This window comes from Excalfactoria chinensis, chromosome 5 (assembly GCF_039878825.1).
Source record: "Excalfactoria chinensis isolate bCotChi1 chromosome 5, bCotChi1.hap2, whole genome shotgun sequence".
NCBI classification, from domain to species: Eukaryota; Metazoa; Chordata; class Aves; order Galliformes; family Phasianidae; genus Excalfactoria; species Excalfactoria chinensis.
Genome location: NC_092829.1, coordinates 16,279,655 through 16,351,743, shown reverse-complemented (window position 1 = coordinate 16,351,743; position 72,089 = coordinate 16,279,655). Strand labels below are relative to the sequence as shown.

Below are 72,089 nucleotides of genomic sequence, written 5' to 3'. Positions count from 1 at the left end.
TTGACTGAGACCATTGTCACAGAGATAAATACTTTTCAGAAAATGGACAGTGTTTTCCAACCTTCCTTCTGAATAAATTCACTGTTCTAAGGAGTTTGACCCTTTGGTTTGGTTCACATATCCTAAGCTGCTCTACTTATTTTCCAAAAATTTTCTCAGTGATCCTGAACTTATTCCTTACACCAAGTTCTTCAGAGGCTACATGAGAATTTGGTCCCTCTCTTTTAAAAAGGTGTTTATTTGACACTTTTATTTCACCTTATTTTTACATCTTGTTACATTTTTAAATTGAAAACTTCATATTGAAAACATAAGGAATGTTGTGGGGGGAAAATATCACAACAAAATAAGTTTGCCTTTAAGACTGATGGACATTTAATGTTTCAATGCTTTGAGAAATTGTCTTTTTTATTTTTTCCCCTCCCAACTATTAACCAGATATAACTGAAATTCACAAATAATTTTTAAATGAAACAGAAATTTACTATTTGCCTCTGAAATTTTGTCCAAATCTAGTCATGCAATAATTCAGAAAATACATAACTATATAGATGCAGAAAAAAATAATGTATTAAGGTGATATTTCTTACTGAATAATAGCCAGGATACTTGCACTATTTTGCACACATATCACTTTTCTATTTAGCAGTTTTAGCACCTGCACACATCTGCTGCAGGAACAATTCAAGATTGGAAAGAAGTCCTGATGCCAATTGTGAAAGCTTTTTCACTCTCATGCGTATGAAACAATGAACCTGGGACTCTGCTACAAGAAGAACTATGTTATAATCTGGGATGGTGGGGGAGCTAGAGTTAGGTAGATTTATGTTGGAACTGACTCATAATTAACTACTGAAACAATGTGTCTTGGATGAAGGCCAGCTGTCTTCTGAAAACCAACTGGAGTTGAAATTGTGGCTGAGTACTTGAAGGAGAATGTATTTGCATACGTCACTTAGCCTGAGTTGTTAGTACTCTGAGTGCAAACTTTGTCAGGTTTTCTGGTCTTTTATTAGCTCTTTTTCTATGCTTCCACCCCCTTCATGGCTCTCCTGCTGTGTGGATTATTATCTCGACTTTCCTACATGACTTATGTCACCCATATCTTTTATATGAAATTCTATCCCATCAAAAAACAGGCATTATTAATGAATACTGATCTACTAAAGATGAAGTTTTAAATTAAGATGATTTTCAGTATAAAATAAGAGAATATTTGCTAAAAAACAAAGCCTACTGTAAGTTAGAACAATGTGTAACGGGTTGAAATTTTAAGCGCTTTAAAGGCATCAGCATGTACGTCAGTGAAACAAAGCATACACATTCCAGTCTCTCACATTTCTATGACTTTGGTACAGCACTAAAAACCACAAACAGTTGTTTTTCAACTGAATTAATTAGAACTATTTTTCCTGAAACTCTTTTATTGTTCTTGAATATATGTGGAAAAAGAACTTCCCAACCCAATCACACTAACTTAAAACTGTCAAATATGAAGTTTCTTTTTGTACAGTTACTTGAACTGGTCAGTTTAAAGAAGCTTTACACATGTAGAAAGTTTAAAAAGTTGTTTGTTAAATACTTCAGTTATAATTCATTTTAAAATCCTTTTAAGTTTGGTTACACAAGACTGCATTTAATATACTTAAAGATGCAGTACTCCTTAGCTGTGACATATTTATGGGCTGAACATTAAAAAGTTTATAAAATAAGGCAGTATATTCTCAGTGTCAAACAGCTCTCAATGAAGACAATTATTCAGACTGTCTGTTTGTAATTAGGTATGAAATAATTTATGATTATAAAGATAAGTGAGCTACCTTTTTTTAGAACACTGTATTTTCTTACAGAAAGGTTTCAAAAAATATAACAAGGCCTCATAAATTACTCACCTTAGACTTTAGGCAGATTTCTTGTGGAATTAAAAAAACATGTGGATTCAATCTCAGCAGCATGTGTCAAAAATAATGACTAGGATAAATGCTATCAAACTTGAAAATAAATCTAGGACTGGGAATTGGTGCAATGGAAATCACTTGAACCCCTTAGAAATGTAATGAGAAAGGAACCTCAAAAAATTCATCTTAGATAAGAATTCAAAGGTTGAATATTTATCTGTTGCTTAGCCAGTTTTATCTGCTAGTTTGGAAACTGAGCTGGAAACCTTGCATGATCAGACTCTCTAATCAGATTTCTAATGAAATTTCATGTGCATTTCATTCGTGACAACAAGAATATGCTTAGAAAAAGGTTTTATTTTAACTGTAATAAAAATCAAAATTAAAGAAGCTGAAAGTAACAGTTTGATTTATTCAGCACTTGCTCTAGTTTGTCTTTCTCCATATCCACAGAAAAACTCAATCAAGGATGTCCTTAGCTGTATTTCACATCCATTCACAGGCAAAGGAGACTGAAACACCATTTCAGCTTCTGTGCTCTACCAGTCTTTCCAGATGATCCCAGCCAGATGTACTTTGCAACACAAATAAGGAGGAAAAAAGAACGCAGATACTAAAAAGCTCTGCAGAACACTGTCATGTTGTTAAAATATACAACAAATAACTTACATTTTCTAGAGGTCTTCATTTCATAAAGTGATCAAATTCCAATAATGTGATTATTAAGAAGCCATTTGTTTTTTGCGTACAAATAAATAATCTGGAATAATTACCTTTAATGTGGCTTTTCTTTCTTCTCAAAAAATGCCTAGAAGTAAAGCTACTATAATCACCATACTGGAAAAAATTCACTTCTGACATTGAAGTAAGCTTCAGAAATTTTACATAAAATGCAAGTTTTTTTTTTTTTTACTGACATTACCACTTTCAGAAAAGAGGGACATACTGAAAATGAATGTGCTTCTTCAACCATGACAATAGTATTGCTACTTCATTCTCATAATGTTATGGGACCCCAGGCAGCTCAAAACTTCATCCTGAAATGATGGCATATGTCATGATTATGTCCAGCTCTGGCAGATAAGAGCATTTATATGCTAATAACAGCAATATGGGTAAGTCTAGAATTTTACCATAAGTGATGAAGCTTTTAATCACAATAAGCCTTATGGGCTCAATATATCTACTTCCCCACAGAAAATCATAATACCTACATAGGTGTTCCAAAATGTATTTCCTTTAAATCAACTTTGAGGGCTCTGTAAAGTATGAAATGAATGTGAAATGAGAATATTTGGTACCTCAGATAATTGAGTTATTAATATGATGTGGGTTATGCATAACATCTTCAAATCACTAGAGAAAATGTGACTGGGTGCTGTTTGGGATAAAGGAAAATCGAAAGTACTCTAAGAAGCCCCTAAATCATCTTTTCAAGGGAATCACTAGTTTACAGTTCACAATTGGAATTTATGCTGACTTTAAAGGAACTGAACTCTGCTGAACACTAACCATGCTACCTGTAAAAGTGCCCTGGCCTGTGTACATCAGCAACCATTAGGAGTATGCCTTTTTATAGTTGACAGCATTGTGTATCCAGGTGGTCTCACTGTTTCAATTATATGTTCAGTTAGTTCCCATCTGGAACAGAAACTTGCTTGTAATTCTGCCATCACATTGTTAAAGTCTAACTTAACAGCACAATAGCAAGTCAAGCTTCCTATCACCAGGGTTGAGGACAATGGTTTGCACTGGGGAAGAAAAAAAAAAAGAGAGAGAGAGAGAGAATACTGGATCTGTGTTTACATCCTCTATTACAAATAACAAACCTAATATCAGCACTGATGAGGGATGATGTCTCCAGCACCCCCATGTAAAGATGCAAATTGCTCCCTGTTTTCTGTAACTATTCTGACATGAGAAAATGCTACTCTACTTTAGTAGCATGGTGCTACTAGATGTGATTTGAGGCAGTTTCTCTAGCTGAGAAGACTTTTCACATGGAAGTATGGAAGAAAGAAACTATTTTGGTATTAAAAAAAGTTGTAGACTCCAGAATGACTCTGAAATTATTTTCAAACTTTTAACAGACTAGATCTCAATTTTGCTTTATTTTTTAACCCTAGTTTAACAATAATACATCAAGTTTGCCACTGAAATAATTATCAGCATCATATATATTCTTTCTAACAAATTCTGCTTCCATACTTGCCATTTTAAAGCAGTGGTTTTCTTTCGGATGTCAGCATTTTGCTAATATTAGGTGTTAAATTATTTCACATACATCAGTGATTAATAACTAAAGCATATACTTAATTCCAAGGAGGCTCTTTACTATCTCCATACCTCATCTCAATAATTGAATATATGCAATAAGTGAAAATGCATATTAAGATTTCCTTTCCAAGTCAGGCTACAGATTCCTGGGAAACTTTGGTGGACATTCCTCCCTTAGAAGTAAATCCAACATTTTTAAGAAGTTTTTGAAGTATATAAGCATATCCAAGTTGTTTCCATGTTGGTATTTAAGCAGGGTGTCTAACCTGATCTAACCACACAACAATTCTGCTTTGAGGAACAGGTTGGGCTACACATCTCCTGAAATCCCTTCAAACCTGAACTGTCCTGTGATGTGATATGACAGTGCTCATCATCTGCCTTCTGGACAGTCACCACTTACAGTAACCACCCGATAAAATAATTTTTGCAACCTGCTCTCTGGTTGCTCTTGAACTTGATATAGATGGGAAGAGGAGTTGATGGGAAATGTGTGAGTTCACAGACTCTGGTGGTTGATATGAGGGAGCTGTGGGAGGGTGGCTTACTCAGGGAGTAAAGCAAGCTCCTGTATGGCTTGCTGAAATCGTTTTAGAAAGCTCAGAGTACAATGCAAAACTGTTTTGCAGACGTCATTCTCTCTCATGGCCTCCCAGTCAGTTATTGAAACCGACCTATTTCAACTCTAGTGTTCGCAGTTGCAACAGTAGTCACTGTAGCACCTTAAATTTCTTTGCAACACTCTCACCTCTGTAGTAGCTCCCTTTCCTGGCCAAAGTAGCTCACATAAATTATCTCTGATAAGGCTGTTGATAGCTGAGGGCGTGGTTTGTTTGTTGTTTGTTTTGTTGTTGCTGCTGCTTAGTTTAAACAAAACTAGTTTAGGGATGTGATTTAGTGTGCATGTGAGAATGATTTCATGGTGAGACTAGATGATTTTAGAGGTCTTTTTCCCATTCTTAATGATTCTATGATTCTAATCTTATTAATCTCACTAAAAGTTTGGTAAAAGTTGAAAGTCAAACACTGTAATAGAGAAAAAGGTGACTTTTTCTCTGAAATGTTCATTTAAAAACATGATTTAAAAACAGCACCTGAGCAGTATTCAATTTTTTTCTTTTCAGGCCTCTTTACCTGCCTTTCTTCACAGAATAATTTGGATATGCATTAAAAGTACCTCATGAGAGAAATTTCAGTAAGAACAGTTCAGTATTGCTCACACTATGTTTGAACCATGTGAAGAATAACAAGAAAAACAAATTAAAACAATTTGTTTCTTCTTAATTACTGAAGCCAATGATGTCTACCCTGTAACTAAACTCCCAAGGAGCATCACAAACAGCAAACATTAGTTCATCACTTTTGTTATACAGGTACTAATTCTAGCCACCTCTAGGAAAGATGATATGCAGTAGAGAACACTAACATCTTGATTGAGATCTTCTGAGGCAAAACAGGGCTTGCTCAGACTCATCAGTTTTACTTCCTCCATTAAAAGCTTTTGAAGATTCAACGCTTGTATTCCAAACTGCAATCAAAAGAACAGGGTATTAGTAATTTTCATTTTCCTTTTACTACAAAGGAGATAAGAAGGAACATTAAAAAACAGGCTCAAACTACTTGACCCAACCACCTCCTGAATACAGCCACTCTGCTCATGGCCAGTGTGAAGACTGGGTCTGGAACATCAAGGTGCAGCTGTGCAGTTCTTCACAATAAAAGCAGAATGCAGTGCCTGGTGTCTGACCAAATTTTCAACCAGAACACAGCTGCCTGGTTAGAAGGGCTTTCACTCCATGAAACCCACTAAAGATACTCTGAAATTAGCCTCTTCCAAAACATCAATCCACCACCAACAACAACTCCAGACTCTAAGGTGTTCAGCTACCATAGTAATTGCCACATTACAAGAACCTGGAGAGAACAAAAAAGTAAGGTTTACTATTTACTTTCCAGCTGAACAGCAGCAGTAATTGCAGAGAGAACTACACACAGCAGATGTTCAGCAAGTCATTAATAAAATTCTGGAAGATACTCAGGTATTACAGTAATGTAAGGTCTACAGTCTTCAGTGTCATACAAGGTAAGAAAAAAACTCTTGCTATATGCCCTGGACAATTTTTTATCCTTGTAATGTCCTTAAATAATCCTATAGCATGAGTGAAAATCTGAACTTTTTGATTGCTGTTACTTGGAGGGTCACTCCACTTTAAATCTAGCTACAACTGTATATTATGCACAGACAAACTCTGGTTATTCTTATTAAGTAATTTGCTAGCAGTCAATGAGAATTTAAATTAAAATCTTCTGCCATTTAAATGCATAATTAGAAAACATAATTTGAGCCATTATTTTCCTTGATCAAAACCACAAAAATAAAATGATGCCTTATTATTTTGAGGAGAGAAAAATATGAAAAAGAGATAAAAGCTTAGAATAAACCAGAGTCAATTTATTTTTATCCTTTTTTCTCTGACAGAAGGCATTTCATTGGCAGTACTAGAAATGAACTGAGCTTGCCATAGTCTACAGCTGGCTTTGTTTTATTTGTCCCTTTTGATGTATTTTAGGCAGTATGAATGTTTGTTCTAAATTCCTTTTTGATATAATGGTCTTGTAACTAAATTCACAGAATCACAGAATCACAGGGGCTGGAAAATCATTGAGTCCAACCCCTCTGCCAAAGCAGGTTCCCTACACCAGGTTCCTGTGTAACTAAATGACTGCTAAGTTACATCAGACCAAAACACTGACAAAGGTGAAGAGATCAAATTTTTCAGACCTCAGTGCATTTTTCACACATATAGCCTGCAACTTAACTGTATTTAAACCAACTATCATGCAGAAGTAATACACCATATCCCTTTTTCTATTATTTCCATTTCCAAATATGGAACTCTTTCTTCCTCAGGAACCCCCTCCACAGCCTGTGCTTTTCTATAGCCAAAGTCCTCTGGCCAAGGAAGCTTTCCTGTACTGCAGTTGTATTGCAGTCCTACACATCACTTCATCTCTTCTATGTCCATTCCTTTGATTTAATGTAATTTATCCTAAGTGCAGGCTGCGTGAGGATACTTCAGGCAGAAGTACAACTTCAAAATGAATGTGAGTCAGTTGTAAGATGTATCATATGCAAAAAATATTATAATAGTCCTGCAGGTTCATACCCTTCAGTGGGAAAATTCTGTACTGAAAGTTTTTCCAGCCCATGGATCTATCTAGCAGAAGATTCACTCAGAATCACAGAACTGTAGGATCGCTAAGGTTAAAAAATCACTAAGATCATCTAGTCCAACCATTAATCCATCACCACCATACACTAAACCACGTCACTCAATGTCTTCTTTCTGCCTGAAAACCTCCAGGGTGAAGGCATGCTCTGATCTAGCTGAACACCGTGGCCTGGAAGATCTTCAGAGGGTTTTTAAAGGCCCCAGATTACTAATAACAGCGACTGAGCAGGCAAAGGGAAACTGGAAGAGAACATCAGCAAAAGGTAGAGAAATAGAATGATGCAGATGAATGATGATTTTTGACACAAATTATTGAGTGTACAACTTCAGGGTACATATTTTATTCAGAGGGTTGCATAAAGAAATATGTACTACTTATATTTTTTTCAAAAGCACTGGTATTTATTTTCTTCAATTCCAAGAACAAATAACTATGCTTCCAGCATGAACATTCTGACATAAAATTTCCCACTTTCACGTGAGCAAATTTGAAATGTTAGAATAGAAACAGTTCTTCAGATTTATCTGGAGTGACCACTTCTGTTCCAGTACTGAGGATGCTGACAATAACACAGTAAATTTCAGATAACTTCTGCTTGAATAGATTTGGAGTAGTAAAAAAGAGCCAAGAAGAGAGCACAGTCATGCCTCAAGTGTGTGAACATCACAGATTATCTTGTTCTAGTGATAGATACGTTAGACGTGACATCGCCTTTCCTCAAAGCAAGGCTTAGGGAAAGGTTTGAATCCTTACTACTCTTCATTTCTCTTTTTCCCTTTTGTAGATGATTCAACACTTTCAGGGTCTTACTGTGATATTCCCAGCCAGAGAGTGTGATTTATTATTTTTTTTTTTCCTAGATAAAACTTTATTGGGTGATAACATTTCAAACCCAAGAATTAAGGAGATGGCAGGAAAAAAAAAAATTGTTTATCCCAGAGTCAGCTATTTATTTTATATTTTAAGAGATTGCAGCCCTTAGGAACTACAGCTCTGTGTTTATCCTCTCAGAAGCACACATCTGAATGAAAACAGGATAGAATCAACCAAACTGTAGGAAAGAAAAGCCAGATTTTCCTCTGATTTAAAACAGCTTTTAGTGATCTATATTGATATATAGCAGATTATGGTTTGACTTTTGCATTTTTAAAAAAGAAAATCAATGTTCTCAGTCTCCGGTCACACTCTGTGGTGATATAGTGGTATCTGAGGACCTTTATTATAAGTATCTTGTAATTGCCTTTCATAACAATTGGTACATAAAATAAAAATGAGAAATAAATCTACTGGCTTCTTTATTGAAGCAAAACTTCACCTCCCAGGTAGCTCACAGAGATCTAGAACATGCTTCTGGGCCTTTATGTCTCTGAGGTTACAGCTGGGAAGTCTGCTGCTTTAAAACACAACTTCCATTGTGGTTTATGGTAAATCAACACCTCCACCATATAAAATGTGTAAAAGCAGAAAGTGACTGTGTTTTTCAGCACCATTTTTCATTCTAGATGATAATCTAAGTCATCAAGCTCAGTCATTTTGTAAGTAACATTTCTATTGTGCAGCTTTTCCTTTCAACACAGCTGAAGTATCTGCCCAAACTCTCATCAACAAACATCATAATTTCTTGCCTTGTTAAATACAGGCTTTCTTCCTTTAAATGCACTCAGAACTCATCCACAAAGAGAGTTTCTTCAGCTACACCCTTTCTCTCTGGTCTTTTTCTGCTAATCTACTTAGTCTACGCTTACATGCCATCTCACAGTCAATTTCTTCTCTGGCTTCTCTTCCTTGATGCATACCAGCATGTGCCTTGCCTGTCATACTTCTAAATGTTTATCTGTGTGAACAGTTTGTCTCTCTTCCACACTGCCTCTGATCAATGACGAAAGCATTAAAAGGAAAACAAAACAAAACAAAAAACAAAACACGAAAAAAATGTATTTATTATCTGAATTGGCTTTTTGGATTTCTTTCATATGTGATACTGCTCAACTTCATGGTGGTGGTGGTGGTGGTTTTAATATGTAATTTCCTTTTCTGATCCTCCTGCAGTATTAAGTTGTCCTTTAATGGAAGATGAGTCACTGAAAAACTTTAAAATGCTACTAATAAATGACATTTTTAAGGTAAAGACTTTTATTCTTTTTTTATAATGTAAGTAGTAACTTTGAAAACTGTATTTCTTTATATCTGTTTGTGTCTATGAAACACAGAGAAAAAAGAAAAGAAAAAAGAGAGAACTTAACTCCTAAACCAGCAACTGATGCTAATATTGTAGCATACTTTGTGCTTCCACTCTTCAAGGCAGATTAACACAAATTAAATTTTGCACTAGCTTTGCAAAGCTGTGACTGCTCCATTTGATTTTAGGGGATTTGATTAATTTGAATTATTTATTTGCTGCATGAGTAATACCAAACTAGCTGATTGCACTTTTGATTGAGTTACAGTAAATTTGTATGAGTATATGAAGCCAGTGTTATTATTCTTACATTAAGGCTAAATAAATGTGCCCTTTCATTAGGAAATGTTTTCTATGCTCTTTCATTTGTATCGTGTTATTAAAAATTTTTCTTAGGATACAAAGAAATTTAGCTAAAGGGGGAAAAAAATAGTTTGCTGAGCACCAGTGCTTCAATTAATTAAATCCTGTTTCTGTAAATAGCCTTAAGTGAAAGAATCAAGCTATTATGTTTTGTAGACGAATGATCAGCAAATGCTCAAACTCATCTGTCATCGTCTAGTTTTGTAACCTGACAAGAAAAACGAAGCCAGCATTTTCTGAATTCATAAAAAGTTTGAATTGCAGTCTACATAGAATCCACACATTTGATCTAATGCAGAGACTGAATCTCTCTTCTGTTTGGAAGCTGGGTTAAGGGTTTATCACCTGTCCTTCAGAGACATAAAAGGTTAATGCAAAGTGTATACATGTTTTCATGTCATCTAACCCCTAGATAGATCATGTTCTCAATTTAATGTAGTGGATCAACATTTCTGCAGTCAGAATATTTCATGAGGGATACATCATTATTCCAAGGGTTTAAATGTTCACTCTGGCCACTCAGTTATTCTGCCAGGATATCCTTTGCCAAATGAGATTGTCAAAATAAAACAGGCAGTATGCTAGTGGAATGAGAATTCATTCTTCCTCTTGGTCTTACTTTTCTCCAAGAGGAAGAAAAATATTCTATTAAGTTAGATAACCATAAGTCATTGGAGAGGAGGGATTTTTGTAACAGGTAGGACTTTTTTTTCTTGTCTACACTGCTCACAGCACTGTAACATCATCATAACTACACTTCTGTGAAGCAGCTGTGCTTATCAGCAGATATATGAGTTCCATACTCAGATATGATACCCATGAGCAATGTTTTTTACAGACCCAGAACATTCACAAAAGGGGGATAAATATGTGAAATTTCAGAATGAGGTCTTTTATGTCAACAAATCAAACAATCATATGCATACAGGAATAACCACTTGTACAGCTTTTGAGGATAGAACTCTGTTCCTCTGTTCTAATTGTACCTCTACCAACTCTCATTCTTAAATAAACATATAAATGTATATAGTTATAATTTATTTAACATCTATATGATTACTTACATATACAATTCAATATAACTAATGGAATATATTACAGTATAATATGTATAAGTAACACATGCAGTATTTATATGTAATATATTGCATATATTAAAAATAAAGACACTATTACTCAAGCTGAAGAGTCTCTAAGTAAAACTTTCAAGTTAACAAGTTTTCAAACCATTCAAAACTTTGGAAAAACATTTCCTAAACAGTCAAATATGTCATTGAAATTGTGTAGATGTTTTGGACATTGAATGGTACTGGAAAACAAAAACAAAAACAAAACAAAACCAAAAACAAACAAACAAACAAAAAACATCCTTCAAGTACTGAAAGATGTGTGTATGCCTTACACTGACTTGGAGATTTTTTATACCTCTTAGGTTACTTCAAGGGCTACAAAGCAGTATATTTAGTAACTCGGACAGGAAAGTGGGGCCCAGTTAGGTGTGGGACTAAAACTTTTTAACCACATGATAATAGTTACACATGTTACAATGCAGGGAGTCAAAGAGAAACTCAACATCAATGTTGGAGAAAGCACTGAATCCTGATATGAACACAAACACACCAGTTTGAATCTCTTTTTTTCTTTAATCCTTTCAAACCTGATATGGGCATTGAACACCAACTGGTCTAAAGCACGAGAAAAATAAAGATCAGCTTATACTCACGGTGTATTCAGTCAACAAATTGTTCACTTTTCTGTGTATAGCCTATATCAACAGGTTTAGTACCATATACCTGGTTAGGCATTCCCCCAAAATAGAAGCTCTTCTTTCCTGAACTTCATGGACTAAGCGAATTTGAAATACACTTCTCAATCATAATGATTTTTGTCCTTGAAAAATCCTTTGAGCTCAGTTACAAGCAGCGATATTGCCTGATGTTCAGCTACATCAAAAGCAGCATTCCTACTCATTTAGAAGATGTAAACATTTTGAGGAAGAATGTCACTGAGAAATTATTACAGAAGAAACGTGTGAGAGAGTAAACATTTGCTAACTCCTCAAACTGCACCCACTTTTAAATCTATAAAGAGCTGACTTCACAGGATGTTAAAGTATTCTCATCTAATGGAAAGCCTGTGCTTTAGATAAGATGTAAAACTGAAGCAGTATTCAAAGGTTAGGTGCCAGATCATAAAAATTCTGAAAGCAATATTTCTATAAAGAAGAAAATAATCATGGATAGAAGAGGTTGGTTTCAATCTGATCTCTTGATCTTTTATACTTAGTTGCCCATATAGCAACAAGGAAAAAAACCAAACAAACCAAACTGCTTTAAATGAAAGTAGCTACTGGCTTTGGTAGTTTCAAAAAAGCCCCTGAGGGTGTCTCCTTTATTCCAGTAATATTGTACTTTAACATTTTCCTTATACGGGTAGGCTGGAAGTTTATGTATTCTGCATGGTGGCTGAAAGGCTCAGACCAGAACCTACTGTTTCAACAGCCAATACAGCAGTGTTGTTCCAAGTATCATGAAATAAAATAAGAATAAAATGAAGGGAGCCAGAAACCTTGTTGAGACCTTCACTACTTTGCTTAATCAAATTTCCCATAATCCCCTTCTGCAACTAAGGTGAATTATTCTAGTATTTACTCCATGTTTGTCTTGAAAGTGCAATCTGGTAAAGGAGATCAATAAATGACAATTCCTGCAAAATAGCAGTACCATAATTTAGTTTGTACTTTTGATACACTAAACATGGACATATTTAGAGATCTTAGAATAATTATTCAGGAGGAATTCAGTACAGAGAAAGGTTCAGTGAGACTGAAGGAAAGAAACTCAGCTGTTATCCTTTCCCTGCTTTCCTCCTCTGCCAAGTGTTCTTCTCCTGACACCAATCCCTTCTTCACAAATTGTCCACATTAGCACAGAGTCATCAGAACCTTCCATTACCATTATAAGAGGATCACTTATAATGTCTTCTAATTTGTGCTATTAATCAAAATGGGGGGTCCAACAGAAACCTAGCAAAGTGGGAGACAAATGGAAACAAGTACTGGAATAATCCACAAAATTAAATTTGAAATCTGTCTGTCTCAAAGGTTTTAGAGACATCCTCAGTCAGCCTCAGTCAGCCTAGAAGAAGGAAAGTTATCTTGGGACAGATTGCTACTGAATCCTGCAGGCAGAGATGTCAGTTTTGTGATAGCAGCAAGCTGGGGTACTTAGTAGAAAAATGGGAGAAAACTCTCTTTCAATAAAAATGAGAACATCTTTGTCAAAGCTGATAATGATCATTAAAAATGAGACAGTTGGATCACAATGTACTTATGAAACCACTACAATTTGTCCTTAGAGAGAGATGTTTTCAGTAGCTATTTTTTGTCCCATCTGAAGCAGTCAAATGCAATCTGATGAAAGTTTTATTTGTTCAAAGTTATAGACAAACATATGTGAATTAAGTTGTGGCTTGAATTATGGCTTGATTATATGATTCTAGTATTGCCATTCCTCTTTAAGAAGCAGTAATTCCACCATCAGAAGATGTAAGGATATCAGTAAAGTTCTATCACACTCAGATTAAGCTCTGAAAGTTACGCCTCCTGTGCCTCCAGTGTCAGAGGTGGATGTTGGTGATAATGGCAGTAACCAATATTCCATTATTATTATTATTATTATTTTAATCAGTTCTGCCAGTACCAATTCAGCTAGATTTAGGCTCACAAGAATAATCATGCAGGCCAAGTGCTTGATGTTCACACTTTTACTAGATACTCCCACTGAGCTGAATTTTCTACCACTGAAAATCAAGAAGACACTACAAACAAGCTACCTATGATCACTGTATCTTAGGATATAAAAAGGTTCTTCTTGTGTTTGCTTCCATACAGTATGAAGTTAATTACAGTGCATGTATTCAGACATTAATCCTGAGAAACTTCTGCTTAGATAACAGATAGACAAGGACCAGTGATCTCTGCACTCACATAAAATGATTACACTTCATAAATAGTATAATAGCTACAAATCAGAACATTCAGTCAGAAATCACACAGATTGCTATAAGTGTTTTCTTCATCTGATTACTGAAAGATGAGTATAATAAAGCAAAATTAAAGAGAAATAGAAGGCCTCGTTACTGAGTAAAACATAGGAAGTAATCTCTCTCAGCGTAAATCAATATTCCCACCTCCTTTTTTTCTGAAGGAAAAAATGATTGCCATCCAAAATATTCTTGCATGTTCTGAAAAGCCAATCAATAACATTAAAACTACAAACAGTCCTGAAACTAAAATCTCCCTGAGAAAAACTTAATATCTTAACTCAGGAATATATGAAGAAAATAATAAAGGCGTTATCAAGAATTGCCATTTTTTGTTGAAAGATGTAACAATTTGTTGCAAAAAGAACTAGATAACTTATCATATACCTATATATGCCCATAAGCAAGCAGACTTCAACAAAGAGCATTTGGGGATAAATTTCATTTATTTTTCATATCCTTTCAAGATTGCTCAAAGCAGGAAAGCACTAGGAAAAGTTTGGTTTATTATGATAAAGAAGTATTTACACCCCAAGCTGAAAAAAATCAATATTGACCTAAATTTATTTCTTCAGAAATATGTTTCAATTTACACCATGGCTTTGAATATTTTGACCTATACCAGGCTTATACAAAAATAACCAGAGTAAAAGAACTGAGCTATATCAACCAGGAATAAAAGTATGTATGTGCATACAAGACAGAAGATAGAATACAATGGAATAGAATATCAGCCAAACACTGGAGTTGTTCCTAAATTCAGGTCTTCTGTTTCACAAGTGGCAGACACAATTGGGCAAGGGGGTCATAAAAGTTCTTCAACAGATAGCATAGAATATATCTGTTGGAATTCAAACATATTCAACAAAATACCAGCTTCAGGAAGCATTGTTATACAGCTGATGGTTTCCTATTTCCTTCAGTTTGAACCTGTCCTAAGGCCTGTAGGTCTTGAATTTGCAAACCTGAGTCATGCTTCTGCCTTTAGTGAGGTAAATAGATTGTCTGTCAGCCTCAGCTATACAGTTCTACAAAAATAAATAAATAAATAAAATAAAAATAAAATAGTACTTAGTGCAGAAGCTAATAGAGGAAACAAGAATAAACTAAAAAACCCTGCAAACAATAGCATCTTGACTCTCCTAAGTAGCTGTTTGAAAAGCAGCTGAAGCATGGACAGTTTTCAAGTGAGCTTCCTTAGCCGCAGACAGAAGAACAAAAGCATTAGTATGTGGCAGTCAGAATAGAAGCAGAGGCAGCTACTCCAAATATGCTTTGGACAGCAAGTCAGAAGTGGAAGTGTGGAAAAAACAAACAAACCTACAACCAAACAACTGGAATATATATTCTACTTCAGCTCTATTCTCCATAATTACACCCTCTCTTGTATTCCATTTTCTTGGAGGAAAGTTCCCTGGCTCTCACTGGGAAAGGATTAGACTACAAGGCATAGCTATACCCCACATGAATTAGCATGGGTAGATGTCTGTGACATGAAAAGAGGGCTGAGTGTCCAAAAACTTTTATTTTCAGCTATGTCAGTTGACCTAATATATCACTCTCCCTACAAATTTATGTGAATAAGATCATACCCACATGCACTGCATGCAGTTAGGAGGTCAAGATAACCGACATAAAGGTCTTTACAATGGCTTGCCATTAGAGAAAGAAATAGCAGGGTATTTATATTACCTCTGACATTGCTGCCTGTACTTTGAGTCACCTGTAGTAATTTAAGCAATTTTACATAAAGTTTCTCAGTTTCATCATCATTTTCATTATATTTTTAAATGGAAGGTAACAACAGCACCTGCCTCTCATACGTTATTGCTAAGGCAGCAGGGCTGTCTGAAAGCAATTTGCCAATGAAATTTTGCAGGGACAACTTCAACTTCTTGTGTGTTGCTATGACATATGAAAGGGACAGGAAATGTGTTTTTTCTTTCCCAAGCCCCACCTCATTAAAAACACAGAAAACAAAATACAAAAAAGAATAGATGAAGATGTTCTTAGACACTATGAATTTATCTTTCCAGAATTAAATCAGTATGTTTTAAAGAAAAGTTTAGCCTATGCTCTTTCATTGAGCATCCACATTCTGATTCACTTATAAAGAAACAAGATAGAGTCAGCAATCTCTGCTGCCATCTTCTGCTGTTACTTTTTAAGCAATCATTGATCAAGAGGCAGAAATATTAAAAATCCACTCTTTCTGAAAGTGAGTGTAACAAATGAAAGGCTATAAATCAAGAATCAGAGGCCCATCACAGAATCACAGAATTTTAGATAGAAATATCTACTTGAATCATGCTCCATCACTTTCACAGCACAGATTTATCAGCTGTGGTATTGTCTCCCATCCAACTGTTATCTCCCATTACAATCTTTAAAGTCTCCACAAAAGCTTCTTTCTCTCTTTATTCCTTTCAGTGCCAGTCTGTTGTCCTCTGTCTTGGGGTAGAGATACATTCTGTAAGTACAACTTATTTTAATGGGATACTAATCCACTTGATCCAAGTCCTTGAAACAATGTGGGTCCTAAGGCACAATCACCCTCACCTTGTTTTAACAAAAGATTATTTCTCTTCTTCACTAGAAATTTCGTCTAAGATCATTATTACCCCTTCACTTTCTATGTGTTTGGCCAAAGGTCAAGAACTCAGAAAAACAGTCTTTAATGAAATATGTAGTTTGTTCTTCTTCCACAGTCCTAGTCTACCTTCTTAATAATTCTTTCTCTTCAGTAACTTCCTGTAAGTTCTGTATCTCTTTCAAACATCAGTCTCATATTTTGGCTCAGAACTGTCTAAATACTCTGTTATTGACAGTATTAGTTTGCTTTTGCTAATATTCACATAAAGCAGTGAGATTAATAATGGATTCCAATATCTGAAACTCTATGCTAAATGCTTATCTTGAGATTTTTTTGAGTGCAGAAGATACATCAACCCATGCTTTTTTAAATCAGAAAGAATAAAAAGGGCCAAAGAATTAATGTTTAAAACATCCTTCTCTATTCAGTGGAAGAAATATTTAAAATAAAAACATAACAAGAATAAAATAACAATGAGAAATATAAAACAGACTTCATTATTTGATTTGATTTTTTATTTTTTTTTTACTTAGTGTCACCATAATTATCTCAGTGTAGATGTATATGAGTCTTGCTTCAAAATTAATGCCTCCTATTTCATAATGTTGGCCCACAGTTTCAGAGGTGTATGTTGGTAGTATGATGGTAGCAGAGGAGAAAAATGTCATCTGGCATTGAAGTACGTAAAGATGTGTTATTGCATTCCCCTGCTCAGGAAAAAAACAAAACAAAACAACAACAACAACAACAAAAACCAACAAAAAACACCTATTGACATTCATTCATCAATGTTGCTGAACCTTTGTGGGCACCAATCAGTGGGTGTTAGCACAGTGAGGCAGTGAGTGGTGTGTTTCAGCAATGACATTGGCACAGCAGCTGGATCATCTGTTCTGGTGCAGATGTTTACAATCATGGAATGCATGATCTTGCTCATTGCTGGTAAAATGCATAGCTAATGGTTGTGACTATGTTGAAAAATAGTATTTTGTAGCTGAAAATTTGCTCTATTTAATAGTGTTCTTGTGTTCTTTGCTCACATGGAAATAAATGGCATTACTTTTGGAGTGACCTAAGTCATTCTTTTCTTAGTCTTCCTTTCTAAATAGCTGTAATTGCTTACTATCATTCCTGATGTATTCTTTTTATCAATACATATAAATTTAATTCTTCAGGTTTTCATTTTGATCCTTCATCAAGTATCCTGAACTGATTGTCCCAATGACCAAGAAAAAAAACCATGATGGATGTCAGATTTCAGTGACTTCCTAAAAGATATCTACTCTCTTCAACCACAATAACCTTTCTAAAAATATCATCCCATTATTTTTTCTGTATCTGTATATGTCCTTTCTATCAAAATACCTGATGGTTCCTGAAGAATCATTTATCATCAAACACTGTCAACTGGCTGTTGTGTTCTTGGTCAGAGTATTTAGCTTTCCTGCAGAATCTGTGTCTAAAACTTCACTCTTAAACAACCTCTACCACCCGTGTTGTGAAGCCTTGCAAATACATCTTTAAAAATACAAGTATAATTTTGTCTTAGTCTTCAAGCATAAAGTATCCCAAAAGATCTGCATAGAGAAACTCAAGAATATGAGAAGTCAAACGTGACTTTATTGAATGTATATTTCAAGATGACTCAGGATGTTTTCTGTGGACAAGGTAAATGAAATAGACATATAATCCAATCAGCTATTTTTCTGTTATCTCAGAATCACTGCAGAAAAAAACCTACCTTTACAACTCTTGGTGTCTGAAAATGTTTCCTATTTCTTTCAGTCTTATGTTCAGCATCATTCTGCTTCACTGGAACATTCTTTATTAAAATACATTTGGAAAATACATTAGCCTTTCTTGCTTATTCTCTATTTATCTCTTTTTAAACTGAACTCTCTAATAATCAAGTCTTCTCTACATGAGGAGAGAATATTCAATGGGAACAGCCTGTCTCATTTTTAAGTGATAGTGGGACACTTTTTGAATGACAGACTGATGAGATGCCGGAAAGCCTTCTTTTGTCAGCAGGAAGGCAACCAGATTTGTCATTTATTTTTGTTGCAGTTTCTACAAAATAGAGTGCATATCGTTCTCTTGGATGTGTTTCTACACCAAAAGAGAATAGACAGCACTGTGCCCAATTAAGTATATTATGCAATGAGAAAAAAAAAGTAAATGAACAACAACAGCAACAAAAAAATAGCATGTGCACAATTTCTGAGCATCTGATAAATACAATTCTATATAAAAGAAATAAACACAGGTGCTGAAGTATAAGAGCTTATGAAACCTTCAGAAATCAGGGATTTCACAAACATGATTCATCAGGGTTTCTCCGACTTAGCTACAATACACTGATGATCACTTATGTTAATATATCTTGCAGTCATAATGCCACTTAACTGAGCACTCAGTCCCCACTAGCAAGCTAGGTTCTTAAAACTGAAGTGTTGTAGAAGCACTCCAGATTTTCAGTCTTGAAATACGTATGTTAAAAATCACTTGTTGTCCTCTGTCTTCATTTTGGCAGAATTTAACTACCTGAACAATCGCAGAAATGGGCACATAGAAACAATGATAATGCTTACAGTGAGTTTACTTTTAAAAGGCTATCATTTTTAAAACTATCACAGTTTTCCGTGATTTTTTTTTTGTCTTCCTTCTTCTCCTGAATTCTAAAAGATGATGGTAGACAGAAATCAGCTTTATCACTCTTCTTGTGTATAACGTAAATTTTCAGAAATGAGTCTTAGTTTCAGTCGTCTCAATTTGAATTCTAAATTTTCATTTTTCTATTCCTCAGTTCTGAAGGAGTTCCCCTCTTTCAGCTACTATTAACTGTAATTACTCTCCTGGTCGTTCAGCCTTGACAAAACTGATCTCTGGTCATCTAAAAATGAGTAATTAGATATCACTCCATGATTAATAAAAATGAAGCATTGATATGAATGAAATAGGGAATACATAACAAGTGTGTAATCAATGACTCTTAAGTCAGCCTACTAGTCAATTTTTGATTGTCTGAAGAATAAGTAAAACTGCAATTTGTGCAGAACAAACAAGCTGCATTTTACTATGAATGAGTATCAGAACATGAATATCCATACCACTAGTTTTACCAATTCATTTATTTCTTTCTGCTTTAGATGGTAACAAACAGACAGGGCTGTTTTTCAATAGCAGATTATGAGCACGCTCCTTTAGCTCTGCTTATCCTTAGGCTTCCTGCCAATACACATTGCCATACAACATTACTGGACTCAGTTACGTTCATCTGATTGAACACTGCATTACCTCTGTACAAACTCATGTCTAGGTGCAACTTCTATTTTTCTCCTAGTACTGACACAAAACACTGCTGAGTAGTGCCTCAGAAGCTGCAGTAGTTCCTTTGCTCAGTCCAGAACTGTGAAAAGATTTACAAGAATTTTCCCTTTAATTTCTCTAAGCCACGTAATATTTTGCTTTCCCTGATGATATTATGATTTTTTTTTATGAACTCTAGATCAGATTCATGCATTTGCTCCAAATAGTAGACTAGAGGAATGTATGAATATTAATTAGTATTATGTGTTGTAGACTATGCTTACAATAATTCTGTGATTACTTTCTGGTAATTGTGTACTAATAATGTTAGTTGTATAGATACAACTTTAAAAACAAACAAGAAAGAGGTTCATTAGCAACCAGCTCTCAAGAGTGATTTCATAACATAAATAAATTTCCTCTATTTAATATGGAGAGGTTGCATATGTATTCAGATACAGTCGGGTACAACAGCACTAAGACAGCCAGGCAGATGAAGTCAAAAACTCACACGTATTTTTAATTGCATTAACATCCATCATTGCTTGTGCATTTGACAGAGGCATGCAAGTTAGATACCAGGATGTGTTCCACAGTCAGCAGAGATTTAGGCTGCAGGAGTTTGGAGGGTGGCTTTAAAATCAGAGATTAGAAATGAAATTAAGGAATCAGGATACAAATCAAAGTTTTACTGCAAGATCTGAGAGAGGACTTACAATAGTTTTTAATGTATTTCAACACCAGAAAGACACCAAAAATTTTCAAGATTAGCATGAAATTTTCAAGATTAGCCTTCAGAAGGAAGCCATACCAACAACAATTCTGAACACAGCATACTTCTCTCTATATCACTGTGTTAGTATATCTGACCTAAAGTGATTCATTAAATTGTGTCTTGGAAAAAGGTTCATGAATGATCTCCAAAAAAGAGTGGGAATAATTTTACATGACCAAAACCATCCCAAAGTGACATGCACTCCTTCACTTACTACTTTTTCTACTTCACCTTCTACTTTTTCATGGCTATGCAGCATATTACTTGCTTTGTGCACCAATCTGATTGCTACTAAGCAGTTGCTCTGCTGTGAGCAATTAAATAACTGTCAAGGATGGCAATATATGGTGATGGATTAGGCAGTCTCTATGTTTACAATTTTGGTCAGTGAAATTTGGAAAGAACTTCAAAATCTTTGGCTGAAAGTCCCTCTGCTAATGCCAGTGATTAATTATTAACAAATGTGCTGTTATTATTTTAATAAGCCTCTCAGTATGCTCACAGAGCTGTGGAAATCTTCCATGTAGGTTGCTCTGAAGGTAATGCCTCTTATTAATGTCCACGCAACAGACAGAAAAAGCACCAATAACACTGTTTGATAGAGCAAATTCTCAGCTATGAAACACTGTTTTTCAACATTGTCACCACCATTAGCCAATTTGCACGGATGAGCAGATCAAGACATGCTCCATTTCGTGATATGATAGCTTTGCAGGGCTGTCTGGGACATGGCTTGTGGGGGTTAGGGAAATGTTTGGCACTGGAAGGTGGTGGGCATAGAATGGCTCCCCCCCTTCCCTGCAGGGCAGTGGGCATGGTCCCAAGGTTTTGTAGCTCAAGTAGTGTTTGGACACTGCTGCCAGATACTGGGTTTGGGTGGTGTTGTGTGGAGCCAAGAGCTGGACTCAGTGATCTCTGTAAGTCCCTTCCAGCTTGGGATATTCTATGATATCTATGATTTTAAAGGGAAGCCTTGTTACTTGGCTGTTGGCATGAGGGTGGGCTAATAGAATCATGGAATCACTAAGGTAAACTTTACCCTGGAATAAAACAGAAGCAAGAACCCATTTAAGGCTGTGAATAAATTCAAAGACGATCTTTCAACGCCTCTACATTTCCCAAGACTTCAGACAATTTCCTCCTTTATGAAAGTATGTATAATAGATCTCCTCCTTTGTCAGCTAAATTCACATCAAAAGTCTGTCCCAAATTCCTATAATCAATTATGTCTGAATATAAATTAATGTCAGTAAAATATCATCAAATATGTTGAAACACCATGGGCACCCATGACACAACATAATGAAGAACTGCTGCAGCACAATTATACATTGCTCCAGGCCTTGTTCTCTTGTTGCTTGGAAAATGGCTGTTCCAAACTAAAATCAGTCAGAAGCAGTCCCAAATAACTGTGCTTCAGTTAAATATTAGATGTGATCTGTGTTTACCTTCTTCAAGACAAGGAACTTAGTTTGAAAGCTTCCTGAAGAAAGAAAACAGTATTTCTTGGGTGCTTGTACTGTGAAATGATCCACAGAAAGCTGAGGTGACACGTAAGAAAGAGTTTAGTGCATGTTTACATGTTCTACTAAACCGTGCTCGGTAACTTACTGAATTAGAGGTAGTTAAGGGTTAAAAATTTGTATAAGGAGGAAAGATTTGAGAGTTTTTCAGCTTCAGTCATTGCTGTGTTAACAAATGAGGGCCTAGTGCTTGATCTTGAGTTTACAGATAGCAGTAGTATGGATACTTCAAGATGCTTTTGTTCAGGCCTTTATGGTCTCTGAGCTAGGTAGAAAGCAGAGCAACAAGCAAGTGGAAATGGTGGTTATAATGAATCTGGGTCCAATTTCTGAAAACTAAATCCATTAATTTGCAGCCACCCAGCAAACTAAGTAATGTCAAATAATTGAAATCACAACCAGTAAGGAATAACTTCTGAAGCACAGTGCCCTCTACCCTACTCAGATAATGACAGTGATAAAATAATCATTACAACAATAAGGCTCAAAATATATTTGCATTTCTTTGAGTGGCAATTACTTGTTGTTTGGTGGAGTTTTGAGGATGAAGCAGTCTCCCCTATTCACATATTCAAGTCATCAAAATCAAAACAGGGCATACTATCAGCTTCTGTTGCATTGAATTTGGGTATCTATTGGCCTTTAGTTTAAAATCTACTGTCTTCTATTGTTTAAGTTTAATTTATATTAATATATGGAGTTGTGTGTTTGTCTTAAGTCAGCTGCAGAGGCCCCAGTCAGACACAGCTCTTTGCCTCCAGATGGGTCCTGCTGGGGTCAGGACTGCTATCTGAAAGCACTGCAGGCTCATATGCACACAAAGCACAGATGGGAAGGACAATTGGAATAACATCTTTGACAAAAGCCAGTGAGAAATTGCAATAAAAATAACTATTTCAAATTTCAAAAAAACAAAACAAAAAAACAGACCTGTGACTGTTTTCCCTGGTCAACACATTCCTGCAGCCCAACTAGCCAGATAGTGGGGCAGACCTCACCTAGGGGATGTTTCTATCAGGCTATGAACAGGTGAAAGAGGAGCAGCTGCAGATCCCAGCTGCATGCTGTACCCAATGAAGCTGCTCAGGCACTGTGGTGCCCTGACCAGGGTGTGGTCAAAGAAGTAGAAACTGAAGATTAAACTCCAGAAATAAAAGACTACAATAACATATGATCTGTCTGCTGAGTTTTAAAGCAGGTATGATGGGAGCTTGAAAGAAGAGGTGATGTGGGGGGTAATCAGGCATGTTCACATTTTTCTCTCTGTAACAAACAATACTTCTGAATACAGAATGGATTTTTTCCATAGAGGTAGACACCTGAGAAGACAATATTACAGACAAAGCAAACACCGGAATTGAAGAAACGAGAGTGCCACTGCCAGCTGAGATTGGGTGACTGGTTTATAAAGTGAGACCAGCTGAGGGGCAATGGCGCTGCCTTGAGAAGGGCTCGTGCCACGTGCATGTTGTGTGGGTCAAGGTTGCTCCCTGGGTTCCCAAAGATGTGGTGTTGTGCTGCAGCCAGGCGGGCCGGCCCGTCTTTCGGGCGCTGGTGGGAGCCGTGTGCTCCGTGGGGCTTTTTTGCAGATGGTGAGGCGTGGGGTGCTGTCCTGTAGGCAGGGCTGTGCGTGCCCCCTGTTCTTGGCGAGATGTGTTGTGAGGAACCCCCTGTAGTCAGGTGGGTATCTCTGGCCCCGTCCTTTCAGAGGCATGGGGCTGATAATGTGGGACTGGGCTTGCACCCTTCCTGGAATCGGGGCTTGGATCCCGAGCGCGGCCTTTGGCCGTGCCGCCCCACTGGCCTGGCTGCTGAGAGTCGTTCCCGCTGCTGTGGGGGAAACCGGGCTCTGTGGCTCCGTGGGTGTCGTTGGCCCGCCTGTAATCAGGGTCTGGGTGTGGGAGCCTTTGTGCTCCGCTGGCAGCCTGTGTGGGGCGACCACCCGGTTAGCGGGGTGCAGGTCAATTTGCCCCCGACCGGGAGTGAAGGAGACTCCCTCAGGCTCTGGGACCAGGGCTGCCTGGTAAGGAAGGGCCTGCCTCTGGAGTCCCAGGCACTTTGCAATGAAAGCAGCAGCTGGGACCCCCCTGTAAGCAGAGGAGGAGCCGACTCTTTTGGCCGCCGTTTTGCGTGCCCAGCTCCGTTTGCCCAGGTTGCCCAACTCTGCGCCCTTCTGCAGCACCGTCCAGACCTCGGCAGCGCGTCAGTGTGGTGAGGAAGAGCTGCTTAAAGTTTTTTTTTTTCTGGGGCAAATCTGGGGGGTGGGGGATGCGGGGTCATCCTTGGCCGGGTGGTTGTGTGTGGAGGGCCCACGGGGGGGGTCGGCCGGGCCATTTCATGCATGTGGCGGGGGGAGTTGGTGGTCCTCTGTCACGGGTTACCATGACATCCTTGGATCTGAGGGGTTTCCTCCTTCATCCTCAGGGCCTGCTGCTGAAGAAAGAAGAAGCAGGATGTGGAGCTCCGCGGTGAGCGTGTGGAGGAAGAAGAAGGAGGCGAGCGTGTGGAGGAAGAAGAAGAAGGAGGAGGAAGACGGCGACTACGGATGGGCAAAGGGAGAGGCTCCCTGGGCAAAAGCATGTCACATCACTGTAGAGCATTTTACCTTGTTTCTCCTTTGGCTGCCCGGCGAGTGTGGCCCCCTGTACAGAAGGCGAGAGCCACTTCTCCAGCCCTGAGTGGGAAACGGAGCTCACTGGACCCTTTGATTTTGTGTAATGCTTGATGCTGTGCTTAGTTGATTTTGCTATGGAATTATTTTAGTTTTTTTGTTTATCTTGTCTTTAATTTTAAGTTATTTCATTGTTTTTGTTTGAGTCAGTATTTCTCATCCATGTGGCTTCTTTGCTGTTTTTTGTTGTTTGCTTTTTCTTATTTATTTGTTTGTTGGTTTGGCTCTTGTCCATCATTTTTGTGTTTTGCTTTTTTGTTTTTTCTTTAATCTTTTTAATGCTGTTACTCTCTGTAGTTTCTATTTGTTTTTTTTTTTCTCATTGATTCGCATAACTTTCTGTCTTTGCTGTTTCAGTTTATTATGTTTATCTTTGGTGATAATGCTGACATGCAATAAAGACTTGCTTCTATGTATTTGTAAGTGTTTTTCTCCTGTGAAATGCAGGTTTATCTGCACCCTCTCCCTGCTGATTACATTTTCTTTTTAGGATGTTTTTCCTTGATTGTTCTCTCACTACTTTTTTATTCACATCTGTTACCCTAGTGGCTAAAATTCATTTGGAGATATAGGATAAATGGGTGGGTGGTTTGTGCCTGTTCTTCTATTTTGTAGTTGTGGTTTTGTCTACTGGTGACTTTATTGTCTCTGTTCCTATTGTGAACGATTTTTTTCCCAGTTTGGCCATACATGCTGTTTAACTATTTTTCTTTTCAGTAATGCTGAAGTTTATCCCTGTGAGATGTAGTCATTTTCTTGTTCCCCACCTTCCCCCTATCTTAAGGGTGGTGGAATCATGGTTCAGTTTGGTGTGTTGAGATCATAGTATCATAGTATCGTGCGAGTTGGAAGGGACCTTAGAGATCATCGAGTCCAACTCCCGGGATTCAAGCCCTCTAGTGTAGCAGAGCAGCAGTTATCCACTTGTGCCACAGGGGGGATTCGAACCCGGGCCTCCAGTGTTGCAAGCGGCGGTTCTAACACCGTGCGCCACCGTTATTTCTTTATTAACATAAAGAAATGGAAACTGTGGGAAATCTAATGATAATCATTATGACAAAAAGTCCATGTCTGTATGTGTATTTTAAGTGCTGAATAAGGAGGTAATCTACCCCTATTCACTGATGACCAGCATGCTCTCCTGCAGAGGCAGACTGCTGCCTCTTTAACTCCTCCCTTTTTCTAATTTTTTAAATCTTCATTGTGTCTTATGGGAAGCAATGTCCTTTTGGACAGTTTAGTTCAGCTGTCTGGTTTCTGTCCTATCATACAGTCCTATGGACAGTAGGAGAAGCTGTGGATGTAAAGACATCCTTGACTCTGCTGAACTTTTTAGCAACAGCTAGAAACATTGGTATGCTCTCTGTTATTTTTCTTATAAAACTGAAATCCAACATCATACTTGTGCGTATAAGCAACTCTCTCTTATCTGACAGTAAGAGACGCATCAGGCATATCAGCCTGATTCATGAACAACTGATATGAATCACAGTTCTGTGTGAGTTACATGTGAGGATCTAGTTAATTTTTTTGACAGCTTGATCAGTACAGATGTATATGCCCAAAATCTCAGTTATTTGTTCAGTGTAAAAATAAGTGTTGTTACAATGAAGGTTATAATTCTCTATGTTACTATTTATTTTGCTTTGCCTGTGGAGTATCTTTAACTCCTACCATTCTTTATGAGTTGGCCCATTCTGGTGCCTGTTTGTTTTCACTACAGCTGGAATGTGTTTTTCTCATTGTCCTTTCTGTGGTGATTTTTGTTCACCCTTTTCTGTAATGGTTGGATGCTAATCAGTTTATTTGGACTTTTTAACTGTTTTTAAATTTTTGTCTTGACTGAAGCTGTTTATCACTAGAAATGCTATTTAGGGAGGCTGGGATCTGACACTACCTTGTGTATCTGTTCACAAGCATTATCCAGAAATGTGTACATTGATCATTGAAAGGCTAGTAACTTTTTCAGCCTTTTCCATGTTCTGGTGGTTTGCACCTCTATGTTGTGAACTTTGCACAGTTTAGCTTCTATGAATGTTTTTTCATGTTTCTCAAAACCTGTGCTCCTTGTTTTGACACTCAGGAATAAAAGGCCAGTCAATTGGCAGTTTTGAAAGAAATCTCTTATTCTATCCTTAACAGTAGATGCTCTTAGTAACAGAATCATATTGGGATTTGATATGTTTTAATAAGGAGATAATATTTTTGATTTAAGGAAAATATAAGCACACTCAGACCCTGAGAGCTAGGTTTATGCCCCTTGTGGTCATTGCAAACTTCAATCCTACAAAATAAGTAGTACTAGAAAGAGAAACAAACTATTTTTAGGAAGTGAACTTAAGTGAAGCAGACACTTTAATAGTAAGGGTCCAAACAGAAGAGCTAGTATGCCAAAGTTACAGTGGATTTTCTATTGAAAGGATGGTTCACAGCAGGATTTTGTTGTTGCTGTTCGTAAAGATACACATTGCAGTTCACTGTCAGCTAGTGGTCTTGAAGAACTAATTCTTGGAAATGCTCTGTAACCCACAAGAGGTTAGGCTGAAGAATAATGGTCTCTTTTCTCTTTAGAAATCCCCAAGTATGTACAATTTGATCTGAAAAAGGACTTCTCAGTTTTGACAGTTGTATCATAGAAAGAGAAATGTACCTGCAAAAAGTAGACTGAGTTCAGTACATAAAGTGCAAGACATCTGGGTCTTGGCAGTTCTCTTTCTGTTGACCTTTGTTTCAGCTGCAGATAAATCCTTTCACCTCTTGTACTCTTAGCTTACACAACCATAAAGTATAAATATATTCCAAAAGCATAGTGTGTTGAGCTGCTTAATTAGTAAATATTTGTAAATGGAATCTAAATCCTTGGATTAAAGAGGAGGGAGACATAGATCACTGCTGAATGCAGGTGTGCACAGTTCTATGGTAGCATTATGGTAGCATAGTACTATTCTCTCTTGCGCATTATAGAATCTCAGAAGTAACTGTCAATTGTAATTTGGAAAGTACTAAGAACAATCATAGAAGTCTGTTCTCATGTATTTCATCCTCAGTCCCAGATGGCAGGGGTGAATTTTCTGTATCTTCATGAACCACATGAATATTGTCACTCAGGAGCTGTGAAAAAAGATTCATTTTTAACATTGCAGGGCTGAGAGACAATATTTCAAAATAATTCTGAAAATTCAATAGTCTTCATTTTTATTCCAAATATTCTGGCAAATATTTTTTTCAATAGATCACATAGATCTGTCTATGTGATAGATCTCTGCTTCACTAGGAATTTGTTTGCTCAGGGCTCAGACAGAAAGTATCTGAGCTATTGGAAGACACAACTGCAACAGAAATTCCTGGATATTGATGTAAACTAACAAAGACATCTGTTAGATGTGCAGCTGTTGCTAGACCTGAGGGTCACTAGTGCCATGTCTGTATTCATTTATGAGCCTTGCCAATGTACCTGGAGTTTCATCCACAGCACTGTTATCCTTGGGAATGAGGGTCTGTCCAGCCCTGTGTTCACTGGATTACTAAAAAACAAAAAACACACCACAAGTCTTAACATTATCTTTCAAGTACTTTCCAGCCATTAACCATTCGTTATTATCTAATCACTTATATTAATTAAATGTCCTGAACAAGTTGCAAAACATACCAAACTTGTTTCTATTTACATTGCATCCAACAACAATTTTTGCTCTTCCTTTCTTTTTTTTTCCCCCCTGCTTTCAACAGCAAAATCCCTTTATTTTTTCCTTAAAGTGAGGAGTGCAAAGTGAATGAAGTGATGGTCAAAACTGCAAACCTGAACTACAGGGTTTTAATCTTTTTTCCCTATTCAGTGAGAGACAGATGAATTATCTCTGAAGTTTAAGTAGAAAACAGGGAAGAATGAATATTACTAAACGTCCACCACCTGCAGCAACACAAAATGGATTGCACAGAATGCACCAATTTTAGCCAAACAAATGAACCTAGTTAAATGCACAAGAGAAAAGTCACAATGACAGCATGTTCTTTCTTTGCTTCAGTTCCTATATCCTAAATGCTAATTTTTGTAAATTGTTTGCTTTTTTACAGAAGAAATCACCAGATATCCCATTCAGTACATATTTCTGCTGCATGCTATTATTTACCTGTAGGATTCAAAGCTACGCACAAATTCCAAAGACCTTGACAGTATTTCCAGTGATATTAAAACAAGCTCTGCTTCTACTCCCACTCACATAAGATGTAGAGAATCTCACTTGTACTGAGAATAAATACGTTCCAGCCTGAGAGGTGCTTGAAAAGATTTTATTTAAGAAAATTAAAAGGGGAAAAATGATGAGCGTTAGCTCTAAAATCAGCCTGTGAAAGGCTCTACAGGTTTCAAAACTTTAACAGAAACAGATGAGCAACACGTGTTTTCATTCCACAATGAAACCTTCTGAGTAATGGAAAAGGAAACAGTTTCTCTGTGCAGCCTGTGAGCCTGATGGTGGAAATATCAGCAATGAGCTGTGCTATTTCTTTTCTTGAGGTCTTCATCCACCCTTATTTTTGTTTTGCCCTTATGCTTGAAATAGATCTGCTAATTAATTTCAGAAGCATATGTTGTTAACCAAAGTTTGAGGTACACCTCAAATTTTAGATTTGAGATGTGACTCCCTTGTAATGTCTCTGTGACAGTTTCTTCAGGATAGAGGTAGTAAGTGGTGAAAACTCATCTTCTCATTCATTGAAAGAAAGTTCAGAGCTGATTTCTACTTCATATTTGCTCACTGCTATCACTCTTCATACTTTTCAGAGCACATAACAACACTGCTTGTTCTCCACTCAGTGATTTGAATGATAAAGCTGGAAGAAGGTTCCAAGACAGCAGTGAAACTCCTTTCCGAGGCACATTGGAATAAAAATGTCTCTTAGGTGACTCACCCTCTAAGAAGCCCACACTGAGAGCAACCCTTTGCCACTTGCGATCTTGATAGGTGATTATTTTCCTGAGCCTTGTCTGGTGCCAGAGCCCAAACACACAGGTGAGACATGTTCTGCACAGTGGAACAGAAGAGCACTGTATAACCAGTATTCATGCCACATTAATATAAAAGATGTATCTAACATAGTTGCTACATTGCTTCTAATACACTGCTTCTAATTTCTCTACCATATATCATAAGAGCAGTCAAAAGCGCAGTCAAGAAAACGAAAAGCTGAAAAGATCAAGACCAGCAAAGTACATTTTTTCCTACACAAACACAGTTATGGGGAAAACACATGACAGAAACACATGCAGTTCACCACCAAATATTTTCTGCTATATATTCAACTGCATCTCAGAACTTTCTTTCTTGATAGCTGTTAAAGAGCAGCCGAGCTCTCAGTACTCTTGGTGAGTTCTGAGGAAGGTGATCAAAATTTCAACTCATTCCACTGCATGCATTTCCAGACTTCTCTTAGATTCTTATGATAAGGAAGCAGCACAGTTCAATTCATATGCCGCTCATATTACTTGCCTCCAGGCTGTGATGATTCAAGCAGAGTAACAGTAAAAGCTTACGACAGAAAATACTTTATCTAGCAAAATCCAACCCATTTTGGTAATACAATTTCCCCCCCCCTTTTTTTAAGGATTCCCAAGTTTATTGTCTTTGGGAATCTTACACAATGCTATATTTGAGTGGCTAATTTGCTTCTGTTATCTAGGAACTTTAATTTGAAGCTGAACTTAGATGTATCCCTTCTGTGCCGCAATCTGCAGCGTAGATGTATTATAAAAGTTGACTATTGTAAGCAGTCAGATTAAAAATGTCCTCCCTCCTTTTCACTCTATGCCTCTGTCAGCTAAATTCTAATTAGCAGAGGACAGATAACACTAGACAAACTCCACAAATATGCAGACACAGCTCCATAAATAGTCTGTTGTACTCATAATAATAATGAAGATATTCCCCACTGTTACCACGGGACCACATGTCTGATAAGGCTAAACTGAATTACTGCATGTACTGGATGTTCATGCTGAGTGAACAGAGGAAAGAAGAGATGGTAAAAATTTCAACTCAGAAAAATGAGAGGAACTCAAGGTTGTAAAAAAATGGAATAATAAAATCGTATTTGCTCTGGGGATAAATCAATCCAGGAAGTATAAAAGATGGTGAAGTCCTGTAGTGAGGATGGCAGGTAAGAATGGTAGAATTTTAAAGCACAGGATTTTCCCCACTAGACACTGATAATCATTATGAATGACATATTTTTCTTGCTTTTTTGTCATGCAGTAAACATTTTATTTATGATATGATTTTCTAATGCCTGAACTAGAACATTAAAAGCACGTGGAGGCAGCCCAATGCTTAGATACCTTTATAGTGTATTGCAGTGTCCAAGATAAGTTCTAAAGCTCAGACAATCCTCAGACAATCCTGATAGGGCTTTAGGAATTTCTTGCAGATTTAATTAATGAGCAAAAGTTCCTACATACTGTTGACAGTGATGTAGGATGAACAATGTCTTTTGTTACCTATTACACTGCACCTACTAAACTAGCTGAGACCTCTTAATTCAGTCAGAACAACCCAAGAGAATACAATAGTTTGCAAATTATGTTTGGCATTAGGTAGCATTCTCCACTTTAAATCCCACCTATTCACAACAACAGAGGGAAACCCAGCTGCTCTGAATTAGCATGTATGTTGGATCCAGCTGTTCTGGAAAATCCATAGCCAGCACTCCAATACATTAGATTTTAAGTTATTATATACACACATCATTAACTTTTAATAGTAGAGCAAATGAAATATTTTCATTATGCTTGCCAGTCTATGACATTTATTTGAACCAGCCACAATTCTTTTTTTTTCCTTTTTATAGTATATCCCTGTCTCTATAAATACAGATGTAGTTTTCTGACCATTGTAACAGGATCTTGGACTTCTGAAAGACTTAGCAAAACACAATCCTATATCAATGAATAGTCATGGGATATTTGATTATATGGTGATACTCCTTCGCTTACGCATTTTTGAACTATTAATTAAAACATCCAACTAAATCAGCCTCATCAACTTTCCATTATCCAATGGAAATCTGTGATATTTACCAAATGAATGGTCTGAATTACATTTGTGTAAGTAAATAGCTGAGCTTATACAGAGTGACAGTAAGCTATCATGTGGATGTTGCAACACAGATGGTCTTTTCTACCAGCACTGCAAGTGCAACTGGTCTGTTTTTGGACCAGTGTTTGTTTGTTTTTGCATCCTGTAAACAGCAGAAGCGCATTTTCTGTTTTAACTCTATCTTCTGCAAAACGTGCTGGGCAGTGGGGGACATGTAAAACCCATCACAAAAACTAAGCCCATTCTAAAAATAACATAACTATGATAAATCATCATACAAAGCTCAGTCTGATTCCTTTTCAATCCTTTGGTTCTGTGAACCAGCTCCTGCTGCTTCAGCAACAGCCAAACCAAACCAAGCCCAGACAGAGATTGTTTCCAGGACCCAGATGTATCTGATAATGCCTTGAATGGAAACCTGAAATCTGATCTGCCAGAAATCTCAACTCTGAACTGTGAGACCATGGCTGAAAATTCAATAGTAAAACCGCTTAAGCAACTTTGGATAACTGATACCAGCAGTTTCTCAGTCATTTGTTTTTGGCCCTTTGCCACCTTCCTCCTTACCCAATCCAGCTCATCACATAGCAGTTAATACAAGCATTTCTTCCAAACCAGCTCAGTTTGCTGTTCCACAGATAAGAATGAATGGCATGGGGAGGCAGTGACTACTTTTGATCCCACTGAATTTTTCCCTCTAGGGTAGTTCTAATTCCCATCCAGATTCTCATGAAGATTTTAATATATCCAAGCACTGCTACAAAGAGTTGTCACTGAAGACCCTGATTTCTGCCAGCATGACAACAACTCCAGGTAATATGGGAGTCCGTAGACAGAGCCGGTACAAAAAGTAAGATGTAAAACATCCTTTAGCTACAAGAAAAAGAAAATGGGACACATGAGAGATGTAGTAAAGTATTTAGATTCCATTTCTTCCTAGAGGAATGCCACAGAGATGGCAATATTGTTCTGTGTATGCAAACTGTAAAAGAACAGAGAAGTGTATCTAACCAGCATTCACTCTGTATTTTGTCTTCAAGCTCTGGTAAAACTGGAATAAACTGGAAAGGGAAACTCTTGGTAATTCATCATTATTGAATGACCCATAGATCAACCCTTGAAATTTAACAACAAACCAAAAGGTTGGTGTAGCTTAGGGCAAATAATTGAAATAATATTTTATGCTCCATTTCCATGCTGGAAACCTTACAAGGCACAAAGATCAATACTCAGCATGATAGATGGATGGTTTTGAAAGCTTCAAAAGTCATCTGGCTGACTTCAAGTTCATGAGATATGAGAAATGTATCAACCATCGCACAATTCTGCCATTAATTTTGCAAACTCACCTACTATGTGTTTGTGGAAAAGAACAAAAGGATTTGTGACTTGCCTGTGTAATAACTTCCAAAATGTGGGGAGGCAGCTCAGCTGTTTTCTTACTCCGCAGAGTTTCTTCAGATCTAAAAAGGCCCAAATTACAGAACATATTTATTCTACGCTAGGAGTTTATTTTGTGAAAAGAAGTTATACTGAAAAGAATGTGGTAAAGTCAAAGGGGCTGCTTTGACAGAGGGCCTTATTTTGTTCTGAAGGTTGTCTGCAACATACAAGTGTAGGAAAGGATAGTCTGGTGCTCTCAGAGTGCACAGGAAACACATGGAAGTAGAAGAAAGGAACAATCTATTAATTTGACTTTCTCACTGGCTACCCTGGAGAACACCTGGGCAAAAGAAAAGAGCTAGCTGCTCAATTTCATATAAGGTTGTTAGGATTTAGCATTTTACCAGTGAAGACTTCTGCACTTTTTGTTCATTATAACAGAACTTAAAAATTAGTACTGATATCTAGAAATGTAGTAATTAACTCAGAGGGTTTATAGTTACTCCGGTACGAAAGGTACACCTTCTATATCAGCTTGATAAATGGTCTTTCTTCCTGATGAGGTATAACTTTGATGATGATGGACACATTTATGTACTGTAGCAGGAACAGGGTAGCATGCCTTCACTCCACCGTGAGCAAAAGCATATGAAATGATCAGAACTGCCTCTCATAGCAGAGATACATCCATTGTGTCCTATACTTTGTACAGAATGTAATGGTGTATAGAAATTCTATAGACCATGTTATGGAATCTTCCTTTCTCCTGTTCCCCATTTAAGCCTTCACTGAAGCATAGGCCAGAATCAGGTCTTTCAGTGACTTAGATGAAAGCATTACACAAGCAATTAACTGCACAGTGAATGAAGAGCTCTTGATAAGTGGATGTTAATAGTCCCTGGTTATTGTTCAAAATGAATATCATTTACCTTCTTAAGATACAAGGAGTTGAACTAGTCCAGATACTGATGATCAAGGTTACACGAACACCATCAACATATCCCACTTTATCATTACACACTCCATCTAGTCTCACGCTGGAGAATATCCTTTACATTTCTCCTCTCTGCCTGTTTAGCTACACACCTGTTTGCTTCTTCAGTCTTGCAAAGTACACTGATGGAAAGGGGAGATTCACAATCACAGCACTGTCTTGTAAAGCAGAAGAGCCTCCCTACCAGTGAGGAGACTTCCAACACCTACACTTTTTTTTTCATCATAAAGCACTTCTACCATGAGTATTAAACCGCATGCATAAACATAGGAGTCTAAATTCTACATAATCTACAAATCTTCTACAGTTTGTAACCAGCAACATATTTGATGGTTTCTTTAAGTTAATAAAACACTGTCTGGAACACCAAATGTTATTTAAACATAAGATCTACTGTACAGTCAACAAAGTACAACTGGAAAGAGTACCTTAGTAGGACAACAAAGGAACATGCAGAGAAGGAGTACTCACCCATAGCTGAAGATTTAGGCTGGCAATGAAAAGCTCCACAAAGGAGGTATCTCCAAAAAGATATTGTTCCCCATTGTTAGTCAGCCCTTAAATGGGGTCTAGAATGGAAGGTTGAATTGTCTTCACCTGTGCTCCCATGGCTGAACCAATCTTTGCCTCAGGTGATCAATCAGTGGTTCAGGCCGTGACTCAGCAGCTCCCATACAATCTACTGATGAAGTAGATAAGGCTGGAAAATTCACCTGCTTCAGCCTCAGTCCACAGGACTGACTCCAACTCCAGTCTTAATGAATTTCCATACTCCCATTCTCTGCTTCAGCATTTACATCATGGTTGAAGCCTTCCCACATGTTTGGAGCAGATCTTGTGGCTTATCTTCAATTTATGTTACTTCCGTATAAAACACATTGTGGGAAGAAATACGTAGCATTGAGTAGTGTACCCAGGCTGCTTTGCTGTGCAATAGGGCAACAAAGCTTCACAGTCCTCTCAATGTGGAGCATCTGCATTCATTTAAATATCTTATTTTAAAGAAAAATAAAGTAGATCTATGAAAACAGAGGTAGAATATTATTTTGCCAAGTTAAATAATCTCTTGAAATACCTCTTTCTCTTAAATAGTTTCAAGGAATGTAGCTGTAAGGATTATGAATCACATTAGCTCAAGGAAAGAAAAAAAAAAAAAAAAAGTGGAGAAAATTGACATTGAATATTTTCTGGACCAATCACCTACATTTTTTATTCTGAAACAGCTTTACCTTCCTGGTTTGTTTTATATTGTAAATTAAATTATAATTCTAAGTTTTAATTCACAGCATACCATTCATTGACTTCAATGTAGATGGGAGGATTCCAAAGGATAAAGCTGTCAGAGTTTCTCAGCTACATAGCAGTAAGAACCTTTAGCAAAAGCAAAATTGTCTGTTTTTCTCTAACTTGTTCTGAGTAACAATTAAATTGGAAGGCAGAAAGAGAGAAAAGAAGCCTTAGGCAAGCACTTCAACACAACTGGTTGAACTGCTTATTAACATCTGCAAACAAGCTCCTGTAATGAGAAGTGTCACAGAAGTGACACAGTTGTCATTGGCAGAGAGAGATATGAAAAGCTGTTAAGATAAACATTTTTACCCAGATCCTTTGTACTTCTGGAAAATAATACCCGTAAAGCACAATGAGGTTTACTAGCAGTATCATTGGATGCAGTCTAGATATTTAATTTCTGTTTGTACAGATTGAAATTTGCCTTTTCCTGGCCTCCTTCAATCCATAACCATAAAAGAAGATAGACAAATACCAAGTATCAATTCTTTTAATTACAGTCCTGACATGTTTCTAAATAAAAATTCATCTAGAATTTATGGGTTTGTCAAGCAACCAGAAGAATATGTTTTTTCATGAAATTAGGCATTTGGAAAAGAAAAATTAGTACATAATGTTATCATTATGACTGAAAACGTGTATCTGATTTGCTGTTTAATTTTTGTTACTTACATGAAAAGGTGATGTGCTCTAAAATTCCTGACAGATAAGAGCTTTGACTTGTGTTTCATCATTCCTCAGCCCAGTGGATTTCAAAGGAATTTGCTGCTTTTGTCACATCTGCATTCTTCTGCAATAGAAGAGAATTGTGGAGGATGGGAAAGGAAGTTTAACGTTTGCTTCTGGATGTAAATCCCTTTCAGATGACTTTAACTGCAGTGAGTTTTGAACCATATGCATACAGAATTTATTCTGTTCAGCAGTAGTAGTAAAGATACGTGCAAAGCAGATACAGTCTCTTTTAAAAAAAATCTGGCACTTTATCCCTTAAATATGGAAAAATAGCTGCTAAAATTCCAAAATATAGGCAGATGTAAAATGGCTACTCTGCAACTGCTAGTTATAAACTAGAAGAAAGACCAGCGTCTCCCATCTGGTGAGCTGGATTAAATCCTCTTCTGATTTTTTTTTTTTACTTGCTAAGAAAATGTCTCTGTGGTCCTTATATATATATATATAGAGAGAGAGAGAGTACATAAGTACATAGAGGAATACAGGATTGTTTTGCTTGCTTTTGAGATTTGGCTGAAGCTTTTGCACATTGCAGCTATTAGCTAAAATGAGAACTGGATCCAGCTGATTGCTCCACCATCAGAATTTTCATGCAGATGAGTTTAAATGGCAGGTGTGAGGATTTGTAGTGGAATCTGTTCTAAGTCTGAAGAAAAGTTAACTGATCTTTTGTATTGTAGTTGCTCATCCAGACATATTCAGATATTCCCTTGTTCTGGCAATCCTGCTTGTTTCTTTCACTGTAAATTTGACTTATTCTCCTTTCAGCACCCATCACAAACTCCGTGACCTTTTTCTTCTTTAAAATATTCTTCCCTTGAGCCAGATCCTTCCTCAGGTTTATCCTCAGTCATAAAAAAAGTTATCAGCAGTTTCTTCCTATTTTTAACTGGGTAGCTGTAGATCTGACACTTTATTAAACAGTTTACATTAATTTTCTGGAGAAGCATAGTTTATTGGTCCACTCATGCAGAGCTAGGGAACTGATTACAAAAGTGAGTTTGCAGCTTTCCTAGACTGTACTACAACTTCATTCACAGAAATAAACTGAAAGAAATAGCTAGCTTCCAAATGAAAGCATGACCTATATACATTAAAAATATCCTAGTAGATCATTAGTGTGCATACATAACTAACTAGGCTGAAATTCACAAAGAGTGAATTTTAGTAGTTACTTGGACTGGTAGCTACCCTGCCAATACAATATAATTTATACAATGGTTGAAAGTCCTGACAGAGATCTTGATAAATAAACTACCCAAATGGGATCTTCACTCCCCATCTATTAAATATAATAATAACATTGCTTCCTGTAGTCCTTAGATGATTTTTTTATAGTGAGACATCTTGATCTTTGTGAAAGAATGTGTGTTTCTACAAATCCGTCTGCATGAAAACAAAGGGTATCTTTTCAAGGCCAGAAATTGCTCCTGTTTACAAAGGACAAGGTTAGTAATGGATATATATAGATCATGGGTGGGATATAAGGACATTAATAGAAGAAACAGATTTGATTGTTTTAATGAGAAAAATAATCTTTCCTTTGAAATTCTAATTGTTTTTGTTATATTTTATGTTGTGAATTAGTTATCTATTTCTAGTGATTCTTACCAAGGCAGTAAAGATACAATCTGTGCCCTACTGTTCAAAAGGAATAGGCGAAGTAAATAAGAGATAATTTATGCAAAATAATGTCAGAAGTACAAATGACAAGTTCAGCCACTTTTGAAGGCAGATATTCTATTGGTTCTTTAAAAGAAGGAATTATATACCTGCTTATAGAGAGCAATAAATTTCCTTCTTAAAAAAAAAGAAAAGAAAAAAGAAAAGTAGTTTCTGAGCTCTTAAGTACAAGAATTATGCTTAATTCATGATAAAGTGACAGCACCAATAGTAACATTTAATGTTCTCAATATTGTCGTGTTACAATAAATCAAACTGTTAGAAGCTTTAAGACTCTATTTTTCTTTCTGAAATGAGAGTGCTTTAATTTGAGTGAACAGTAGCTCATGATTAAGAAGCAGCTTACTGATGGTGACTGTATGAATCTTTGTCTGTTTAGCAGTCACAGAGAACTGCATGCATATTTTATAAAGCATGCAATGCATTTATCTGCCAGCGTGCCAATTATCATTCTGGGACTTTATCAGTATGATAGGAGTTAGAGAGGCCAAGTTTACAGGTAGAAATAATGATTTAATGATTGTTTGGAATATGTCTGCTATCTTGCTTCAAAGTGGTGTATTTTTTCTTGTTAGTACATGGAGCTTTCAATTATAAAGGTAAAGGAAGAAATTCAAATCAAAAGATAACATACCTGGCAGTAGTCACTCTGCATAAAACTGCTTTTTTGCACCTGCACATCTCAAAGCATTGAAAAGAATGAACAATTCTATGTCTGCCACTGCTGAAGATTTTGTATGTAGGAAAATAATGCTTTTGGTAACAGTATTTATATTTCATCATTTTGTTTGTTTAAGACTAGTTACAAATGAAGCTTCCCTCATGCTGAATACTTTGCAAGTACTAAATAATAGTTACCATTCACTAAATAGGAAGTAGTCCTTCTGAATTAGGCAGATCAAGGATAAGTGAAAGAGAGAAAACAGGATAATACTAGTTCTCCTAGAATTCTATTGAGAAATTAAGACATTAATGGAGAAGATCAAGAAAAAAAATTCTTCTAAACTCCTTAGAAAAAAAACACCGTGGATTTATGTTTCAAGTCTCAGGTTGTCCTCTGTCTGTCTTTATTGTTCCACTTGATAATTATTCATTAAAATACTTGAAAAGGAAATACAGGTTCTGAAATCCAAAGATTAAGGTGACAAATGGAAAGACTGCAACTCATTTGGTCTTTTTTGGGGAAAGAACTGACCTACTCTAATTTTTAATAAATATTTTCCAGCTTCAAGAAACGTTCCTTTATGAGGCAGGGGCTTTCTCTTAAGCCTTTCTTAACAGCACCTACTTACATTCTTGCGTGATTTGTGAGTCTTGTTCATCTTGTTCATCCTCTCCCCTTGCAACAAATAGGAATGCTAGACTTCTGACTCAGCACTGAATGTTCTGCCAGTTGGTGGCACTGGTGAACAAAGGAAGTGCAGCTGATGTTGCACTTGGGTTGGGACAATCCCAGGTATGCATACAAACTGGAAGGAGAACTCACTTAGAACAATCCTGTAGAAGAGGATATGGGGGTCCTGGTGGATAAAAAGTTTGACGCTAGCCAGTATTGTGCATGCTTCTGGCCCAGATGGCCAACATTATCCTGGGCTACATCAAAAGAAGTGTGGCTAGCAGGGTGAGGGAAGTAATTGTTGCCCTCTGCCCTCTTGAGGCCCCATTTGGAATACTATGTTCAGGCCGGGGGCATCCAGTACAGAAAGGATGTAAAGCTAATTAAACAGGTCCAGAGGACATGAAAATGATCAGATGGCTGGAGAACCTCTCTTATAAAGAAAGGTTGAGGAAGATGGGCTTGTTTATCTTAGAAAAGAAAAGGCTGCAGGAAGACCTCATTGAGGCATTCCAGTGCTTGAGAAGAGTTTATAATCAGAAAGAAAACAGACTTTTTACCCAATTTGATAGTGATAGGACAAGGAGGCACAGTTTCAAACTAAAAGAGTGAGATTCAGATTAAATATTAGAAGGAAATTTCTTACTCAGAGGATGGTGAGGTTCTGGCACTGCCTGTCCACAGAAGCTGTGGATGTCCCAACCCTGGAGGCATCCAAGGCCAGGTTGGATGTGGCTCTGGACAGCCTGATCAGGTGGGGGGCCAACAAACTCACCACCTGCTGTGGGCTGAGAGTAGATGATCTTTAAGATCTCTTCCAATCCAAGCCATTCTGTGATGTTATGTAGGACAAGATCCACTGAAGGATTTAGCTGCTATAAAATGGAGAATCAGATGTCCTCTGACAGAGACAGGAACTGAACCTGTCTACTCACTGTTATCCATGAGCACTTCATCTTGAGGAGCTGAATTTTAGTGGGTCACCCTGCAACTCATGACCAGAAAAGATCATGACACCTTTCCCTTAGGAGTATAGTGTTTTTAGATATTTGTTATCTTAGGTAGTTTCAGATAGGAGGTCCCACAGTCTGACTAACTTAATCTGATGGTTGCAGGGACTGTTCTCCAGTTTTTCAACACTGTATTACAACTAAATTCTCATGTTCTCTCATCTTTTTTTTTTTACTTCAATGTTTTTCAGTTTTTTAACAGTCTAGATGAAAGGATTACTTAATAGAAGCTGCCAAGATGAAGGAAAAGAGATTGAGAGCAAGAGAAATTTGAAAGAAAAGCCAATGAATTTAACAGTTGCTGGTATTTCTTAATCTCAGATCAACTCATTTCTGCCTTCAGTAAATCTTGCAGCCACCATGGTGTTTCACATCCATTTGTCAAGTTCCAAAACATAGTTTGACTGATTCATTTTTGCAGCCCCGCACCACTTCTGCCAGGTAGTATTATCAACTCAATTTTATACAAGCAGACTTCAGGTATAAAGAGGTCTAATGCTTTGTGCCTGGTCATACTGAATGATTAGGAAATGTTTGGAATTAATGTCAGCTCTTCAGACTTTCTGTTCTCTGCATTAAGACTTAACAATGCAGATGGGAGAAAATGTAGAAAAGGCTCTTGTGTGTGTCAATTTGCATGTTTTCTATGTTTTTTACCATTAAACTACCTGTTTGACATCTCGTATTAGAGGTTCCTTATGTTGGAATGGGAAGAACCACTTTTAAAGAAAAAATTCTCTGCCAGCCTAACTTACTTATAACTTCCAAAGCAACACTTTGTCTACAAGTGAGACTAGATTTTCTCAATGATGCACATGCAAATTTTTATTTAAAAAAAATCCTTCCTTCCTCTTAACTTTGTCTTCCCCATGCTCACAACCCAGCTATGATTTACAGAGCACCAATATATTTTATCAAACCTGAATTGGAATACAGCAGCTTTGTTAGCAAAAGATAAATCAACATGTCAGACAGAAATACGGGGAAGATAACACAAATGGTAAATGTGGAAGGCCTCCCTAATGGGAAGGGCTGGATTTTGCAGGGGGACATTAATGATCGATGGTGCAGAAAAGAGAGTTTCCTTTGTAATGATGTTACATTGCCTTTAAATAGAGTAGTAGGGTGAGGGAAGAAGAGAGAAGAAAGAGGGGGGAAAAAAAGTGATTTAGTTCTAAGACACATAATATGCAAGGTTGTGATTTTTGAACTGCTTTGCCTCTAAGATTAATGTTAACTCAGATTGGCATTTTTCACCAACCTTTATGCAGGGAAAGGAATAGTCTGAAGAATTTTCTAACAAGTTTATGAATTGCTAGTATGTTTGAAATAGGAAGGCTAGATCACGATGTTTGTTAATGGAAGCTGGACTATTCACATACTCATAGAAATACTAGCAGGCAATTAAATTAAGGAAGTAAAAAGTATAAACCAACCCTAAAACTATTTAAGAAAACACTCTCAGCTTAAGGCAGACACAAACAAGGTATTTTACATATCCAAATAGCTACAAGCCCAGCAACTGCTACTTAATGTTCAGCAATGAATTGGAGAGTCCAAAATGTAGAATACTTTGTGCCCTGCTCTCAGACCTCTGAACTCCAGCAGATGGATAAGCTTCTGATGCAGGAGCATGATACTATCAAGTCCAGATCATGAACTAAAACCACAGGCACTGATAAACTACGCTCTTCCCAAGCTGTCCTCTGCTGCTTAATTCACAGCCACCAGAAGATTCTTGCTTTGCTTTAATTTCACTGTGTATGTGGAGTACTCAAAGTAAGGCAGTGCCCCTGTACTTTCAACACAATCAAAAGAGCATGGACAATAAATGCCTTCACTGGAGGGACAGTCTACATTTCTTGTATCTAATTTAAATGTCTGAATTAGTACCTGGCCTTCATACAGGCTGCATACAGGATAATCTGGGATGCTTCAGATACTCTGCCAAGACTCAGCTCATAATACATAGAGTTGAAATGCCTAGTGTGGGCATCTTCTTTAAATGTGCAGCCTATCTCATAGGCTCTTTACTGTGAGCAGGAGTTAGGAGGAAAAACCAAGTGTTTTGCTTTACCACAGCAAAGACAATTCACATAAGTTTATTTAGGGAGCATAGCCGTGACTGCATTGAGACAGACCAAAGCTTCATTAAACTATTACTCTTAAGGAACACTGACAGACATCCAGAGAGTTCTTAGTGAATAACAAGATGATGAGAAGACAGTGATAATACCCATACCTTCAGTATATGTCCCCAGGTCCCCAGTATATTATTATTATGTTCTCAGGGAAGGGGAGAAGGGAAGGAAGTGAGTATTACCCTTCAGCAGCAACAACCAACATTCCTGTCAGAATATTATGAAACAAGGATGAAAACATCTTTTTTTTTCTTCTTCTTTTTTTTTTTTTTTTTTTTTTCTTTTTTTAAATTATCTTGGGTTACTTGCAAATCAATCTTCTCTTTAAATCCCTTGTAATAAAATTATAGTGCAGGAATCAAGGTGCAAAAAACATTATTGTTACTCTCTGATCAAATCACTCATTAGAGAATATCACTTTCTCTATAACTCTGCTGCAGTACTTAGAAAGAATGGACAGTTTATGAATGTGTTTTTCAATCACTTTTCTCCCACTGGAGGAGCTACAAATATCCATTCCTATTATAAAAGACAATTTAAAAAATAACATGTTGCTCTTTTCCCCTTTACAACAACTACATGCCAAAAGACAGAGGGGGTAAAGATATTAAGTACTAAAGCAAGGATAATAACTAGGTAAGAATTAACTAAATTGTGCTAGAAAGTGTCGACAACTGAGTAAGAAAGATGTAATTCAAAATTAGATTCAAACAAAAACAACAACAACAAAGGAATGTTTGTGAGAAGGGATGATTGAATGCAGCAATAAAGAGAGAATTGAGACAATAACTAGAGGCTGTATGGCTGGACATATTTAAAGCAAAAATACAGTCATTCTCAATATGAACATAAAAATGGAAGCAGAATGTGTGAGAGTCCATTGCAGCAAATATCCAATATAAATTTTGTAATAAAAGAATGGCATCTGGATTTTACAGAGAGAACATCAAACTGTAAAGGTCTGACTGGGGCAGTCCCGGATTTCAATGCCAGCCTGCTGTTTCAAAAACCCTCTGCATATATGATACTTATAAAATCCAGAAAACATTGCTTAAAGACAAATGGGGAATAACCCAGATATATATATAGCCCTAGATAAGTCATCTCAGATTTTACACAAATGGCCCAGTGAATACTGGGGCTTGTTTCCAAAAGTTGCAGTTCATTATTGATGGACATTAGGGTCAAATGAAGAAGTCATTATTCCCAGCAATTTCTTACTCACTGTAAGTTAACTTTTGATCTGTTTGGAGCTTTTGCTGTTTGGTTGCATGTTTGCTTTTCTGAACACTTTATGTGTTTACTTATTGAAAAGGCAGCACAATAATTCTGAGGAGAAACATGTTGAATAGATGTAATTTTCAGAACCAGTCTCCAGGTCAAAATATGAAGTTTTGCTTTTTTCATAGCATTAGTGAGAACAAAAGGTTATTCTAAGAAATGCCTCCTGCTAGGATTAGAGTATTATAGATTATAAATTCTCAGATGGTAGAAGCAGGGTTCTATCATGTTTAATAAAAGCAAAATATTTGGAGAAGGTAAAGGGAAGGATTTTCCTGCTTCTTTCACACGTCCAGGTAGGTGGACTTGGCCCTTGAAAAATGTTCTGTTCTACTACATGTATAAGTTCATTCCATCTTCCTTCACGTTCTTTGACTAGCTTTCTCCTTGAGCATTTCTCATTCTTTTTTCCTAGTACATGGTGTCATGCAGACTTCCTTTTCTCCTCCCATACACTTTCTGTTTTGGAAAATTCTGTAAAATTTCAAAGGTGTACATCCCTCATAGTGAAAGACTTAACTATCTAAGAATGCTATAAAACTTAATTACTGAACTCTTCATCATTGTCTATGATCATTTGTGCTATCACATGGTAGTCTCTGATTAGAAAGATGAGCAATCTGGAAAATTAATGGTTCACGATGACCATTCAACAAAACTAATGAAGCACTGGAATGAAACTAAGGAACAAGGTAGATTCTGTATGATCTGAATATTTAAATCAAGGTTAGCCACAGCGCTTGATCTCAATGTAAGGGTTACATGGTCTTCTTCCATCCAGGATGTAGGGTTATCTGGAGATATATTCTTCTGGTTTTAAAGAGTAGAAGTTCTCCTATCTTAGAACGTCCAGGATTGAAAAGGACCTCAAAGATCATTCAGTTTCAACCCCCCCTGCTACGTGCAGGACTACCAACCACTAGACCAGGCTGCCCAGAGTCAAATCCAGCCTTGCCTTGAATGCCTCCAGGGATGGGGCATCCACAGCCTCCCTGGGCAACCTGTTCCAGTCAGTCACCACCCTCTGAGCAAGAAACCTCCTCCTAACATCCAACCTAAATCTCCCCTGTCTTAGTTTAAAACCATTCCCCCCTATCCTATCCCTATCAACCCCTTAAACAGTCATTAAATCCTCCTCCAAATTAGGCCTATATGCATTTAAATGGAAGAGGGAGCAGAAGCAGGTCAGTCTGGATTGCTGTGGTGGTGAGCTAAGCTTTAGAAGTTCTTCTAAATTCTTCCCTCTGTCCCCAGCAGCCACAGTTCTTTGATTATTTCAGTGACTGGGTATACAGCCCAACAATATAGTTGCCCTGGGACTGCACTGAGATGTGTCGGAGGCATATCCTAGTGGCTTAGAGGGAAAGAACAAGCAAAATGGACTTTTTAAGCAGCAGTACCAGCTTCATTACCCAAACTGGTAGGTAACACAACAAAATAAGAGAGAAAGAGAGGAAGAAGTGGTAATGCCATATATGCTCCCAAAACAGGATGGTATCATGGTGTGTCTCTCATAGTTCTAACAGACTAGCTGAAGACCCACAGCAGAGGGAGGTCTCCAGCAAATGTGTCGTTTGGAAGGCTGGATTCTTTACAGGAAGGTTAGAGGATTTGGGTGACAAATACTGAAGCATACAGGAAAGTATCTTGCCATTAAGGATAAGATTAGTATGCCAAAGGACTTATTCCTTATATTCTTATTTTCAGTTTTGTATCTAGCAGCCTGACTTTATTTATTTATTTGCTATTAAGGTTCTCAGTTTTATGGTGGGGTCAGGTACACAAAGTTAAGCTGATTTCCAAAAATATAAAAATGAAGCAGCATACATGATGAAATGTGAGGAATCAGCATCACCAAACCCATAATTTCTAATTGACTGTTCTGTTGCTAAATAGAAGTAGCTCAACTTGATTGTTCTTTTCATACTCCTGAAGACCTCTACTGTGAGCCTTTCCTTCTGCATGACAAAATATATAATTCTCTAGTTAAATATATATGATACATAGATATAAGATATATGTCTCATTTGTTGATCCAGTTTGTAGTCAGGGAACCCCAATCCTAACGTTTCTAAAGAACTTGATTCATGTTACGATTCTTTATGAGGAATAAGCAAGCAATATGCTGTCTTTTTGGCCTCCTGAGGTATTGTAACAGGATTATTGAATTTTACATTATTGACCCATCAATAACCATTCAATACTAACTCCAGCAGAAATGTGCTGGAGAGAGAGATGACTGTGTCTGCTACAGTAGAGTTCCAGTTTGAGGCATGTCTGATTACTGTAGCATTAAAAATGAAAAAGAAGTTGTATAAAGAATACTTCCTTACCTTTTTCGCCTTCTGTCAACAAGTAGTTCAAGATCATCAGCTGCTCAAATAAAGAAAACCACATCAAAAAGGACAAGTAAAAAAAAAACCTGAGTTTTCACTGTTGCTGTCAGCCTGCAGCTATTATAAATGAGTCATTTATAAGTATGCAATTTACCAAATGTGTATTGAAGCACATTTAATGCTGCTACAAAGGCAGCTTGGATGTTTAATGAGGTTTTTATAGCACATTGTGCTAAGTTTAATGCAGGTGTGTAGGTATAGCTTCCTCAGCAATCAGTAAGGATTGGTTAAAGGTGTTTTCTTTCTTTTGATTGTAAGTCTGAAAAAAGTGTATTTAAATAGGGCTCTGGGTAAATTTACATAATTATTTTAAACCTTTCCATGTCTATTCTTTAGACTTGATCTTTTTAGTAATATATGTAGGCTACATTAGTTATGATGGGTTTTTGGAGTGGTCTGGTTTTGTTCTTATTTTTGTTTTTAAGGTAACAACATTACCAAGAGGAATAAAAAAATACTGGTTAATGCGTGGCCAGGTCTTTCAGGAAAATGATGAGAGGCATCATAGGGTCTACTTACCATAGAAAAAATACATTTTCAGTTTTGTTGATTTTAAAGACACATTTATGTGAAAACTGTATCCTGGCTAACAAAATCTGTTCTCTTCCAAACCTCCCCTCCCCACCACTACCACCTTGGTATTCTAAAATCCTCTTGAGGTGACTAGGGTCAAAATCCTGTCAACACATAGACACATTCCTAATCTTTCAAACAAACCCATTGATTTCTTTGGAGAAATCTACTGCAGCATAGTGCAGCACATGCATAAGTGTTTGCAAGGCTGGGGCCCAGATGATCATTTCCAGATGAGTCTGTATTGTAAAGAGAGTGGTGGAAGCAGGAGCTGGAGCCCAAGGTTACATCATCCAGCAGTATCATTTCCTGAGATAGAGTACAGAACAACGTTTATCACTGGATCTCAGGAAGAGCTACTGCTACAATGTCTCAGAGGAACCTGAGAGATAGGAGAGCAGTGGTCTTACCTGCTGACCCTGAAGGGGTGCTGCTGACCAAGATGACAAAGCAGCAATAAATTCTGCCTCTCTGGCACCAGATGTCACTCCCATCTTTATTGAAGAACTCATTTTTATCTGACTCCACACACTAAATTTTGGTTCTGCGGGAGCAAGTGAGGACCACTGTAGTTTTTGGGTCAGAATCATCAGCTTTTGAAGTGTGCTTTCTTTAACAGAGAAAAATGCAAGTGTAAAACAAATTTTATATTTATTCCTCTTCATTCAGAAGTAACTTTTGCTGATGATCCTGATCAAAATCACATCTGTTCACATTTTGTTTGGAGTGAGCAGAGATGGATATTTGTTTTCACACTTGTCTGAGCAAGAATTCTAGAAATGGGCTGTCAGACAATAAATGCAGTTCCACATGGTGGTACATTTTACATTCTGAATTGAAGGTCCCTACATCGTGGTGGAAAACTTCCAATCTGAAATGATCACAATCGGTAAAGAAGCATTTTCTGGGTTACCAAAGCTAACATGGAAAAACAAAGAAAAGAAGGAGCAGGCTTATATCACTAGAAAGAAAATATCAAGTTTGGAAAGGAGACAGTTGTATTCCTCTGAGATGCAGTTCTTGTTTGGAATTTTATCACCAGAAGAAGTAGCCATTTTTGGCCTTGGAACAGTCGTACAAATAATCCTGAGAGCCAGACTTTTCTCCAGACTATGCATAAACCTGGAGAGAATAACATGAAATCTGGCAGTTTCACTGTATAGGGCTAACAAAGCATTTCCTGGATTCTAGCCTATCATTGAATATCAATAGAATTCAAAACCTCAAAGTAAAATTTGACTTAAGCTATAGTGTTTAACATGGTTCTGAGTTTGTTTGTTCTCTGTTTGTTTGTATTAAGTTCCCAGCTAGATTCAGAAGTTTGATCATCATTCCCCAACTAAACCTTTTCCAAAGGCCCTGGAATCTTAGTGGATCTTTAAATAGAAACTGACCTGCAATTCAGGTTTACTGTGCAGTGTTGAGTCAAGTGAATTTCCATTATACGGTATGGGCTTTTGCTGAGGATCCTTCATATCACACTTCCTGCATGTGCGTATCTTCCTAATTCTGTTGTTTGCACAATTCTAGATAAAAGATAATAAATACAAAAATTATCTTATGAAAATCAGACAGTGCTGTCTTCCTTCATGTCTTTATTGCTATCAGGCAGCATGCAGCCTGCTGTCACACTGTTGCTGGCCACTGCAAACAGAATTTACAGGAGCAATCCGGAAAGAAAAAAAAGAGAAGCAAAGTATGAGAAAGAATGGATTTTTACTGGATACTGAAACTAAGTAAACATGGCATGTCATTTATCAAAAGCATAAATACAAGCAATGCCAACACGTCTTGTTCCTCTAGAATGATATATTTTACCAGAGGGATATTTTAGATTTTTCACTTTGTGCCAAGGTAAGTTTAATACATCTCTAATCTACAACATATGGGTCTTATGACATTAGACATTATTTGCATCACCAATAAAACAGCTCATTAATCAAACATGCCACCATAACCACCAACAAAATACACTGAAAAAATGTTTTAAAAACATTTTAAAATGGGATTATTTGCTTGAAATACTTCCTTTCGGTACAATAACCCTCTGTTAATTTTAACACTGGTTAAATGTACAAAGGATTATCACAAACCTCTGTTTAACTGAAGACTACACTGAAAGGAAAAAACACCAAACACTCCGTGGATACATTTTCTTCACAATTCTCTAGTGTGTTTTTATTTATTTTTTCATCAGTGTGCAAGTTATGAATAGAATTGCTATGAAGTAACAAATATATATTTTCTGTGTAATCATATGCTATTTTACTAAAGTTAGATCAGACTATCAGAAATGAAAACTGAATTTGTACAGATAAAAATCATTTTCTTTCATATTTTGTAATGAAATATTTGTGTGAAACAGGAAAATATAGATAGTATTCAGAACTCTCAATTCAGCTTTTGGCTTGCAACAGTTTCAGAGTCAGACAGAAACAGGAAAATATTTCAGATGGTGTTTATCATAATTTCATCATGAAACACATCAATTTAAGACTATAGGAATGGCTCTTAAAAAAAAAAAAAAAAAAAGATAATCAATCTGAACTTTTATTAGTGCACTACAGAATATTAATATTTAAATAAGCATTTTACATGCATTCGCATCAGTCTGTCTGCCAGGTGTCAGTGCTCAGATGAGAATGGATTTTGTTGGTGTCCATTCAAAAAATGAAGCCTATCCTTTTTTCTACCATATTTCATCTCCATTATTCAACTAGAGCCTGAATCAAAAAGTACTTAGGCATAGCACTGGTTTTAGCACATATATTAAGTCCCGTTTAGGACAATGAAAGCAAAACTGAGTGAGCATTTTCTAACCAGAAATGGTTTGCAAAGTCAAGGGTGCTGTTATCTTCATGAACTTAATTACTTGTCAACCATTAAGTGAATCTAAAGGAACGTGGCTAAAAGTATATGAGACAAAGTAAAATATGTGAGACTGTGTGTGTGTTGTGTGAATGAATCTGAATAGCCATTAGCCCTGCAGACTCTAGATGGGATTCTCATTTTCACAGCTCATTCTCAGTTCTACTCTCTACTCTATAAAACAAGCACGACACCATTCCACTTGGGGTGATGTGAGAGACTAAAACATTAATGAAGCACTTTCAGAGCCTACAATGAAAGGCACTATAAAAATCACAAAGTATTACTGCTGTATATTAGAAAACACATCCCATTAAAACCCCCTAACACCTTCCATTACAATTATTATTTTGAAAAGAAAACATTGCTCTCATTAGAGAAGGCCAAGCTATATTCAGCTGAAATAAGAACTGTGATATTTCATCCAGTACTCACAGGGACTTTCAAAACTTCAGATAAAAAAAGTTCAAGAAGCTATTTTGCAGATTCAAGATGAGTCAGATATAACTAAACCAAGAGTTTATTCTGCAAACGGTTTCACATGTGCTCAACTTTAAGAGGGTTTCCAGTGAGACTACTCACATGTATAAATTTAAACAAGTACATCACTGTTTGGAGACTCAAGAATCTAGGAAAAAGGTTTTTTACCGCTTCTCTGAACCATTGCTCTGGACCTGCTAATGATAACAAACTCCCACTGACTTTAAAGTAAATATCTAATTCCCAGTACTGCAATTAATTATTTTCCTGCTGAAAATTACTACAAACTCCCCAGATATTTTCATTTCCTAAAAATACATTAAAAAATCATACTTTCTAAAACATTAGAACAAGTACACTGAGGCAGCCAAGAAAGAATGAAAAGGACTGGGTAAGCGTGACATTTACTCTGGGTATCTGCCTAATGTAAATTTTCATTAGGTGTCCAATGGTATCCAATTAATGTGAAATAATAAAGTGTGCTCAAAGAGCGCTATATTTTTACCTTTAGGTTTTGATGACATGCACAAGTTGTTGGAGTAATGTTGCCATCAGAAACCCTTGATAAAAAATAGTCCCATTTAAAACAGTTGGGTGCAGCTCCTTCTCTCTCAATTGAAAACATAATGCAGAATACCATATGTGAGTCACTAAATTACATAACTGCACATGCAAGCCTGTACGATACACCCAATGGTCCCTAATAAATCTGAAATATTTTACTATTTCCCCTCCTTCTTAAGTATCCAGACATGGACATATTTCTTTTCAAATGCTTTCTTTAGCTGCACTGATCTGCTGTCAGCCAAGTTACCACTGGGGTAAAGAATCATGGAATCTCAGAATCACTGAATGGCTTATGTTGGAAGGGACCTTAAAGATTATCAAGCTCCAATCTCCCTGCTGTGGCAGGGAAAGGTTTATTAACAGTCACTGTGCATAGCAGTAAAGCAAAGCATGCAGATAACGTTTGCCATCAGCTAGAGGTAGAGTCGAGCTGCCTGCTTCTTAATCTAAATAAGGCAAACAGGATCAAGTACAGTGTGTGAGAATTGCTCTGTGGTAGACTGGATCTAAATAGAAAGTGTGGGAAGCCAGATCTCTCAATTGAAAATATATATATATTTTGCTTTTTTTCTAAATTACAATAAAATACATAATAAAATCCCCACTATATATATGTATAGAAGTCGATCAAAACACTTTCAGAAATGTATCAATTTCCATGAACTTTGACCAGAATGCACAGAACGTAGCAGTGACTCAGAGGAAGGCAAAAGATGCTAACAGCTGCATTTTCTCACTACAGAAATGAATTACACCATCCCTGTTTTTCCCAAAGCAACATTTTCCTTAAATTGCCTTTTTTTTTCTGACTTCTGAGATCCCCAGTAGTTAGTGAAAGACGTTCATTAGGACCTTGCTTCACTTGAGTGGTTGCCTCATGTGTACAAGTCAGACATCTTCTGTGAGAAATGCGTGAGAAGCATGGCTTTACTCACCTGGTCTATACAGTTTAGCCTATGAAATGTTACACAGTGGAGACCTATGCTGTTCTTCAGGGATTTCTGTTCTCAGTCGTGCAGTTTGATGCACAGTGGCTCATGCAGATCCTAGCAAGTGACGCTGGGGCTTTGATGGAAAGACCTGGTGTTAACTATCATTGCTTAACAGGTGATGAATTAGGTTGAAGCTGGTCAGACATTTATCTCCTAGTGCTCGCAACACATCTATCAATCTCATCTCTGAACAAAGCCTTTTGTTCAAAATATCTCAGTGAGACAAGTGGGGTTTTGAGTGTGTGCTCAAAATGAAAGGTCTGTTTAACCACTCCTCTGTTCATACCTATCATCCCTGTTCTCTCCCAAGGTGTGTCCCCTGTGGAGAAAAACAAACAAACAACACATTAAGAATGAAAGCTTAATCTTTTCTTCCTGACTTTCTGGCTCTCCTTTCCATCTATCACTTTGATCCTGATATTATCTACTTACTCTTTGACATCTTTTTTAATAATCTGTCCAGATTTTCTCCATGTCTTGACAGAGTGCATTTCCTTCCAGCGAAATCTCTTAAATTCAGAAACTATAGAGGAAAAAACATCTGTTGACAGATCTCTAGCTCACTTTCACCACAACCTACTGCTTGCTTCACATCTCCCCAGTGTTACTCAGGTTTAAGAAAAATACCTTGAAACACACTATTCTTCCCCATTTGTTGTGTTTTCAGAGGTATGTCATATACCACAGCTGAAAATACTGCAGCTAACTTCATATGTTTAGTGTTGGGAATTGCAAGCAGATAATAAAAACAAACCAACATGAGTTCCCATAGTTACTCTATTGCCACCTTGTCAGCACTGCCCTGAATACGATTGGCCATTTTTTACCAGATTTCACCACATGTCTTTCACCACAAACTTGCATAAAATAGACCAGGAACTGTCTTGATAAAACCATCTAATTTTTCTGGTGTCAATATCAACCAAAGCTAAACTTTTTCTCTGACTTCCTTAAAATGAAGTTTTACAAACTTCGCACCACCTGAAACACAAGTTGATAAGAAAGTACTTGTTTGCTTCCTGGGTTTTTTCCCTCTTTATCCCTTGCTGTTGAAGAAAATGCACAGCTGTTTGCTCTTAAGTGTGGAGCAGTTTTAATATTCTAAGTGCATTTAAGTAAATTAATTTTCTACCACACTTTTGATGGCTGGGTTAAAGAAAGCTGAAGTGGCAATTAAGAAACTTGTTTTTCTTTCTTTGTGTTTTTTGTTTGTTTATTTTAAGACATAAGAAAGTTAATGCTTTAGAAAACATCTTTGAGGGCTGAAAAAAAATCACACAATGTGATTTTGCTGCCACCTAGAAGAAGGAAGCCTGCATTTATGCTGTGCAATCTAAGTATGTCAGTATTTTGAAAGTATTCAAGACCTACTAATTAAATCTCTTGATCTTACGGTGCTGATTCACAGTTTTCCATCTTAAGAAGGTTCTCTCTCTTCCCTCTTTATGTACAAAAATGTTACATAGAGCCCTACATTATTTCACTGCTTCCCAATTTATTCTGGCTCTATTTCAAAATTATCCTTTGATAATTTGGGGGAGAGTAAGAAAGGAAGCTTAGCAATATGTTCCATGGATTCTTTCCAATCTGAGACATTACTGCTCTTTGCTTACTGCCTCTTATCTCTATTCTGCTGCCATAAACTCTTTCAAAACCAAGCAGATTTCACTTTTCTTCACCAAAACTCCTTTCTAGCAACACTCTATGAAACTGTAGCCCTTTGTTTTCAGCCTTTACTTTTTGCCTTCATCTCTTATGTTTTATTTCTGCAAAATATTTGTTCCTCAAGGAGGATCCCGCATACAAATCTGCCCTTTTTCCTGCTCAGGTTCACATTCTACCGTCATCGTTCTCCTTTCATCCAGCAACAATAGTTGTCTGGGAACTTACAGCAGAAAATAGGTGGAGTCTGAAAATATTACTTAGTCTATCTGCTTTTGTTTATGCATTAAATAAGGTAGTCACAGAACATTTAAACTCCTTATGAATCTCAGCCTGGACTGTCATTCAGCACTGAGGGAGCATTACTTCATCAGCACTTGGCCTTTTGGAGATAAATTTTTGCTGACATCCCCTCCTCCTCTACTTACCTCACATCCAAAATCTGCTTCACTTAGGAAGCTTCACAGCTGAAGGTAGAAAAGAAGTAACAATGGAGGAGTTACACATGCAAATCTAAGACGATCCTAGAAGGCTTAGGAATTAACTATACCCAAGAAAGCCTTAGGAACATCATTTCAGTTGCTGGACAACACAAGTTTGGTGAGCAGCTGGCTGCAGATTTGTTCCATGCCAAAATACATGTATTTTTGTTAGCTCTGCCTGTTTTCTCTGTGCCAGTTCAGGACCTATTAAAGTAATATATTTTAACAATGATGATTTTACAATCAAATGTACAATGCATGAATTCATGGTGGCCAAACCTAAATGCACTCTCAAAATGCTAACACTTGGGGAAATAGTCCAGAGGGGATTTTTGCCATAATATTTATTGTGGGAATACCATAGATTCCATTAACAAAACTGCTGCTGTGTCAGCATGTTCTGGGAAAAATAATAAAAGTAGCTATAAATAAAATACATAAATTTAATTAAAGATGAAATCTTCAGGCAGAAACTCCTTCTTAAAAGGGACTATAAATATGTTTTTGTTGTTCTATCTTTGTGATGTATCTTGTTTTTCCCTCCGATTTGTATTTTATTAATCCTGCTGTGTAATTACAAACATAGTAATTATTCAAAAGATAAATGGGTGGGTTTACAAAATCAGTGGATACAAATCCATTCATCTAAAAAGTAATCCAATCCTTGCTATAATAATTCTACAAAAACATACCATAGAGGCAGCCACATCAAAAAAGTGAATCTCTGCTACATTTTTTCTGCTCTACAATTTAATTATTTATTTATTTTTACAGCAAGATAATTTGTTATGCTTGGCATACGCATAGAGGAATATTTAATAAACAAAAGGGAAACATTTAAAAACATTATTATTTTAATGTAATTGTTTATGGCTCTGGAATGTTCCCCATTTCTCTGGGCTGTCTGTACAGAAACCTCACTTCATAGCCAACTTTTGTTTTAATTCCATTCTTTCCTGTAAGTTCTTATGAATGGCCCACATTTATGCTTAGAACAGAGACACACTGTTATATATGATCAAAGCTGCTGTTCCTACAGATATATTTAGATGTCATTGTAGAGCGTTTAGAAACATGGCTGATAATTGTCATCTGCCTTCAGCCTTCTGGACATAGAGGGCATTAGGTGTCTCTGGCCAGCACTCGAGCCCAAGCTGGCAATTAGGTTTCATATCTAATACCTGTGTTGATTCCTCTCAGCATTGCAAAGTACAAAAGCAGAGAAGGGAGCAACATTGCTGATTAAGCCACCGAGAGCTGTGCTTGTGTGGAAGAACAGGTAGCATACCCAGCTTGCAGCACTCAGACAAGCCAGAGGTTCTCTAAGTGGGTGAGGGATAAAAGACCAAGATAGTAGCCTTATAGTGGTTTATATTTTGATCCCACTAGCAGCACAACGGTTGAGAACAGCCTAAAAGAGAGGTATGTCCTGCTTATTTGTGGCACCAGTTTACTGCTGCATGATGCCAATGCTGTGGGAAATCTAAACTTGAGATTATCAGCTGAACAGTAGCCTGCATTAAGTGATCTGGATTTATGTTCTGAAACCACAAAGAAGTTAATGAATTCTTGGCATCCTCTAAGACACATCTGTTAATGTATCACAGATTCAGGAAGTCATCAACACTCTGAAGCCAGTCAGAAGATGGGAGATTGCAGCAGCAAGGGTGTCAGATCCTTAATTCATTGCTAACCTGTAGGGTGATGATAAAGACAATGTCAATGTTTTTTTAAGTCTTCTACTCTTCTAATACTCTTCAGTTGTACTGATAGCTCAGTTTCAGCAGGACAACTGTATGTCAGAGATTAGCACTTTATTGGCAAGGATGAAGATGTGTTCCCACTTCCAGGTCTTTGATTTAAACATGCTGGTTTGAGCTAGTAATGGTCTAGACATGGCTGAACATAAGGGTTTGATAGTTAACAATTTGGCATGCGAGAACTGCCTTGCAGTAAGGCTCGGGCATGTATTCATGCTTAAACATCTTATACATGTGGGTGTGATGGGAAAGAAATATATCAAAGTTTAGGAAGCTTTTAAAACCTCACGGATACAAATTGTGTGAAAGAAATGCTGAATCACTGACAGGCATTTGATTGCATAGAACTGTTTAAAATGTATAAAATGGAAGATGAATTCCAGATCTGAAATTTGGGGACATGAATTCCTATCTTACCACTGCAAGAGTAATTAGCTCCTGAAAGGCCTACCTTGTTAAGAGTTTTGTGGGTTTATACAACAGAAATAAATGTAAAATTTTAACGTAAGAGGTGGCTTATAGCTTTATTAATGGGATAATAAAACAATAAAACTGGTAATGTGTTAATATGTTAGTTTGAGGCATGTATGAAGAAGGTAATAAAACTGCTTAAGTATCTAGTGTGCTTAAAAGATATTACTGCAGTCAGATTTTTGACATCATACATTTTGAGACAGAAGGTCAATTTTTTATGCTAATACATTATGTTAATTTTAAAATTAAATTTACCATATGACAGATAAAATAAGATGTCCTAAGCATATTATGGACTGCACAACCTTATGCTGCTAAGAAATGAGTAATAACCCTGGGTGGCTTTAGGAGATAACACTGTGTATTTGTAGGAGTGGGGAAGAACTGAGCACATTTTTCACAAAATAAAGCCTGGGATATCTCTAATTCTCCAAGATCTTTTTAAGTCAGGAAAAATTCATAAGAATTACAAAGTTCTAATTATTACCTGATGTTCTCAACCATGTGGGAAATTACATCTTCTTCCAGTACACACATATTTCCTATAATAACTTCAGTAAGTTTAATAATTTCCACTTACTTGTAGTAAAGGCATGCAGGTGTTTAATGGGTGTGCTGTTAATTTGTTTGCTTGTTTTCCACCAAGCAGCCAACTGATTCTGTTCTCATTTGGTCAAGAATCATTAACATTACAACATACTTCACCTTTAGGGCGAGGAAACTAAAATAGGGCATCATGAAGAGAAGGTACCCTGCAGCAAGTGTTTTCACACTAGTCACCGCACAACCTCCATTGCACAGCTGTATCTGAACTTGCCTTAAAGTAGTTAGTTCAGGAATTGGCTACAGTTTATCAGCAGCATCATGGAGGACAGCATTAGCAAAAGCCCAGCCATTGCTCTGCAGGAAAGCTATTCAGGTTAAATCCAGTTTACCACAGACCTAATTAGCTGAAAACAAATCACTGCAGCTCCACTGTGCTCATGCCATTAGGCGCTTGTCCTGTTAGAAAATGGCCCTCTGATCCACTAAGTATACAAATAGTATTCACTGTGAAGAACTTCCCAATGGGAAAAAAAAGTCCCTTGTGTTCTTATTCTGTTAATTGAAGGAGATAGGAAAGGAATAATATCCAGTGTTGCAGGTGGCTGTTTCTCCCTATGCTAAGACATCCCTCTTTCACAGTGCTCTCCCAGACTACACTTCCATCTCTGCCCTCGTGACTCTTCCTTCTGCCCTATGTTTGTTTGCGAAAAGCATAGAATGCCATCAGAACTCTACCACCAGCACTTCCAGCATGCAGGACCTCTCAGCAGAGACCATTAAATACATGGCAAGGATGAACAGATTCTTCTGACTGTTGGCCAGGAAAAATGGCATTAGTTTTACCACTAGTTAGACATGTATCTTAGTGTCATTCTGATGTACAAAAGAATCATCTAGAGTGCCAAACACTCTCATGCTTTACCTGGCATCAGCTTGACCCAGACTTCCTTTAACTGCAGAGCAACAATACACCCTTCTCTATGTCCAACTTTCAACAGAAATAATTGCATCTCCATACCCTGTGCTGAGTCTGAGCTGGTATCACAGCATAAGAGTGTCATTCACACATTTGATCAAAGGGACAACCCCGCTTGTGGAACTCGGGTGCTGGGACTAACCTAGCACATTTTGCCCATGCAGAAAAGTGTCTGAGCATTCACAGCAGACAAAACTGAGATGCTGTTGCAGCTGTTAATATAAACTTAGCCAAGCTACATACTCAATAGCTAGGTTACAGCTGAAACAGAGACTTGAGAATCATAATTTTGGTTTACAGACCTAAATTCCTTCCAAGATCTATATCAGATGCCTAGACCTGTGCTTTAAGGCACAGAACTTCCCCACTTCTTTTCTATGCCTTCATTCTGAGTGTACTAGGTTTTCTAGTTTGTATTTTGAGGTTCTTTAAAGTTTGGAATAGTGATAGTTACTATAGATCGTGAAAAAACTTGGTTACAGGACCCCCAAAAGTTCAGCTTGTCTCCTACCCACAGAGGATTCATGTATACTTACTGACAAATGTTTGCCTAATCAAGGCCTCCAAGGATGTGAGCACATCTTCAGAAAATTCACCCCAGTACTTTACCATCTGTACAGCGGATTGTTGTTGTCTTTTAGTTTTTTTTCTTACCTAAATACCTAACTTGGATTGCTCTTGTTGAATTTTACTATTAATCTGATGTATGCCGAATTGTTTGGATCTTTGGATCCGATTTGCTTTGATCTCTTTATCAGCTAAACTAAAGAAATACAATTTGAGCTTGTGAAAATCTGCAAATGCTTTTACACTGACTGCTAATTGTATCTTTGGGGGAAAAAATGAAAAAAAAGAATAGTCTTTTGCATCATGTGCCTAAGGTTTTTAATTTTTTGTGATGTTTGTAGAGCAATGTGCTTTCAAGTCTTCCATTGCCATAAAACCCCAAATTTACAATCTGCTCTGTAGAACCTGAACAGTGCACAATCTCCACAGGTATATTTGGCTACTCTTTCTCACAGTCTTGAATGTTAGCAGAGAACAGACTGAAAATGGGTTTTCATATTTACAATGTATAGACTTGGGGGGAAAAAAAAAAGCCATTGTACCTTTTTTAGTAAGCAAATAGAAATGCAAGGTACCACAACTGCATTATGTTCTTGTTTCTAGTCTAATGAGCTGCTGAAAAATCTGGATGTAAAAAGGAGGTAGCTGAAATAAGCAGTGTTGTTAAATCAGATGTTGATACACAGTAACCGAGAAAACAGTTTTCTATTGTGCAGAAGAGCAAACTGAAGAAATTAATTTAATGCCTATTAAGAAATGTCTCCCTGATAACGATTGATTGGCATGAATCAAGGGGCTTTTTATCAGGTATGAGGTGGATGCCATTCACTATAATTAAATGTTTACCTTTCCCTTCACCCACATCACAAGTATAACTCTCTGTCACGCTGAAATGAAAAGGTTACAAGCATGCAATGTTAAAGCATCATGAGCTGCTTGGATCTAACACAAAAACAGCACTGCGAGTGAATGCAGGGAACAGATATCTGCAAGAATGCCAACACACTTGTGTCTATTCTGTGACAAATTGTTTCAACACTACTGAAGTGTTCATTTTATTGCTTTTCCTCCTTCTGCTGTAATATAAACATCTCTCATGAGACACTGTACATGTTCCACTTGAATATTAGGTTTTGTATCTAGAGGACAATTTGTTTCCCACCTACCTTCTTATCTTCCTGAAGTCATCTTGGTTTTTAGAATTGATCTGTTTTGCAGGAGTTATAAACTTCAGCCTCACTGGCAGTAATCAAATTCACTGGGGTACGCTACCTATTAGTTACACAGGTAGGAAAAAGTACAACGTGATGCATATGAGAAAGCAAGCCAGTGGTTGTGACATATGCCATTCCTAAAACAAAAATGTAGTTGAAAGACTGGAGTAATGGAAAAGTATTAAACGTCTGTCATTGTACTCCTTGTGTAGTCAAAGCAAGCAACAGTACTGTGAGTAACTAGGCAGAATTTAGTTTTAGCATTTCTAAAATACATAGAGACAAAAATATCTCCTATTTTATCACTGCAAAATTTGAAAAACTACACTAATGTTGCTTCAGGATATATGATGACTGTTAAATTGGATAAACTCCATGAAAAATAAATTAAGGTTTTGACTCAATCTTTAATTTTCGAGATTTACTGGTTTTTACATTAAATGAAAATTTCCAAAAATTTGGATGAGGATGGTAAAATCATGAAAAAATCATTTCCTCAAGAACAGTCCCAGCAGAGATAATTGCCACAGTTCATAAATAAAAAAGATCCTCAGTTATCTGTATTCCAGATGGATAAAGTGTGTGGAACCAACCCCAACAGTCTTCAATGCACCCCAAAAGAAACAGCCAAGTATAGCATGGGGGAATGAAGCACTTCAACTATGGCTAAAATAAAGCAAGAGAAGAGATTGAAACAGTAGAGTCATCCTGATGAACAAGCATGTGGATTGGGTTAGCTGACAAATGCACAAAGCAGACACCACTTAAGAGTTTCTGTTTTGTTTTCTTTTAGATTTTATACTATTCTGTTGCTATGCATAGCATATTTATTTAAAACATTTCATTCCTCTCTGCTCCACCCCCATCTTCCAGAGATCAGTTTGGGGAATGAATCCTCAGAACAGAACTACTGGAAGAACAGGAAAACCTAAGTGAAATACTTGAAAAATGACAACCATATGAGAATAGTAAATATGCTTACACCCAAAAAACTGCCATTAATTTTAATGGGATTTTCTCTTGTGGACCATCTGCAGGATTCAGTCCAGTGGCAGAAGTGTAGCATACAACAGTGTTGGTAAACATGCTAAATGTGTTCTGTCATGTTGTACTGTAAATTAATTAAAGGTGCATTTGATGTGGAAGTGCTTACTATGGGGCTTACTTACCTTAGCCATGGTGCATCCAAAGCTAGCTGTACCACTGGGCAGGTGTGGCTGTCCATGCTCATTGCTGGAGCCAGCAGGAGGCATCCAGGATTTTAGACACATTTGATTTCTCTGCCTGAATGATCTGCTTAGATGTGGGTGAACAGAATAAAAGAACAGAAGCTTGACCTCTGAATCACTCTTGGTTCTTGTCATCTCTACTTTTATGAGTTAATATAATTTCAGAACAATTGCTTAAGGAAGAGGAATGATATAAGAGATACTAAGTTGTTCAAAAAAAAGTTGGAAGGATAACAAATTACTCTGTTGATACTCTGAAATACAATAAACTATGAAAAGCAAAACATTTGCTGTCTGCCCTTGTCTTCTGATCTGTCAAACAAAACAACATGCAAATTAAAACCATGCAGAAAGATCCAGGTTTCTTTGTGTGCAGTTCAAAACATCTTCAAGGCTTTATTTTAGCAGGAAGACACTACAGTATCACCCAGCCCCCCTTACCTGATTAAGATAGCAGTGAATCCTAGTGTCAGAAATGGTCTGAGGAGATAAGGGGCTTCTGATGGGTCCAGAGACACGAACATTAAGTGCATGATAGGTAAAATTACTGATTTTTCTAAGCAATTTCTCTTTGTTTATGTTTATACAAAAAGGAGCATTATGTGAGAATTTAAAGGCTTTGTAAGAGCTCTTTGATTGTCAAGGCAGGTAAAGAGACAGGTAGCTAGTGATTTCAGTAAGAAAGGAAGTGCAAAGTTGGCAGCCCAAAGACACCAGCTCTTATTTTTCCCACTTTCTATTAGGAACAATGTGAGCTGATGTCACTGACCACTTCCAAAACGCCAGGTTTACAACGAAAATGTGGAGTTATGCTGGACGTTACAGATGGAAATAATTTATTCCTGTATGATTAATGAACTTTGATTATTCCCTTTTTAAAATAGTAGTTGACTTGTGATGTCTGCTTACTAGCACAAAGGATTAAACGAGAAGTTATCTTTTTCACCACAATCTCTTTAAACGTTTGAACAGACTTAAATTACCTCTTCACTTGGTTGCACTTCCATTGCCCTTTCCCATCCACTTGTCAGCTCTCTGAAAGGTCCCCTCCAGACCAGCTAACATGAACACAATCAAACAATACAGGAAAAAAGAAAAATTACAAACAAAATACTTAACAAAAGAAAAGGCCTTTCCATCATGCAATTGTGATTTAAATTTGTATGTATCCAGATATTTCCTTTGGTAAAGCTTTTCACAGTCCCCTGTGCAAGGCAGCAATCAGCTGTTAACAGCAGATAAATTAAAGAATGGAAAATTATAACACACGTTCCACCTGCATATTGGCTTTAACACAAACATCAATCATTTTCCAAGGTAATTAGTATTGTGTTGGCCTGCAGGGACCAGGCAAATGAAAAGGGTAAGATTTAATACTCTATGCAGTATGCATAAACACATGCACATCGACACACATGCACATATCCACTGCAAAGAGATTTTTCTCTTCCAAAGGACTTGTTATAAAAGCTCCACATGAATGTGACAAATGTTGAGAGAAATTTAAGAATAAAAAAGCATATACAGATCACAATCATACAAAGACAACCCAGAATAAAACCACTAATGTCCACACCGCTTCTCAAAGTTCATATTGAAGTAAATGAAATCTGAATCAGGCTTAAAGTTCCTGCCAAGTTCTCAGGCAACAATACTTTCTTGATTAAGCAACAGGCAAAGAAGAACAAGGAGCTATTGTACAGGCAGCTGGCAGCAGACTGGTTAATAATAGCACTAGTGGATGTCTGAGACATGCTAAAAGTTATTGAATTCATTAAGCTAAATTCTGTTGCAACGTGAAATCACTAGGAGTCTTGCCACTGATTGCTGTTTAGTCCAGCCTGTCATTATTTCCCATATAATATAGGCAATAAAGTCACAGTGCCAAAAAAAATGTTGAAAATCATGTTGGATAGGAACCTTAGGAAATATGCACACTGTGAAAACATTTCATTTTAGAAGCTGAGGACAGAGAACAATCCTAACAGAAAATCAGGGTGAAAAGACATATGCTACAGTTTGTCAGACACACTTAGCAGCAATATGCTTCTAGCTAAAATAGAAATGCTGGTGGTGTCTGTCTTTGCAAACCACTCTTCCTTTGTTGTTGGCCCCCTCACATACACAGAGATGAAAGTCAGACACAGCTCTGCAATCTCACCATTATACTAACAGGTCTTAATGCCCTTTCTGCATTCATGCACAGAAGAAAAACAAAGAAACGTTCAGTATTGTAATTCAGCTGAAAACCTTGAAGAAGGATGTGTCCAGGTATTAGCTGGTAGCATGTCAGGAACTGAGGGGATGTCAAGTAAATACGTTGAGGAACTTATTCACATCTACAGTTAGAATGACAGAAAATGGAGAAACAGAAGGAGGCACAGGAATTCAAACTGTAGCCACTGATGGTTCCAGATACCAGAACCACTATAAATACAACACAGTCCCGCTATATGTCTACTCCCTAAAGCAAATCTCATCCCATTGGTGCTCAGAACAGGTGTACAACTTGCACAGGTGTTCACCAGAATGAGAACAGACCATGCCTGTTTATACTATAATCACAACCAAACACAGGGAGGACAAAAACAGACCTTTAAATTTACTCTGTGTTGTGAGTGACAGGAGGATTTTTACATACCTGTACTGAGCTGCTTTTTCCCATCTCAGCTGTGCTCGGCTGTGCTGTTTCCCAGGGAGTGGCACAAATCTAAGCATACTTCACTCTACTGCAATGTAGGAGAAGCTGAGGAACCAGCAAAGAACAATTTCTACCTGACATTCAGCAGCTTAGTGGCTAATGAACCTAATACAGTGATACTTAATATTGCTGTGGCACTGTCACTCAGCCTGTGCTCTGTGTTAATTCAGAAGTTGGAAAATTAACATTACCATTAAGAAATCTGCATACAATCAGCATATCCAGCACACAGAACTGCAGAGAAAAATGCAGGCTGTACTTAACACAACAGTGTCTGGAGACAAAGGACAGAAAATGCACAGCATGAAAATGGGAAAGACTTGCCCTTCAGCTGTTGCTCTATGATGGTACAAACTGGGCATCGCAAACTGAAACAAGGAGCACTATTTCACTCCTCTGAAAACTCTCTCCGGGTGTCATGGAAAGAAAACAAAAGGCAAAGAACTGATGTTTCCTCCTGAGTGAGGTGTGCAACTTTGCAGCGTGTCAAGCCCTGAGTTAGTTCTCAAATGCCCACTTGCAGGAAACAGTATGGCCCCATTTCCATTGTTTGGGCTAACAGGTAGGCTAAGAAATCTGGGAAGAAAGCTGAGTTATGGACTGAAATATATTTGATACCAGAGTTGCTCAGAGATAGCTCTAGATTCACACATCACCAGCACTGGAAGAAAAATTAGGAATGCAGAGGAGACAAGCTTAGGGGAGGTGCCTGAAGGCCCTAATCACTTGCAGCCTGTGTGATAGCAGCTCTGGAAACAGTTCTATGAATGATTTCACAGGATCACTGTCCAACCAGTCAGCACCCAATATGGAGACCAGCAAATAGAATAGAGTGTGACAAGAAGACTGGAAGTGCACAGTGGGAAAGGCTGAGCAAGGAGATCAGGAAAAAGGGGTGAAACTGCTTAAGGAGTTTGAAGCCTAAGAAACGTTGGCAAGGGTACAACAGCAAGCCAGAGGAGGGTAGAGAACTGGAGGAAAAGGCAGGAAAAGAGAGGAAGGCTAAGGAAGAGCCTGGATATAGAAGCAAAGCAGGGAGAATGAGTTTCAATCACACACATTGCTCTTCTTCCAGTATTTCCTCATGTGGGAGTCAACAGCTCTGTAATTTATGCAGGAGGTCTGGTAAAAAAAGAAATTCTTCATAAATGAGGTCAGCTTTCCTCTCCTCCCCAGGCTCAGGCAGTTAGTTATTTATTAATTCCCTCCATGTTGTGGGTGACCCAGAAGAGATGACACCTATTCAAGAGTGGAGAGCAGCATGTAACCGTTGCTGTCAGCCTTGGTCAGCTTACAAAGATACCAATGATAAATGCAGAGTTTCCAAGAGACTTCAGTCATGGAAGCATATTTATTTGGAAAAAAGTATTTCTCACTTAAAAATCTGGGACAGATGCTAAGGGGCGCGTGTGGAGAATTTTTGTTTACGTTATTGTCTTTTGCTTTTATGTTCCTGTTTGTGAAGAAATCTTTGGAAAACAGCAATTTATTCAGAGTCTGTCATGCTGCTGACAGTCTGCTGCGGCTATCAGGAGATACATCTTAATTCTGTTGAGCTGGTTTGACAGACACTTGTAAGGCTTCTGTGTTTTATGTCTCAACTTCAGGAGACATCCTTACAGAAACACAGCATTTTATTTATTCCACTTGTGGCCAACAGATTATTGTTGTTTGTTTCTTATCTCAAACCATCAGTCTGTCCTGAGCTGCACCACTTACATTTCTCTCTCTGTTTGCTAGATGAGCTTTGCCTTGTTATAAACTTCATTTTCCTTCAGATTCAGCTGACTGGTGAGACTCTTTGGGACATACTTGTCAAAATTATTTTTCAATAGAAAACAATTTTTCTGCAAAATTGAAATTTTCTGCTGGGAAAACAGAATGACGTTGCCCAGCATTCAAGCTGCCCCAGGGGCAAGAGTAGATCATGAGATATGTCACTCCAGAAAAGTATTTCTGCATCCTAGCCCAAGGATCAGCCAGCACTGTGTGGTGCCCTGTGTTACCAGGGAAGCAAAGACGTGAAAACAAGAAGAATGAAGGAGTGTGTAGATTATATTTGTGAGGGAATTTGTGGTGTTCACTGAACTTAGAGATAAAACTTTCATTGAGGTGAGATTTCAAAAGTTTTTAATAGGCATTTTGGCAGCAAGGGAAGGGAATTTGTGATCTGACTTCAAATCATTTGGCTATAATTTCATAGTGAGATTTCATGCCACTAAGCCCTGATACATCCAAGATGTGCTAGCTCAAACTGTGTACTGTGGTGACATGGTCATATGGTTTAAATCAGTGCATGTCTTTGTCTTGCTTACTCATCCTTTTTGAAGAAAAAGCATTTTCTATCTAGAATATAAACTTGCTTTATGACTAGAACTAGTTCTAAAAATCCTAAAAACTATTGTATCTTTTCCATAAGTCAGAAATTATCATTTTTTGTGTCTAGTTTGTATTTAAAAGGAATTAGAATACAGAGGTCTCATTCTTTAGGACCCTGTAAGAGCTTGTCCTAACCTTCATCTGTGCTTTATAGTCACTGTGAATCAAGGACAACCTAGACAAAACTCTTCACTGCAGCTTCACTTTTGTTGTATCCCCCTTGATATCACTGGAGATCACAGCAAGAAAGAGAATTACAGCCAACTTCTAGGAGGCCAGAACTCTTACAGTCTGGTCATTCATTCCTACAGGTTTAACAGTGGTCAAGGAGCCTCGATCCAGACACATAGAGGCAAACAGACAAAAGCCCATCTGCAAAGCCTGCCAAGCCCCACATGAATGGTTCAGTGGGCACGTTATTTTGTCCACAGAAGATGGAGATAATCAGAGGTCATCCTCTTGTATAAGCTCAATGTATTTTGAAGTTGCTTTTCCTGTGTTACACCATTCTTTTCCTCCTTTACACTTTCACCCCTAAGGAGATTCTGTCAAACTCAGGGACAACACATGATATCAAAGAATCCTAACTGTTTCTCATCTCTTTTCCTGGACCATCATAGCATTTAGTTTATAAGTTCATTTTAAATAAATAATAAAAAACTTTGCAGTTACATTTCCAAAGGATTGAGGAAACTGGTAAGTGGCTTTGGGACTTCTATTCATCTGCTTTTGGTAAAGCAAGAAAACTTAGCTGATGGTAACCTTGGGCGTGTTTTCTAAGACCATGACAACAGAGTACTCTCCCGACACATTCTGAGGAATTGAAAAGAGAACAAAAAGCATGGCTGGAAATGCATGGCAGAAGATCAAAACACCTCCTTTCACGTTTGTATCCTCTTGATTCTTTTCCAGGTTTTCTCTACATTTTCAGGCAGCCAGTCACAAGCAGTTTCCACTTTTAGAAAGTGCATGGTATTTGCAACACAGTCACAGTTTCACAAAAGGCAGATTTCTGGAGGAGGCCTGCTGGCTGTGCAGCTGTCCCTCCTCTCTTCTCCGCTATATCATACATACTTATTTTCCCAATGGGTCACACAGTGTATGTGCACATACAATTTTGTGCCCAGTCTAAGCTAAAAGTAACAATTGAAGTGATCACCAGAAGAAACAGAATTAATAATAGGGAAAAATTACCCACAGCTAAAATTATAGGGATTGTAATTGTTGCTGAATACACCTTTTCCCAAAATGTGTGTTTAACTACCATCCCTATGCATGTGATTGTTTAAGTACAGGTGCCACTCTGAAGAACACAGCCTAATATTTGATAGCCTGCCATGGGTCATATTAGATGATCATAATGATCCCTTATGGACTTAAAAATGTACTAAAATCCATTTCATTAAAACTTAATCGAATTCCTTGTGTCTTTTGTGATGCTATACATTCAGATGAAATATCAGAATCCATTATGCAAAAATCAATCAACAGAATCTTACAGAATAACTTTTTAAGATAATATCTGTAGAGAAGCCCAGAAATGCTCTCCTCTTTAAATTTTGTTCATCTTATAATATCTCTTCCTTTCCCAACTTAATTCTCAATATTCATAACCCTATTCTCCTAATATTGTACTATACACATCAAAGAGTAAATGAAAAAGTAAGCTGCCAGGTGAAATTTCCCAGCCCACAGTTCCTCCCAGATGTTTGCAGCTTACTGGGCTGCTGTGCATATTATTTGCTTTTACTAGATGATACTGTAAGCAGAGAAGGGGCACCTACTTGACTCTGAAGCCATACAAATCCCTCAGATTCTCTGTGGATTTGAAAAACCAGACAAAGTCCCTAAAATCTCTTATCTGAGAAATCAAATACTGGCCTGTTTCTTAAGCTGTTACAAGGGCCGTATTCCATACAAGAGAAGGATAACAGGAACAAAGATTCTGCTGGAACATGCAGTTTATTGAGAGTTGTGGAAAAAATGCTTACCATTTTCCACTTCCATTTTCTCTATGCACAGTCACATCATATTCTACTTTTTGTACTTCCCATTCCATCAGCAGTTTTCTGTGCTGTCTGTGATTCTACTTTCCCCTCTGCTCTTTCTCATGATAGCTGACCCACGTTTAAGCAGGCAACCAATAAATCCCGAGGTCCTGTGAGACTTTAAATCCAAGAATATTTAAGTAAATTCAAAATTGATTAATGAAAGAAAACACAAATCTATTAAAATGTGCGTGGCCCTTCTAGAAATAATGCTTCATCTAATACTTCTTTAGCAACTCCAGTAGCAGCCCCAATGACAGCCATGATTACCCCTGTGTAATGAAAGAGCATTAATAGCATTTTACATTTATATTTTCTGCTGCACCAGAGAATTTTTTTATATTATTTCAATTCTCATTATATAAGATCTGGTTGAATGTAACAAACCTGAAAGGAAAGTGATCTCATTTAACTGTAGTGCTTGGTTACACTTCATTTTTAAAGGTTGCTTTCACTTTATTTTATATAACGGGCATTCTTTATGACAAATAGTAAGAGGGCTTAATTTAAAATCCTACTCAGCAACTTGGTATGCCTCACTACCAGAAAGTGCAAACAGTGAAGGAATTATAGGCTTCATTTATCTTTCCCATTTTATCAGCCATGTATTATGTTAAGAAACTCACTTATTCTGAGTGCTGTTGGCTCAACTTCTTTAGGAGCTGGCGTATGTTACATTGCAATGATTAATCATTGTATACTGCTGCAGCGCTATGACAAGAGGATGAATAGCATATGAGGAAGTGTCTTTGGGTAAGGAAGGCCAAAATATGCCCAGTTAAAGACTAATTACAATAGAGAATTGAGAGACATGGGACAAGAGCATAATGACAAGCAGCCTGACTGTTACAGGCATCAACAAAAAAAGATCACAGATGTCAATCACAACTTTCATATAATTGCAGACAATTTAAGACAGGTAAATAGCTCAAGGTCACTTAACAAGTCAGTGGCGGATTTGGGAGTACAGTACCAAGGACTTCACCCGTGTTCCTGCCTATGGTACCTTGGCCTAAGATGTTAAGAGGTTTCTACCCAGATAGGAATTAAGGCATCTCATAGCTTCTGCCTGCAAGCAGAGTTTGAAGCAGCTTTGCATTTATATTCCAGTGCAAGAAATTGTTTATGTCACTCCTTGCTCTTACACTATAGCCGATACAGAGGTCCTTGTCATTTCTTTCCTTTCTTTGCTTTATTCAGCTTGGTAGTTATCTATTTTGGGATGCTTAAATATGGTTACACTATCCATTTCAAAAAGCGCAACACTGGTGGCTTTTTCCACCAGCAGGATGTTGCACAATCAAACAACGAAGACAGATTTTCTGCTTGGTCTCTCTTGTATGCAACCCTACTGAGACACCCTCAATCAAAGCAGTATCATGTAAAAAGAAAAATTAATGAGAGATGTTGACTTACCAGTGAAAATGGATTACAACAGATTAAACAGCCTACAGCCAATCTTTAGTGAGAAAGGAGTGGTAAAAACATAAGTATTAATGGATAACTGAACAGATAGATTTACTGACTTCACTGAAACAGCATTTCCCCAGGTGAATGACTTTACTTGTTGGTAGAGATTGGCACTTTGATCTCAACTGTAGTCATTATTCATAATACACATAACCATTAAGAAATTGTCACTGGCATTTGCTGATAGTTCATGTTTTTGTGTCAGAGGAAGGTACACATTCTTGAGCTTTCTCCAGTGCTTTCCAGTTTGAAAACATGATCCTCCATATACAGTCAATTTTAAGCCCAGTTTCAAATTAATGTCATCAACAGACTCTGAACTGGATGTAAATAGAAGATGTTGATGTAAACAAAGCAATAGAATCTGGGCAGAGTAGATGAAGAGAAAGTCACTAAAAATGTTGGAAATCTGAAGGAAGAGATTTACCCATTTGTTCCTATGTATCCACAGCATGAGTCTTTGAGGAGAATCTTCTGAAGGAGAGATACAGGCAGCTTCAGTTTTCACTTTTGCCAACACAAATGAGAGATGTGCAAAGTCAGGCTATATGAAATACAGATCAGGAAACAAATTTTTCTTTGATAAAAAATACAATACAAGAAGAGAGAACTCTTTTCTAAACATAATCGCACTCCCAGAGACTGACTGATCCAGCTGGAATCATTTATCCTAAGATTGTTTAGAAGTTTGGAAGTGGTTTAAAAATTTGTACTATGGTTGATTTTGATTTCTAATCTGTCCAAGGAGTAATTTCCATCATTTCTAATATCTTCACATTGCAAAAACCTTCATTAACAATGTTTCAACCAATTTTATTCCTGTAGTGATGTTTACAGTGTACCAGCATCCTAGAGCCAAGCCTATTGCTTCCCACTGATTTATTAAGGGTGGATGGTAGCATGGGTAATACTTCATCAAGACAACCTGTGTAATTTAACTATTTTTTCTGTTTGTGTACACAGAAAGAGTCAGGCAGCAGAGCCGTTAAATTGGATTTTAAATGCTTTGACAGATGTTACATTTTAAATGGGATTAACCTCTGCATTCAACCTCCAAGGTCTGAACAAATTATTAAATATAACCTACAATGATACAGGCAACAAACAGTTAGAATCCACCAGGTGAGAACTACAGTGTCACAGCCCTAAGCAATGCACAGTTAGACAGGGAATAGATAAGAAAAATAGCATGGATAATTATGAAATATATTAATAGACACAGCTAGGAACAGAATTACCATGCCCCATTAAGAAGATGCACGGGTATGTGGCAGCAAGCTTTCATGCACCATGTATAATACAGAGAAACCAGTAGACTGGTACTTCTTCCAGAGCAGAAGCCCCAGGGAAGAAATCATCTATGTCTCCCTTATGCTTGTGTCAGACTTGTGGACAGTCTGCTGGGAAATTTATCTTTCCTACCCATCTAATTTTTCTCTCTTGTGAAAGCAGGAAGAAACTCTGTGGAGGGAGCTTGTATTTAAGATTGATCAGAAAACAATATTTTTCTGTCAAACAGCCAAGGTTTTGAAAGGAGTTTTCACTGTGTGTCAAGAGAAGTTGTGGGTTTTCAATTATTTTAGATGGGATTATTTTATTTTATTTTTATTTTGGGGGATGAAAAACTTTTAACAATCTATTGGTTAGGTTAGCTGGGTGGATTTGTAAGAACTGCAGATTATAGACCACTGTCCTTAGGCACCAAGATTCTAGCTACCCCAACAAAGGCTGGTGCTTCACTGTTCCAGTGTGTTCTGACCCAAATTCCACATCAAAAGTGTGCTTGAAAATAATTTACTCAAAATTCAGTCTTTTTCTATAAAGTTTAATTTCAGGCTGAGTTCACTGAATATGTCTGGATCAGTCTCACAGCCCAAAAATCTCTTCAGTTTCAACATGTACGAGACAAAATCCTAGGCCTTATCCCCAGCTCACCAACATCCTTGTCTCTCTCATAGCTGATTCCAGACAAATTAGGACAAAGCTGGGCAGAGACCATCAATGCCTTGAAAATCCCACTTATGCCCTTCCTTCTTTCTGCTGCTGAAACAAATGATTTTAAGAGCTGTATTTCTTTGAAGCAAGTAGAAATTATTGTCTTAAAAAGAACAAAACAGAGCAAGCATTTGGAAGAGCAATCAAGGGAAATAAATCCAGAACCTCACCCCTGTGTCTCTGATATTAGTATTCTGCATCCTCTTTGAGTTTCATAACAAGCTTTGTCCTCCCTTCCTCCCACATGAAAAGCTTGCTCATTTAACATCACAAGAAAGGATCTTTTTTATCTCCATCTTAAAAATGGCAAATAGGCACAAAATAAACCCCAGCATACCATGAACCAACCTTTCTGACATATCCAGGCAACAAAATGTGAACTCTTTCACAACTAGCTTTGTTGGCTTTCCTCCTTGCCATAAAGGTATAGGGTAATCTCAGCCAACAAATGCTCACAGACACAAAACCACACATAGTTTGCCATTACCTATTTCTGAAGGGCAAGAGTTTTGAGGCCTGCAGACTTAACTGCCACTTTTACCAGGAGTGCCATTAGGCTGAAAGCAGAAAGGTAGGGGAGGACCTCATATACCCTGTGCAATGAAATGAAGAGCCATAGAAGCTGCAGCTTTCGTGAGGGAGGTATATATCAGTTGAGCATCATCAAGTTGCAGTTGTGCATGCAAATTACACTTATACACAGGAATGTGTTTCATATCTATTTCCAGCATCCAGTACCCAGCAAATAAAAAATATGTTACTGATGAGCTGACGCAGTTACTACATAGCCTCAAAGAGGTGGGAATTAAACTATGCCTATGGTCCACAGTTGGACAGTTGCATGGGCTTTACATAAAACAGACAATATCAAGTATAAACCATTCAATAAACACATAAAAAAAT

The 72,089-nt window shown here is 37.3% G+C and overlaps 1 long non-coding RNA gene across 1 annotated transcript; it reads right to left on the bottom strand.

Annotated features, from left to right (window-relative positions):
- Positions 1–48,170: 48,170 nt before the first annotated feature.
- On the bottom strand, positions 48,171–61,625 carry LOC140252407 (uncharacterized). Its single transcript, XR_011903648.1, has 4 exons — positions 61,577–61,625; positions 60,534–60,657; positions 59,317–59,422; positions 48,171–48,302 (listed from the first exon to the last, which is right to left on the bottom strand). It is a non-coding gene; the product is annotated as an uncharacterized lncRNA (long non-coding RNA).
- Between the last annotated feature and the right edge of the window lie 10,464 nt (positions 61,626–72,089).